A 71,057-nucleotide genomic window follows, 5' to 3' on the forward strand; every position below is an offset into this window, starting at 1 on the left:
TGGCTCATTGTAAGGTAATATAAACAGTTATGTTAATTTTGTAAGGTATTTCTTCACCAGTCACAATATAGTTTTGTATTATACATTACATTTTGGTAAATAAATCCTTCAAAATGCTACACACTGTACCTTTAAGACATGTTTTGAGTGAAAAGCATACAAATGCTGACAGTTAAATAAAGTTTTACATTTGTTACATTTAAATGCCCTTAAAATAATGTAAAACAGGAACACTTACTGTTTGGACTTCTTGGATTTCCTTGCTAGATCAGATGTACAACACAAAATATGACTATGTGGAGGTTTAGTACTAAAAAGAAACAGTTACTCTTGTCTCATGGCAGTCCATCACAGTCTCAGGAGTTAAGCTGTGAAAAAGTGGAAGTCAGGGTGTTGAGGTGGTGTCCCGCCCAAAAACTCTTTACCTATTAACATAAACACATCCTTAGCTACAACTTATTTAACAGAAGCTATATACATTAAAAAATCATTGTGACACGGTCTGTACTCACACAGGATGCGAAGAAGTTATTAGACTAATCAGATTTTTTTTAAAGTATAAGGTTATCATTCTTGAATTTTGAAAAGAATGCTAAACAATTGTATTTTAACCTCGAGTTAGAGCTACAGTTGAAAGAAACAGTATGTTTCTTCATAAATTGGTCATAAAATGTGTTCTGATCTTTATCTAAGTCACAACAATAGAGAAACACAGTCTGCTTAAACTAATACCGCACAAACATTATACGAACACAACATGTAAACATTCATAGTGCAGGGTGGAAAAAGTATGTGAAACCCTAGGCTAATGACTTCTCCAAGAGCTAATTGGAGCCAGGAGTCAGCCAACCTGGGGTCCAATCAATGTGATGAGATTGGATGTGTTGATTAAAGCTGGCCTGTCCAATAAAAAACACACACCAGTTTTGAGTTTGCTGTTCTGAAGAAGCGTTGTCTGATGTGAACCATGCCTCGCACAAAAGAGCTCTCAGAAGACCTACGATCAAGAATTGTTGACTTACATAAAGCTGGAAAGGGCTACAAAAGTATATCTAAAAGCCTTGATGTCCATGTGTCCACGGTAAGACAGATTGTCAACAAATGGAGAAAGTTCAGCACTGTTGCTACACTCCCTAGGCGTGGTCGTCCTGTAAAGATGACTGCAAGAGCACAGTGCAGAATGCTCAATGAGGTGAAGAAGAATCCTAGAGTGTCAGCTAAACACTCACAGAAATCTGAGGCACATGCTAACATTTTTGTTGACAAATCTACAATAAGGAAAACATTAAACAAGAATGGACTTCATGGGAGGACACCAATGGTGGAGGGGGCATCATGGTTTGGGGCTGCCTTAGGCCCTGGACGGATTACTGTCATCGATGGAAAAATGAATTCCAAAGTTTATCAAGACATTTTGCAGGAAAACTTAAAACCATCTGTCCGCCAACTGAAGCTATATATGTATAATGTTTGTGCGGTATTAGTTTAAGCAGATTGTTGTGACTTAGATGAAGATCAGAACACATTTTATGACCAATTTATAAAGAAATCCAAGTAAGCCCAAAGGGTTCACATACGATTTCTTTCAACTGTAAATTAGGGGACTATCCTTATTTTAGATCTTGAAATATCATCTCAAACTAAACATTTATTCAATAAAACAGTGTAGAACTAAACAAAATGGAGATGAAGATATAAAGTTTTTCCTAATTTCAGATTTAAAAGTTTAACCCTAAACCAGATTTTGACATGTTTGTTTTTTAACGTGAGGATTTAAAGAATCAGCCAAGAAGATCCTTCATCTGCCTAAATTTCTAGAATTTCTTCCACCCCGTGGTTGAGGAACACTAGCACCTTCCCAGGCAGAAGAAAGTCAACAAGGACAGAACCTCATAACATTGTTAAAACTAAAGTCTATAGTTGTGTTAAACTGACAGTTTATAGGTGCTTACACATGTGGATTGCCTTCTTCTCACAGGCAGAGAGTATCAATTCAATTCAATTCAAGTTTATTTATATAGCGCTTTTCACAATGTGTATTGTTTCAAAGCAGCTTTACAGGGGCAAACAGGAAAAACAGAAAAGTTAAAACACAGCACAGTGCATGGTATTTATACAACGAGTAAGTTCATTCTAATAAATAACATCTAATTTCTAAATAAATAAATAAATGAATGAATGAATGCAGTCTCCCGGTGAGCAGGCCAACACTGCCCTGCTGTGGCGAGGAACCCAAACTCCAATGATTGATTAATGGAGAAAAAAACCTCGGGAGAAACCAGGCTCAACCGGGAGGGCCAGATCCCCTCTGACGTGTCATAGCTGCACTCAGACTGGTGACATGTGATTTTAGTTTAGCATTTAATACCAAATATTGTAACTTCAGCATTAATAAGACAAATAGTCCGTCTTTGCTCTTGGTTGGGGATGTAGTGGTCTGAGCTGGGATGGTCCGATGGTCATATTTCTCTTGGCAGCTGGTGGAATTGCCTTAGATGGAGCTGGGATAGTCAGTCAGTCTGCAGCTGTATCTGGTGTAATCTCAAATTGGGGATGGGCATCTGTCGGTCGTCTGGACATGGTGGAACTTCTTCCTACCTCGGGATGGGCATGGGGATGGGCATCTGTCGGTCGTCTGGACATGGTGGAACTTCTTCCTACCTCGGGATGGGCATCCCGAGGCAGAGGCGGAAAGAGAATAAAGAGAATAATTAGCGTAGCTGCTGTTCATTAACTATGCATTAAGTGAAAGCTTGGCTGAAAAGATGTGTCTTTAATCTAGATTTAAATTGGGAGAGTGTGTCTGACCCTCGAATAGTATCAGGAAGGCTATTCCAGAGTTTAGGTGCTACGTATGAGAAAGCTCGTCCAGCTTTGGTGGATTTTGTTATTCTAGGTATTGTCAAAAGTCCTAAGTTTTGAGATCTCAGCGAGCGTGATGGGTTGTAACGTGATAAAAGCTCGGTTAAGTAAGTAGGTGCTAAACCGTTCAGGGCTTTGTAAGTAATTAAAATAATTTTAAAATCAATACGATACTTAATGGGTAGCCAGTGAAGCGATGATAAAACTGGGGTTATGTGATCGTATTTTCTTGACCTAGTAAGAACTCTGGCAGCTGCATTCTGAACTAACTGTAGTTTGTTTATCGATGATACAGGACAACCACTAAGTAGAGCATTACAATAGTCAAGCCGTGAGGTCACAAATGCATGAATAAGCTTTTCTGCGTCTGCAACACATAAACTATTTCGTAATTTGGCAACATTTCTAAGGTGGAAGAAGGCTGTTTTTGTGATATTTGAGATGTGATTTTTAAATGACAGGTTGCCGTCTAATATAACGCCTAGGTCTTTAACTGTATTTGTTGGAGTAACAGTGCAGCTTTCAATTTGCAGGCTGTAATCGGAGATATTCGGTTTACTTAATTTTGGTGCTAAGCAAGGGTCCTAAAACCGATCCCTGAGGTAATCCATAATTGACTTGCGTAAGATTTGACGATTTCCCATTTAAATGGACGTATTGATATCGGTCTGTTAAGTAAGATCTGAACCATTGCAGTGCCTGTCCCTGAATACCGATATAATGGTGTAAACGATCTAGTAGTATTTTATGGTCTACAGTATCGAAAGCAGCACTAAGGTCAAGCAGGACTAAGAGTGAGATGTTTCCTTTATCTGAAGCAATAAGAAGGTCATTTGTAATTCTAACGAGCGCAGTTTCAGTGCTGTGATGCGGTCTAAAGCCAGATTGAAACTTTTCGTGCATGTCATTATTTTGTAGGAAGGTACACAGTTGAGTTGACACTACTTTTTCTAGTATTTTAGACAAGTATGGGAGATTTGAAATCGGTCTATAGCTTCCAAGTTCATTTGGGTCTAAATTTGGTTTTTTGATAAGAGGCTTAATTACAGCCAGTTTAAAGGGTCCTGGGACATGTCCTAGATAAATAGACGAGTTGATTATGTTACAAATGGGCTCAATTACAGAAGGCAGTAGCTCTTTTAATAAAGTAGTCGGAATGGGGTCTAATAAGCATGTCGTCGGTTTGGATGTTGCAATAATTTTAATTAAATCTTCCTGATTTATAGTAGAAAAACACTCTAGCTTTTCTTTTTGGGTGACGGTTGAAACTAATTCTTCCGACAAACTTGGAGGTTTGGTTTTAGCTATGTTGTCTCGTATTATTTCGATTTTCTCGGTAAAAAATTTCATGAATTCATTGCTACCAAGGTGCGGCGGAATACCCAGGTCAGGTGGAGTCTGTTTGTTTGTTAATTTAGCAATTGTACTAAATAAAAACCTTGGATTGTTTTTGTTATTTTCTATGAGGTTACGGAAGTGCTCGGCTTTCGCTGCTTTTAGTGCCTTTTTATAACAGCTTGCACTCTCTTTCCATGCAATTTTAAAGACCTCTAATTGGGTTTGTTTCCATTTTCGCTCCAGTTTACGCGTTTCTCTTTTTAGGGCGCGAGTGGTGTTATCATACCATGGTGCTATGTTCTTTTCATTTATCCTTTTTGACTTCATAGGTGCGACCGCTTCTAATGTATTAGAGAAAATAGTGCCCATGTTGCTGGTCATGTCATCGAGCAATTTTATATTCGTTGGAAAGGTTATTAGAGAAGTCAGATCTGGCAAGTTCTTTACGAAACTATCTTTAGTAGTTGAGGTTATTGTTCTACCTTGTCGATAACGAGATATACAACTGATTTCTGCAGTGCGCAGTGTACATATTATAAGATGGTGATCGGAAACATCGTCGCTTTGAGGTATAATATCGATATTGGTTAGATCGGCTCCGTGAGATATAATCAAGTCTAGGGTATGATTAAGGCGATGAGTAGGTCTATTGATGTATTGTGTTACACCACAAGAGTCTAGTAGTTCTTTAAACGCCACAGCTAATGGATCGTTAGCACTGTCTACGTGGATATTAAAATCTCCAACAATCAGTACTTTATCGACGTTAACCAATAGATCCGATAAGAAGTCTGCGAACTCTATCAGAAAATTAGTGTAAGGCCCAGGGGGTCTATACACAGTAACCAATGTAAGAGAGACCAATGATTTTTTACTTTTGTTTGGAACTGTTATGTTCAACGCAAGCATTTCAAATGATTTAAATGTATGCATTGTTCTCCGAGTAACGGTAAGAAAGTCTCTAAAGATTGTTGCGACACCACCACCTCGACCAACCGGACGTGGCTCATGAATATAACCGTAGCTTGGAGGAGTAGACTCATTTAGACCAAAATAATCATTTGGCTTAATCCAGGTTTCAGTGAGGCAAAGTATATCAAAACTGTTGTCTGTGATCATTTCATTTACAATAACTGCTTTTGGATTTAGTGATCTAATATTAAGTAGCCCAAACTTTAGGCGTTGGTTTTGCTCATTAAATATATTGTCTTTTGGTTTAATCATGATAAGATTTTTTCTCTGACTTTTAAATAAATTATTATTTGGTTGTATTATTCGGGGGACAGACACAGTCTCTATGCATTTGAAAGCAGTAACATTCTTAACAGTTGGGTGAGAAGAACACAGACTGTAGTTAAAATTTGTACTTACTAGTCAAATGGTGCGTAGCGTCTTTGAGATGTTGTCAGACAGAATTTCCGCTCCAATGCTGCTGGGGTGCAGCCCGTCGGGGCGGAAAAGCCTAGGTCGCTCCCAGAACAGATCAAAATTATTTACAAAGAGCAGCTTCTGTTCAATACACCATGACATTAACCAATTATTAAGCATAAATAGTCTACTGAACTTTTCGTTCCCTCGTCGGTAAGTTGGAAGCGGCCCTGATACGATGATCCTCGCCGTGGGCGATGCGTTGCGAACAGTATCGACCAGACTCCTGAAGTCCCTCTTCAGGATCTCCGACTGCCGCATTCTCACATCATTCACCCCCGCGTGCAGAACTACGGCTCCTACTCTTGCATCCTCCTTCAGAATCGCAGTTACCTGCGCAGACACATCGAGAACACGGGCGCCAGGAAAACAGTGAGTGCGCACCTTACCTTCATTGAAGGAGGCGCGTACGTTCCGGACGATTGAGTCTCCGATGACCACAGCGTTGGATTTCGTCTCGCAGAGGGCGGCAAAGCGATTTCTCGTAGAAATCTCGAAGACCGGTCGCGGCGGTGGGGGAGAGGTCATCGCTCCGGTCCTGGATTTCGCCTTCCGCCGTGTGTGTGCAGGTGCAGGAGTGAAGTTCATTTCGGCTCGTCGTGATCTTGAAGCCTGGGCTCTGTGCATAGAAACACACGGAGTAGAAGTGATAGGAGTATTACAATCACGACGAACACTTACCGCAACTTTGCGAGCGTCAGCCCGGGATGTTTCCATCGCCGTTTTACGTTCTCGCAGACGTGTTTGCCTCTCGAGTAGATCGTGGATCTGCTTCTCCAATACTTCCAGTTCTGACTGAAGTGCGAAGAAAGATTCATCATCTGCACTCAAAGGTAACGTTAAACACATATCTGAATCATTAGCCATTAGTGGTGTCATAATGAGAACAGTGAGTTAAGCTGTAAAGGCAATATTCAGAATCTAAAGGCTGGGAATGCTAACAGCCTGAGTGCTAATAGCGAATGATCGTATAAAACAAATCTATCTGTGCGTTATATGACGATATTTGGTATGGGATACACTTAAGGATAGGTTTAACCCTCTGTGAGTTATCAATTTACAATATAAATATTAAGAAATAACAGGAATAAACGATATATTTAGAAAAAGTTTGACGGAGCTCTGTCTCAAACCACGCTCTCTCAGCGAACAGGAAGTGATGAGTATATGTTGGGCACGTGCAATAATCAAAATCTAATTGACGATTGTTGTCATGAATGCGGACCAGTAATATACCTGCACTACATATAATTGACTATAGCAGACACCCCCGACATCTTCCACAGGCAGAAGAAAATCAGACAGGATGATAAACACAGATTTCTACATGAATCTTTGACTTAACCCTTGCTGTTACGTCCGTAAGGATGTTTATAGAATTATGTGTGTGTGTGTTGTATTGTTTTTCCGTCCTGTCTGTTTCTCTTACATTCACTCTTACATTCTCAGTGTGTTTATCCTTCTTTGCTTTGGCTGTGTCCAAACCCGTTTCACTTGTGAAAGTTGTGGTCCACAAAGGAGAGGGGGTTATGTAAGATGTCATGTGACGTACATTGTACACATGTAATAAATTTGTTGTATTAAAACACTAGTTAGGGATTTATGCCACCCGCTTTATTTTTCTTTATTAGTTAGTGTAGTTTAGATACGACGTCACGGACTTTGAAAGTCTTTTTATTTGATCTTTTCTTTTTAGTTTAGTATTAGAGGTTAAAATGTGTTAGAAAACTTTTTTTGCTTATTACTTTTGGTTGTTGGGCACAATCCGTTTTTCCCCTTTCTTTTCTTTGTGGTTGGGTTTTGTTCTTGTAATCATATATTTTCAATATATTTATTAAACTCATATTCACTTTATTCAGTGGTCCTTCGTGTTTTCTCACTTCACTCCGTGTTATAAGAGATGTGTGTCGGAGGTGGTTACATATGTTCCCCTCCTAAAAACCCTAGACGTGTAGGAGTCATAGGAGGGTCGTAACATAATGGGGGCTCGTCAGGGATTTAATTGAATTAACAGATAACCAGTTCATGACACCGTCTCTTGTATCACTGCGTGTGTTGAGAATTTGTGTGTGTGGTTCTATGTTGTTAGGATGTTCATATTAGAAAGGTTTCTTGATAGTCCCTCGCAAGAGGAATTAGATGGTTGTAGGAAGGATGATTTGTTGAATATAGCAAGTCATTTTCAGATTTCAGTAAATAAGCAGTCACTTAAGAAAGTGATTAAGTCTGTGGTATTTGATCGTTTGGTGGAGTTGAATGTGCTTGTGTTGCAGGAGAAACTAACAGTTAAGAACAGTGTGGAGATGGATGTGCTTGATAGGAGTGAGAAGTTGAGCGAGGAGGAGCTAGCGCCAACGGCGGAGGTCGAGGCTGAGGCTGGGGCGGGCTTACCCCCGTTTGAACCATTCTCCCCTATGTCTGTTTGCTCAAAAGGTGAAACGAGACTTAAAGTCTGTTTGGCTCGTTTGCAGCTTGAATCGCAGGAAACAGGTAAAACTGCGACAGTTGGAGGTTGACGCAATGCGAATTGTGGGAGGCTCCCCTGCTTTACCAGATCTTCCTCGTGTCAGTCCCGCTGCCACTGTCGATCGTGCTCCCATTGTAGTGTCTCCTCCCACTGTTGCCTCGACGTCTGTTTCGTCCGTAGCAACCGAGTCATTCGATGTTGGTAAAAATATTATACTAGTGCCACATTTTCGTGAAGCTGAGGTTGATTCCTACTTTAGTGCCTTTGAGCGCATTGCTATGTCTTTTCGTTGGCCAAAGGATTGCTGGTCTTTGTGATTGCAATGTCGTTTAATGGGTAAAGCGTTAGAAGTGTTCTCTACTCTTTCCTTAGTTTGAATTATAATGCCGTAAAATTTGCAATTTTACGTGCTTACGAGTTAGTTCCAGAAGCGTATCGACAAAAGTTTAGAGGCCATAAGAAGAACTCTTCACGAACATTTGTTGAATTTTCTCGAGAGAAAGCTCTTCTCTTTGATAAATGGTGTAGTGCAACGAAGACTGATGATTTCAATTCTTTAAGAGAACTAGTTCTGCTGGAGGAATTTAAGGCGTGTTTATCTGAGTAGTTGTCCAACCGAACAAACAGAAGGTTAGTTCATTAGCGCAAGCTGCTGTGTTAGCAGATGAATTCATGCTCACTCATAAGGGGGTATTTTTCGTGACTCGCACTGAAAAGAGCGTGGTTACTAGTCCGTCTCAAACTCAAGATTTTCAAGAGAAAGCTGGAATGCCGAAATCGAATGAGTTAAGGGATTGTTTTTACTGCCATAAACCAGGACATTTGATTGCTGATTGTCCGGTGCTTAAGCGTAAATCGCAGTCTAAGAACCCGAAGAGTGTTGCATTAATGAAGACTGTACTACCGTCTGAATTATCATGTTGTACGGATGTTTGTGACACAAATTATAACCCTTTCGTTATGCCAGTGTTTGTTTCCTTATCTGGAAAGGAGGAGGATCAGAAAGAAATCTGCATTCTTCGAGATACAGGGGCTATGCAGTCAATTATGCTGTCTGATGTGTTACCGTTCTCTGACAAATCATATTGTGGCTCAAATGTGTTAATTCGTGGAATAGAAATGCAAGTAGTGTCTGTGCCTTTGCATAATGTACACTTACGCTGTTCTCTGCTTTCAGGTGTTGTGCGAGTTGGAATTCGAAACTATCTTCCTGTTAAAGGAATAACTCTCATTTTAGGAAATGACTTAGCTGGAAGCAAAGTTTTGCCAGTTCCAGAAGTGACTGATGTTCCACAGGTTTGTTTGGTAGGTGATGTTGGTAGTCAGCACCCAGAAGTGTTTTCTTCTTGTGCAGTGACTCGTGCTCACTCAGCTAAAACCATGGGTGAAGTTGACTTGGCTGAATCACTGGTGGGAAATGTGTTAGCTGAGCGTGAGAAATTTTCGGAAATGAAGAAAGTTTCTGAAAACGTTCCTAAGGTGAAAAATTCGGAGAACGTGTTAGAAAGTTTTACTTCGTTAAAGCTACCGGTTACTCGTTCTTAGATCGTGATAGCACAAAACAATGATTCCTCTTTGAAGAAATGTTTGTCAGCTGTGATAAGTCGTGAGGCCGCTAAGAAAAGAAATACTGCACATTTCAGATACAATGATTTGCTTATGCGAAAGTGGTGTTCTAAAATTGAGGAGGATTTAGATAGGAACGTGGTATATCAAGTGGTAGTTCCACTCAAATATCGTTCTCATGTATTGTGTTTAGCGCATGAACATGTGCTCTCTGGACATTTAGGGGTAACTAAAACCTTTAACTAAAAAAGAAAAGCTTTCCTGTAGCTCAGTGGTAAGAGCATTGCGTTGGGTTCGATCCCAGGGTATTGCAAATACCTATGTAAAATGTATAGGAAAAAGCAATTGATAGATACAACTATGAGATATGGCTTGTAGATCTTATAGATCTAAACTTTGAGTCCAGTTTCACTAGATCTCTCTCCGTCAGGAACAAATTACACCTGGAGATATCAACTCCGTTGTGAGTCAATCCTTTAACCCAACCACCAGGGAGATATAGAGCTGAAGGGAAGAACAGCAGGCAGGAGACGAAGTGATGTTAAATAGACAGACAAATGATTTATTGAATAATCTCAGTTGTGTGTTGATGCTCAGTCAAGCTCTGCCAAACTTCTTCTGACTAGAAACAGATTCAATATGTGTTTTTAACCATTCAAGATAACAGTACCAAAACATTGTCTCATGACATTATTATGGACCTTGAGATGGAGACCAATGGATACTCATATCAGCATAAGACACAATACAACTCCCAATGAGGTTAAACAACAGGAAAGTAAGGAACAAATAATATGAATAGAAGTGAATAATAAAATAAATGAAAGAATACATATGATGAATATTGTAATAAATGGGATAAATGAAATAGAATAATAAAATGAAATAAACAAGAAACAATGTATGTTTCTATCCAGATCTATCACAATGTAAGTCGCTTTGGTTAAAAGCGTCTGCCAAATGCCTAAATGTAAATGTAAATGTAAAACTTACCATCGCATTCTGAAGCATTTTTTTTTTGGCCTGGGTTGAAACATGACGTGACCAAGTTTTGTCGTACATGTCACACGTGTCAGATTGCAGGAAAGCCAAATCAGGGTATCTCGCCTGCTCCACTGTCTCCAATTCCAGTTATAGGAGAAGCGTTTGAGGAGGTACTGATTGACTGTGTCGGACCGTTACCGAAAACGAAAGCAGGTAATCAATATCTCTGTACTATTATGTGTAGAGTGACCAGATTCCCCGAAGCTATTCCGTTATGGAAGATTATGGCTCCTGTTGTTTTGAAGGCGTTGATCAAGTTCTTTTCTATGTTTGGACTTCCTAAAGTTGTCCAAACAGACCAAGGTACAATTTTTTTGTCACAAGTTTTTACGCAAACACTGAAGTCTTTGTCTATCAAACATCGTATATCTAGTGCATATCATCCAGAAAGTCAAGGTGCGATCGAAAGATTTCATCAAACTTTGAAGGCCATGCTTCGAAAATTTTGAATGGACACAAGTAAAGATTGGGATGAAGGTATTCCGTTATGGGTTATTTGCTGTGCGGGAAAGTGTGCAAGAATCACTTGGATTTAGTCCAGCCGTATTGGTATTTGGACATACACTTCGAGGCTCGTTAAAAGTTCTAAAAGATCAGATGTTAGAGGATAAACCCGAGAAACGAACGAACGTTCTTGATTACGTTAGTCAATTCCGACAAACGCGCAATCAGAGATGAAGGATTGATTTGATAGACATGCTGTCGCACGGTCTTTTCTGCCTGGTAATAAGGTGGTGGTATTATTACCGATACCAAGGTCTTCTTTATCTGCGAAATTTTCAGGTCCGTATAATATTGTTAGGAAACTTAGTGATACGGATTATGAAATTTGCACTCCTGACAGACGGCGCAAGACACGCGTTTGCCACATTAACATGCTTAAAGCATATCATGAACGTGACGAATGTGAACCTGTGAAGCAGGACACTGACAATACAGTGGAATTAGTAACGTCACAAGTTTTGGCTGTTGTAGAAGGTGATGCGAATGCTGATGAGGATGGATTGATGGTGAGAAATACTCCGCAACAGTGTAGTCAGTTGGAAAACTCTGCTATACTTTCTAATTTGTCTTCTCACTTGTCTTCAGTACCTAATGAGAAAAGAGGTGATGTGACGGCGCTTATCATGTCTTTTCCAGCTCTATTTTCAGATGTTCCATCTCAGACTAGAGTTCTAGAACATGACATCGAAGTTGAAGATGCAAAACCGATAAAGCAACATCCATATCGTGTTAACGAAATTTAGAGGTCCGCAATGAAGACCGAAATTGACTATTTGTTACAAAATGATTTAGCTCGTCATAGTTCAAGTCCATGGAGTTCCCCATGTCTTCTGGTGAAGAAACCTGATGGTTCCTTTCGTTTTTGTACGGACTACCGGAAGGTTAATGCTATCACCGTACCTGATTGTTATCCACTACCGAGAATGGAGGATTGCGTTGATAGTGTTGGTTCAGCAAAGTTCGTTAGTAAACTTGATTTACTAAAAGGGTATTAGCAAGTTCCATTAACCCCACGTGCATCTGACATATCTGCTTTCCTACAATATCAATTTATGGCATTCGGGTTAAGAAATGCACCTGCTACGTTTCAGCGGTTGATACAAACTGTTCTCGCTGTGGTGTACCGAATTGTAGAGCATATTTGGATGACTTGGTCATTTTTTCCAATGTCTGGACTGAACATATGTCTTTGCTGCGGACAGTGTTTAAACGTTTAGAACGTTCGTCGTTAACCATTATCCTTGCGTTATCCATTAAGAACTTTCAGATAAAAATTCATCATAAGAAAGGATCTGAAAATATCCTTGCAGATACTCTTTCTAGAGTTTGAATAAAATAAGTGGGTATGATGAAGTTTTGGTTTAAACTTTGTGTTTAAAATCTTAGATGTGGCGGTGTTACGTCCGCAAGGACGTTTATAGAATTATATGTGTGTGGGTTGTATTGTTTTTGCGTCCTGTCTGTTTCTCTTACTTTCACTTTCTTAGGTTGTTGCAGATTGGCTATGTTGCTTGTCAGTTAAGACTAATGAGATGAGTTGCCACGCCTTGGGAGGTGGGAGTGGCTTCAGCATGATGAGTGACACCTGGTGAAGCGGATGCTTAAAGTTTAAAGTTTGCTGCCAGTTTGGGAGAACCTTTGGTAGAGAGCTGTTTATTGAGAACCTTTGGTAGAGAGCTTTGTATTGAGAACCTTTACTTATAGAAAACTGCTTGTATGTTTTATTACATTGTTCTCTGTGTGTTCATCGTTCTTTGCTTTGGCTGTGTCCAAACCCTTTTTCACTTGTGAAAGTTGTGGTCCACAAAGGAGAAGGGGATATGTAAGATGTCATGTGACGTACATTGTACACACGTAGTAAATTTGTTGTATTAAAACACTAGTTAGGGATTTGTGTCACCCGCTTTATTTTTCTTTATTAGTTACTGTAGTTTAGTTACGACGCCACGGACGTTGAAGTCTTTTTCTTTGATCTTTTCTTTTTAGTTTAGTATTAGAGGTTAAAATGTGTTAGATAACTTTTTTTGCTTATGTAACCGGAACGAACCACACCTACACCAGGCGGGCTTTAAACCGGGTCAGTTCGGCATGGGAGTCGGGCGCTCTAGCGAGGAGGCTAAAGACTGCAGTCTCTAGCGTCTGTCGCTAGAGAGTCCTTGAGGTCGGGATGTGAGGTTTACATACTGCACAGCTCTACACTAGCTTGCCTCCGTTACACTTACATTACTTTTCCTTATTTGGCACAATCCGTTTTTCCCCTTTCTTTTCTTTGTGGTTGGGTTTTGTTCTTTTATACATATATTTTCATTATATTTATTAAACTCATATTCACTTTATTCAGTGGTCCTTTGTGTTTTCTCACTTCACTCCATGTTATTAGAGATGTGTGTCGGAGGTGGTTACATATGTTCCCCTCCTAAAAACCCTAGACGTGTGCTAGTCAGGAGGGTCGTAACAATTGCACACTAAACCTTTGTCTGAGCACACTGCCTTGTGAGATTTTGTTATTCTAAACATCCGGACTCCTCTCTTCCATGACCAGCGAGAACATGTCGGGGCATTTCCATTTTATTATAAGGTAGTTTATGGCAGATTGATATAGGCAGACCGCCAAAGTCTCAAACACTTTCATCATTTGGCAGGTAAAAGTCTTAAATCTGGAACCCACTCATTCTTAAATGAAAACGTCACACACATAAACATTTAGTTTATATCTCTAAATTGTAAACACAACCCCAGCAGACAGGTTTAACACAGTCTTGGAACACAGGCATCCCAGCTGGCAGGCTGGAACCACCTTTTGCCAAGTGGAGTGGGGGTAGAAACTTAACAGCGACATTGGGGACACAACAACAGGTCATAAAAACTACAAACCTAAACATTATTTACCCTGTCATAAAAATACACAAACATAAATTTTGTTTGGTACACATTCATAAGAAGACCAAACCCCAAAGTCTCAAAAACTTTTTATCATTTGTCAGATAAAAGTCAAAACCAACTGGCTCTTAGAAGAAACGTCACACACATAAAACATTTAATTTATCTATTTCTAATTATACAAATCACCCACAGCACATCATGTTGCCAGGTAAAAGGACATGTTTGGGGGCAGAGTGGGGGTGTGTGGGTAGGAAGGAGGGAGGCAAACATAGCTGGAACTTCACTTTCATTTTAACAACTGGCTGCATGCATCACACTTCGACACAGGTAAGTTCTTTTTAAACTTAAAACCTGACTTCAAAATACTATTTTATCGTATTTCAATTAATCACAACTTATCTATTTTATTTATCATCATTGCTGCTTATTCCTTTAACTCATTTTGTATAATTTAACTTCATCACAGTAACTCAATTTAGGTCTGGGGAACGTTAGGGCCAATCAGTGCCTTCATCCTCCAGAAACTACTTACAGCAGGGGTTTCCAATGTCGGTGGAGGGCCACAGTCCTGCAGAGTTTAGCTCCAACTTGTCTTAACGCACCTGTTTAGAAGTTTCTAGTCTACTTTGAGGGACCTTGATTAGCTGTTCAGGTGTGTTTGATTAGGGTTAAAGCTAAACTTTGCAGGACACAGGCCTTGCAGGACACAGGCCCTCCAGGACTGACGCTGGACAACCATGACTTACAGACTCTGGTCACGTGAGGTAGAGCGTTATCATGCACCAGGAGGGCTCTGCACTGAACCAGTATAAGATCTTACCATAGATCTGAAGATTTCATCCTGTTACTTCATAGCATGTGGAAGTGTGTAAAACCCTCTTAGAAGGGTCCTTCCCAGACCACCCTTGATGGTGCCTCTCCAGTGTACCTGTTGTCACTTTTATTTGCACCAATCTAGTGAAAATGGTTCACTTAAGCTTCCTTACCAAGTTGATTGATATTCCTGAAAGTTAACTGACTTATTTAGTTATTCTGTGATAATCAGATGTTCCCTTCATTTTTTTCAGCAGTGTACATAACTATGTCTTCAGAGCTGTATAAAGACCTTAACAAAATGAAGCGTTTAATTTGAATTACCTTATAAGAACTGCTTAGTCAAAAGTCCTTTAAAGAACCATCTCTGTCTTACCTTTTCATAATCGGAAGAACCTTTTATTTAACATAAATGTTATTTGGATGTTAAGGATGTTCGTATGGAACCCTTTAGACAAAAAAGGTTCTTCTATGGCATCAAAGAACCTTTTGAAGCACTTTTTTATTTTTAAGAGTGCCCATACACCACATGTCCCTTGCATGTAATTCGGAATGTTTTGTCAGCCACTGTAGTGCTAAGGGGGGTTGAGAGACCCGTTGGTTGCTCTTTGGAACCTCAGCGCTAGATGCCACTAGATTTTACAGATTGGTCCTTCAAGCAGCTACAGGTTTCTGTAGGTTCATCAACCTATGAGCTGAGGCATGTGCTGTGCTCCAAACAAACCACCTGTTCTGAAGGATTACCTGTCCAAGGGACCTCCGGGCAGAGGATCTTATGTCTCATTCATTGGATTCATATGTAGAATTACATGGCAGTGATATTCAGGAAACAATTAAACAATGGGTCTCATTAATGAAACACGAGCAGAACACATTTTTGTGTAAATTGATTGTAAAGTCATTCTAACATAAATATTCAGATTCATTAAAATGTTCATATTTTCAAAATGTTAGTTGGTATGAACGAAATATACATCTGCACCATACAACGTGTAAAGTTTTCGTAAAACGATCTGTAATCTTTTACACAAACTGCATTTTGTATCATAATAATATTTAACAAGTTCTTGTCTTGTCCTTTATCATTTTTACTATTGAACTTTATGTAAAACGCAGAGCTCGTCCCTGTCTTTTTAACACAGCCGTCCAATCACAGTGGAGAAGAGGCGGGACAAACACTACATTGACCAACCATCATAAACAACAATGGAGAAGTTAATATTATTACTGCATTTTCATATTCAGTTATATTCTTCAAAATAAGTTACTAGTAACAAGTAGGATAACTGCCAGATATTTAAAATCACAGCAACCAATGCATCTCCAGAATAATCCGCAGAGCCTCCAAATCATTCTCCCGTAACCAGCTGGTCATTTTCAGAAGAGCACCAGGTAATATTTCAGCTGGATAAAAACGCTTTGGTGGACAGTTTAATAGATACATTTTTTGGTAAGCATATAGCTAATCAGTCTCTCATGCATTTATGCAATATATTGTAGCCTGTCCAGAGGATTCCAGCATTCCGAGATGCATAATTTGCATAGCTGTAATTCAGAGGTGGGGATTGTTTTAATTGTGAATGAGCATGCGCGCCTTGTTTACGAATGATTGGAATTCATTAACATACACCCATTTTACTACGAAATCTGACATTTAAGATGTATTTGTAATTGTGGAATAAATTTATAGGTCTAATTTACGTGGAAATTACTCAGAATTTACTTATATCTACAAATGTTTTATGAATGAGGCCCATTGGGTCTGAGAGCGCTTTGGATGCACTGTGCGTTTTTCAGAGACATGTTGCTACAGTATGATTTTGAATATCAATGGCAGTATGGCAATGTATCTTATTTTGAATATTACTAATGAGTATAAAAATGCAAAAACAGCAATGTTAACTCCATTGTTTTCCTGTTGTGTTGTTTGTCCCACCCGTCCACTGTGATTGGACGGCTGTGTTAAAAGGGCCAGCAACGAGGTCTGCGCTTTACCCAAAGTAAAAGGGTAAAAAATGGAGGGAAAAAAGGCAGGGCTAAGGAACTCGTGAAATATCATGATACACAAAGCATCAAAATGCAGTGTATTCAGTTTGACAAAGGCAACACAGAACATTTGAATGTTTGACGCATCGTTTACACTTGGTAGGGAGCAGGTGTTGTTAGTGTTCGCTCCAACTAAAATATTGAAAATTTGAATGAATCCAAAAATTTACGTCAGAACAACTTCATGAATGATTTAGAAAAAAATGTGTTCTGCTCTTGTTTCATGAATGTGGCCCATTGGGTTTGATTTTGGTTCTTTACTCTTGATATATCTCATGGTACTTCATCAAGTCAGAGTTTCTTATTGCTGCATTTGCATTTTAACACAATCACCTAGTACTACTTCAATACAGAGTCTTTTCTCTTTAATAAGCAGTTCACTTTTTTTGAAAACAAAAGTTCCTGAACTTTACTGTAGGTTAAGGATTATTATATTAGTAAGCAGTTACATTATGTGTATGTCTTTTGATTTTCTTCTTAAAAATAAACCGATATGTGCACATGCATACTCAAGATGTGTAAATATTACTCAATTCAGTGTAATTTCTGTTTTTAATCCCAACCCCAATAATTCAATGGTCACAGTATTTGGTGGTACAGCAGCTTGTTGAAAGATATGTTACCTTCAAATGCAGAAAAGAAGCAGGTTTGGGGATTTTATATGAACAGGATGCTGACAAACACAGCTGAACATTGGATTAAGTACATTAATACAATATCTGAATGTTTGAAAATGTCTGACAACTTGCGATTCCCAAAACAGACCAAATTTTGTACACCTGCCCAAACCTATTTTTACCTGTACATTCAAAAGCGTCCAATTGGGTGGGAACCTCACACATCTGCTAACAGTGGAGCAAGCCTATAGGCTAAACATGTAATATACGTCCATGACATCACAGTTTTTACTGTTTTTTAAACACGTAAACATGTTCAAATATTCAGAATATGAAGCCATATTTGCCTTCTAAACATCAAGCAGATTAAATTTAAAATATCAAAGGAAACAGAGTCTGAACCACTGAAATTAACCATTCGATATTTAGAATTTTCTTTAGACTACAGCATAGAAGATTAAAATGTCTTGCCAAAAAGTGTACCAACTGTTTTGTATATACACAGACGAACCCACTTTACCTTCTAGTTCTAAAAGATGACAAAACACAGACATTAGGCAAGAAAAAAATTACATAATTTTCTTGTCTCGCCCTCCAGTGTGCTTTCAATTTCTTTTGATGATGTGCTGGCTCTGTTTACCACCTTCATTTCAGCACTCCATCATTATAGGCGGACTCCTCACGTACTTTTCTTCATTCTCATGAGTCTATTCCTGTATATTTCTGCTGCCATTTTGTTTAGACAGAGCACTGGCATAGCAAATGTTGTAAATATTCCAGTCACAGCTGCAAAGAAAACAACAATTTGTGATGAGTTCAAGATACAGCCTGAAGAATATCTGAATTTTGCATTTAGAAATTAAAGTTATATTTATGGTCTTTTATGCCTTTTATTTGACAAGACAGTAAAGATTTCTGACAGGAAAGAGCAGGGTGGAGTGAGTGGTTCAGACGCAGTTAATAATTAAGAAACATTACTAAATGCAAAAGCTCAGTTATCTTTTTTTCCATTTTAGAATCTACACCAGGCAAAGATTTTGGCAAATTCTGCTTGGGGTAATGCTTACAGTTTAGAGAGATCACCATGGTGTCTTTGAATGCTCTTCAGCAGCTGTTGTACACTAGGCAGTATGGTTCGAGATCTGGATATGAGACACAATCAATATAATACAGATAACATCTGTTTTACACATTCATAACAGTGAAATTATACAAAAATCTCTAAATCATGCAACTGAGCAAGCTCATTTGGAAAAAGGCAATGTCACTGACCTATTCTTGAGTTTCTGTCCGTGCATGGTGAGCAGACACCTAGTCCAAGTTAGGTAAAACTGCAGATGGTTTGATTTTTCAAGTGTTGATGCGACAAAGTCCAGAAGTTTATCCACATAGACATCTGGGAGCGAGCCACAGACCACTGCAACTAAAGTATAAGACAGTCACCAAAATATGTTTTAAACCTTATAAGATTTTCAAACTGTGAGAGAACACAAACATGAAACAAAAAAATCCTAGATTTAATCGTCTTGCACCTATAATGTGTGGTGTGCAGTGACGTGACGAAGAAAATCCTGACTGTGAACACAGAAAATCTCACAAAGTCTCAAGATTTCAGAATACATTTTTTATTATTTCACTGTTAGTTTATTATAGACGTGCTCAAATTTGTTGGTACCCCTTACAGCTTATTGATATAATGCTTCATTCATCCTGAAGAGTGATGAAATTAAAAGCTGTTGAGTCATGTATACTTGCATGCCATAGAATGTCAGCATAAAGCATAGAAGATGTAGAAAGAGATGAATTATAGCTTATTCTACAAAGATATTCTAAAATGGCCTGGACACATTTGTTGGTACACCTTAGAAAAGATAGTACATCATTATTATAGTGATATTTCAAACTCACTAGTTTCTTTAATTAGTATCACACATGTATCCAATCTTGTAACCAGTCATTCAGACTATTTAAATGGAGAAAAGTAGTCACTGTGGTGTTTGGTATCATTGTGTGCACCACACTGAACATGGACCAAAGAAAGCAAAGGATAGCGTTGTCTGAGGAGCACAAAAAGAAAATAGACAAGCATGGAAAAGGTAAAGGCTACAAGACCATCTCCAACCAGCTCGATGTTCCTGTGACAACAGGTGCAAATGTTATAAGACAAAAACATTGGACTATTCAGAAGTAGGGCTGAAACGATTAGTTGACAATAAATTGTCGACAAATATTCTTGTTGTCGAGTAGTCGTTTGATAACGTGACTTAATTTAAGGGCCTGCAATATCACAGAGTGTAATGCAGCCTTCCCGAATGCTATCGCAGTAGAAGGACACACAACGAGAAGTAGGGTGGAGTACAAATGAATGCGAACAAGAAAAGTGTAGGAAAGCTTTACCAAATTGAAAACAAAAAATGCAGTCATGTGCATTGAATGCAAGGCAGAACTTGCCTTTCACGGCAGCACAACCTGCATGCTGGAGCATTTAAAAAGGAAATATCCCGGAGCAGGAGCAGGAGAGAGGTGACTGTTCTCCATCTAGAGCTAACTAACTAACTTAGCAGTAAATCTTTTTATGAGAGAATGCAATAATAATAGTAATGATTATAACAACAATAATCTAAAATTACAATAATGTTATTATTTGTTTTGCAAAGTATAAAGCTTTGATCGAGCTTAGGAGTCAAGCCTGTTTTGATTATTATATCACTATTAGATATTACATGAGAGGAAAATGATTATAAGAGAGCGACGTTAAGTGATAGGAGTGTTATATCTTGCCTTTATTTTTTAAATATTTTCTTCTGTTACTTTCTCTTTTTCATCAACACTTTCGCTGACACTGATGATTTATCTCGTCATTTAAAAAAACGTTTCCCCGCCAAAGACGAGTTATTACGGCAATCAGTGTTTGTACTGTTGTACAGCAGGTGGTGCTGTTACACACCTTTGGGAAAAGTACAGAATCCCAGAACGTATATTTCTTATCGGTTTTAATGATGGTCTGAGTGTAATCTGGGCGGAATCTTTGACAAAAAAACGTGTGTTATCTCAGCTTTTTAATCAAAGTGATGCATTTTTGAAGAATCCTACCCACATCCAAGTAGGGATAAAAAAAGAACAAGTGAAGATGGAAGAATTCAGGTTCCTTTGTATAACAGCAGAGACTGTTCTTTCATTGGACATATTGTTTGTCTGTGAGCCATCAAAGTTTGGTGAAAATGTTAAAAAACGCTGGCGAAGGCTGGCAACTTAAAAAAAAAAAAAAAAGGCTGGTAGGGAAAGAGTGAAACCGAACTGTTGTCATAGAAATGCTGCTTAATGCTTCTGTCAAGAGATTTGTTTACACTTAATTTTTTCTTTTTCTGTAATGTACCTGATTTAATAATTTATTTTTATTTGTATTTAAAAGGTTGTAGAGAGTATTTGTGTGATTCGAGTTGGACAGAAGCAGAATACTTAAAGGGAGTAACCAGCTGGTTCAAGTTCATTAAAACAAATTTCAAAAGCTCATTGAGTCTCATTGAGAGCTGTAGAAAACGTTTTCTTTCAGCGATTGACTCTAAAGGTGGTGCAATAAAATATTAGGTTAATGGTCCCATTATTTTTGTCCATGACATTTTCATTTGTTTTATTATTTACAATATTATGTGGAATAAAAAAATCGATAGTAAAGTCTGATTTCAATAAAATATGGAATAAATAATGGTGGATGACAATTACTTTCGAAAAGTGTTAAACAAAAAAATCCTAGATTTAATTTACAATACAAACAAATGTACATTTAACCTTTTATGTGATTTAAAAAATATTTATCGTCGAGAAATTGTTAAAGCAGCGTCGTCTATGGCATTTAAGGTTGCACGGCATGAGATACAAATGTGTTGCAACTTTCAAATATTGTTGTATTTACGTCTTCACAGTAATTAAGAAGGTATAATTTCGTATGTGTTTGGAAGCTGGAAATCCTTTTTTTTTGTGTCATGTGCTGGTAACCAAAACCCCCTATCCCGCGAAAAACAACCCGCAAGGGCAGTTCAGCACGGTTAAACAGTTATGTTATGTTACCAGGCACAGAGAGCAATGAGTCAACTTGTATTAGCAACTTGTTATGTTTTGTCAGACTAGTTTTGCTGCTCTAACGCGGTTATATTTATTATATGACGAAGGAATCATCACAGAAATATGCAGAAGCACTAGTTAAGATAGAAGTTATTTATCTAATTGATTATTATATAACAACCAATAATATTAATTTCACCAAGATTTTGCCATTATTCAGTCAATATTGAAGATATCGTGATTTTCCACAGAATATTCTGTAGGATGATTTTATGAAGGACTTTTGCTAGGGTTTCACAAAAGCAGGGTAAATTTTTTTTTAATGAAAAAAATTTCTAAAATGAAAATTGTTTAAATATAGTACAAGTAATGGTATAAATGGCATGGAAAGGCTAATTTTGCAAGTAACTTTGATTTCGGTTTATGATGACAGCATTTTAATTGTTGCATTACATTTGCTGTTTGCAAGTTGTCAGTAGTTTTTTTTATTTACAAATATTAATTATCAGACTTCTATGAAGCCACAGAGCCTACAATATATACATACATACTGTGGAAGTCTAAATATTAAATAAATAGCCTGATAAAATATCATATCTTTTATACAGTATATGCAGTATATCTGGGCAAAATTGATTGCATATTTATATATTTTCAAAAAACATATTGCCCGGACCTCCATTTGGAAGAAACATAAAGACCGGACTTGTAACTTTAATTGAATAGCCCTAATCTAGTGGATAGTAGTAGCGATAACATTCACTTTAATGAATGTCCCTTGCCTGCGGAAATATGAAAGATTGAAAATAGATTCACAGCTTTTGAGAAACGATATTGAATCAACCACAATTTTAAAAACAATTAAAAGATTTTTCAAATTTGCCCAGCCCTGAATGCAGCAGTATTTACAGTTATCTGTACTCTGTTTAGAACTGGATAAAGTTGTTGTACGATTGATTATACAGACAGATTGAGCACAAAATCTGAGATTTATTGTTAAAGACTACTGAAGGAAAGAAAAAGCAAATGAATCGCTGCGATTTGCTGAAACAAATGGAATACTGAAACGTGGATTTTTGCTAGCCGGCAAATAAGTTGATGATAAGCTGTTATTGTTGAACCATACAGTAACAGCTTTACCCAAGTTACCTACTTACTATACATTTATATGTTATATAAGTGTAAATGTATGTTTTTAAACATTCTAAATGTGTGTTCACACCACACGCCACCGCCATTCATTTCCAATGTGAGCCGGCAGTGACCAGCGGTGCATCTTGGCCAATAAGGGTGTCGAGGAGGGTTGAAATCAGGTCAACTTTATGGTAATGAGCTATAACGCAGTACTTTGGCAACCAAACAGTATGTAGAAGTCCACGGCTTAAAATGATTCCAGAGAAGGCAGCCCTGTAAAATTTGGTCTACATCAAAGTGCACACAAATCTTTCTGCAGCCAGAGCGATTTGTGACGCTCTCGACGGCAGCGGTGTGAACGTACGGTAAGCAGACGTATTTCATACCAATTTAAAGATTAACGTATTGTCAACACTGTAATCATCTACAGTTGGTACTCAACCAGAATGAGCCTTGCGATGCCGCCGTCTCCGCCGTGGTACTTTTTAAATGTGTGTTGACTCTTGTTTACTGCTGAGTAGGGATGCTCCGATCCACCTTTTTTGCTTCCGATACCGATTCCGATACCTGAGATTCAGTATTGGCCGATACCGAGTACCGATCCGATACTAAGGTAACATTTTTAAAGTGCACAATTACTTAATAGACTGTGTGCATTGCTGTGCAAGACATCAAGCTCGACTTAACATTAATTTCCTGACCCCGTAAAACAAAAAAACAAACAAATGATTCACAAATTTTGTGAATTATTTATTAAACCAGCAAAATAAAACAAAATGTTCACTATCTTAAACTTGAAATTCAAAATTAAAGTGCAAATTAAGCAGCTGAATAAAACAACAGCTTCACTAGCTTGATAGACAAGTATTAATAAATGGAAACAAAATCTCTTAATAACTGTTATGTGCAAATATAATTAAAAAAATCAATGCACAATAAACAATAAAGCAGCTGAAATTGAGCAAAAAAGCAATAGCTTCACTGCTTTAGATATTCAAACAGGAATCAGCTCTTTTTAATGCTTTAGTCATTAAAGCAAAGTCCACTAAACTAAGCTAAAGTTAGTGGAAATCAAATTTAACATCCAACACCGAAAGATAAACAAAACACTAGCTTCCCTAGCTTGTGCTGCACATGTAAAAATAAACGGAAAAAAGATATAATAGTTTAGTCGGTGCAAATAGAAATTCAAAGTCAAATTATCCACAAAACTCACCGCATTAACATCTTTATTTTTCTCGTATACGTGTTTGCAGACTTTTTGGTACAGTTCAGGTCTCAGTTACGCTTCACAATGTCGTACCGCGGCTCCAGGTGGTTTATAAGGAGTCTGAAGCCATTGTTCGCAACGACGGACAGCGGTTGCAAATCCATTACCATGAAATCCAAAATGCTTTCAATGATTTTCGCTGCTTTCACACTACCAGATGGAAATTTCTGAATTATTTTCGTTGTCTCCTCCAAAGTTAGCTGCTTCGTACCGTCTCGTTTTAGTTTCTTCAGCTTATTGAACTCGGCGTGCTTAAATTAGTAGTATTATAATGAACAGCTTTATCACAACCCCTCAGAACATTTAGTTCTCATGTATTTCAAACAGCGGTGTAACTTGTTGGAGTAGCTGTTCTAAAATAAATCTAAATGGCAGATATTTTGGCTCGCTCCATGCTGTTCGCTGCTCAATGTAAGGTACGTTCGCTTGTTCACGTGCACTACGTACAGAGCACGTTGCTAGCGTATGATTTCACACGCTTCGCAAAGCACAGCCACGAGAGTGTTTAAGCGCCGTTGTCTCCATGAACTTTTACATCGCCTAGCAGAAATTTTATGTAAGCTAGATCGGGTATCGGTGCAATTTGTCACCGATACCCGATCTAGAATTTTATTCAGTATCGACGCCGATTTCCGATACAAATATCGGATCGGAGCATCCCTACTGCTGAGTGGCATTTATTCACAGATCTTCACTTTGTTCTGTGTTGGGGTCCGTTAATAAAATTAATGAGAATAAAGGTCAGTGCAAACTCTGCAATGCAAAGCTGGCTTAACATGGATCAACAACTACGATGCACACTCATTTGAGGGCGAAGCACCCAGCAGATCCATCCACAGGTAAGCAATCAGTTGCTAGTTTATGGTCAGACCAACCAATTTGGATGCCAGACGGGCGGAGCAAATAACGGCTTTAATTACCAAGATGATCGCAAAGGATATGCTTCCGATCAATTTTGTCGATGGAGAGGGTTTTAAAAATCTTAGGGAGTTTGTACTGCCTGAGAAAAAATATCACTGCCAGACTGGAGAAACTTTTTCGGATATGTTCTCTATGCTACTCAGTCTGAACACATGGCTGCAGAAAACCTGGAACATGAGAGGACTGAACTTATTGGAATTACTAGGAATAGGTATACTTTTATAAATGTTGGCAGAGCTATAAGGAGAGGTAGAGGAGTAGCTGCTATATTTAAAGATCTCCTTCAATGCAAGCAAGTTTTACTTGGTGACTACCTGTCCATTGAATACTTGAGTATTGCTTTAAAAGGTGCACCACGCACTCTTTTTACAATTGTTTACAGACCTCTCGAATATTCCCAGTCTTTGTTGATGACTTTTCAGAAATGCTATCAGCTATTTCCTCAGAATTTGACTGCTTTATTATTGCTGGAGATTTTAATATCCATGTGGAAAAGTCAGAAAACAACACTGCAAATGAACTTTTAAATGTTTTAAACACTTTTTATATGATCCAGCATGTGCACGGTCCCACACACAAACGTGGACACACTCTGGATCTCCTCATTAGCCAAGGTCTAAACATTTCATCCACTATTATTAGAGATGTCTGATGTTTTCTGTATTTTCTTTGATATATCAATCAGTCCTGCCACTAAAGATAGACCTGTCTCTGTAAAAAAGAGATTTATAAATAGCTTTAATGGAAAAGTTAAACATGCTATCGATGCCATTGCTCAGCAAAGGTCAAGACGATAACTGGCAGGCGTAAAGCACCCTGGAGAAACACACCAGCAGTACAGAGCATGAAAAGAACATGCAGAAAAGCTGAGCGTATGTAGCAAAAAACAAGACTTGAGGTACTTTATATAATAGTAAGTATTCTTACTTGTCTATAAATCACTCAATGGTCTAGGACCTTAATACATTTCAGATATGCTTGTTGAATATAAACCAAACAGACTTCTCAGATCATCAAGATCAAGTCAGTTAGCGATAACAAGGGTTCATTCAAAACAGGGCGAGTCAGCATTTAGCCATTCACCACCTGGAATCTGCTTCCAGAAGACATCAGATGTTCACAAACAGTAGCGAATTTTAAATCCAGATTCAAAACACACTTGTTTAGCTATGTATTTACAACCTGAGCACTATGCTGGTTTACATGAACTGCACTTCTATTTCTAATTTATTTTTCTTTTGTTCTTATTCTTTTTATATATACCCTCACATTTTTTTTTGATTTTACTTCTGTTTTATTGTTTCTTAATATCTTAAGTTGTATTTGTGATTTTAAATCATTGCATTTTAAAGATACGTTTTATTTCTCTTTGTCAATCATTTTATGTCAAGCACTTTGAATTGCCCTTGTGTATGAAATGTGCTAAATAAATACACCTGCCTTGCCTTCTTTAAAACTACTTAGATTTTTATGACAATCACACAAAAATACGGAATGTAGTAATAATTATATGACACTGTATAGTAAATTTCCTGTACCTTATTTTACTTTTTTTACTTTGCCACAGTAATACTAGAAAGTGTATAAATTAACTATAGCTAATCCTACAGAATAATACTGTAGTATATGTTAATAGAGTGTGATCGTTACCATAATATACTACAATCTTCTATAGGAAATACTGAAGTATTCAACAGTATTTTTAAATATTTATGTGTTTATGTCTAATGTTTTAAATTAAGAAGTTTAATTGTATAATAACCAGTGTAATTGTATCGTTTATTTATTGTTTTCATTACATAAGATTCATATTTAATACTTAATAGGATGGGGTGTCGAACTTTAAATATTTACCTACTCGTGTTCGTCAATTTTCAGTGTAAAGCCATATGACGCAGTTATTTATCGCCGTCTACTGCAGTACCTCTTTCAGTTTGTGTATGAAGATAACGTCACACAGCAGCGCTGCTCTGAAGGCAGAACAGAATGTAGCTTTTGGTGTCGCTACACCGCAATTTTCTTAACAAAAGTTATTAACTACTGGAAATGCCAGTAGAAGTTAGTTAGTAGCTTTGCTATTTTTGCGAATTTTACCCAAACTCGCCTACTCATGTGGGAAAAAGAAAAGTTTAGTCAGAAGATGGATCGACTCATTAAAAAACGGGCATAACCAAAACAAACAACCACCTCGGTTACTTTTAAAATGTAACAACCTATCATAAGTAAAAATAAAACTATTTAAGATATATATTTATATGGACTTACATTTAATATTTTTAATTTAAGACTTTTTAAGGAATGGAACATTTCAAAACATTTTTTACAACAAAATTCTAAATGGTTAATGGCAAAATCTGAAAACTGGATATCATGTCACTTCATAGCTTTTTTTCATGTCACTTCATGATTTTACACAAAATAACTCAAAAGGCAGAATGAAAATATGCCATTTCTATGTCTTGACCAGTAGGTAGTGCTATGACAAAACTGTCTTTAGAATCAGGTCATGCTTGTGATGTCATATCAAGTTTCATATAAATTAACAAAACTCAAACGAATACAGCCACTCATACATTTTGGTGCACTCACAACCACCTTTATAAAAAATTATCTCCAGATGCTTCATAAAATTTGTTTAAGTCAGGCAACCACTCTAGGACAAGTTTGAAAAAGCTTATTATATTTATGTCTTTAGACTTAAGGTCAAACGTTATGATCAATAATTATTCTGAACTGTTCAGTAACAGTTGGCATGAGAAGTTACAAATAAAGGTCTAAGACAAGATCATAACAAATTTGACAGTTGTAAAATGGAACTCACTTTGGTCATACGGCACTGCCTCCAGAACCTCTCTTATAAGTGAAGTTTCATTAAGGCGAAAGGACAGCAAGATGGCCGATGCCCACTCTTTCTTCTTTGTCTGCTGCTGTATGGATGTTGGAGTGACATCCATGTCCAGATCATAGGGGTCAAACACTAGTGATGCATCCAAAGAATAGATGAGCAAACCTTCAGTGGAGGCTGCTGCCCAACTGCGCCCTGAAAATAGCATAATAAAAAAAGTAATTCAATTATACCATGGTGCAACCCGGGAAACATGATGCTGCATGCTTAAGTATAGGAGACTATAGCACAGAATTACAGACAGGATTTAGCAACTTTTATCAAAATACTTAAATTTTGGGTTTGTTATTTTATGTTGGTTTTGTTTGTTTGTTAATATAATTTCACACCTTCAAATAAAATATATAAAAAAAATACTTTAAAACATCATCCCTGGTCTGAATCCAAGGACAAAACAATTACACTGACATGTTTTAAAATGTCAGAATCAATGTCTTTCTTTCCTTAATACAACTGAAACACACGACAGTCTGGGAGTAGGCTCAAGACTAACCTCAGCAGTCCTTTATGGGATTCCACAATTTTGGAGAAAGATGTAAACATTTTTTTTACTGGATTTTGATTTGTAAAAAAACATTTAAGAAAATAATTTCTAACATTTCAAGACAATCAAATAAATATAAGAAATAAGGATATCCAGAAAACAAATTCTATTAACCACAGGTACTTTATTTCACATTTTCAAGACTTGTATATGTCACTTTTTGCTGATATTTTTAGGTTTTCCATTCAGTATCTGTATTATGTTGTGCTGAAAGAGCAAAAAATTACCAGTTGGTGAGAAGCAGAGCGAGCTAACATGGATTTCCGGTTTAAAGTGTCGGGAGCTCATATCACCTGTGAGATGAGGAGAGAATGGTAGAGAGAAAGAGATGATTTTAACTCCGCCAACATGTTGAAAACGAGGCAGAGGTGGGATGAAAACTGCATGGGCAGATATAATTCAATGGTACAAACATAAAGTTATTAAAACGATATATGATCCTATATGTGAAAATATAAGGTGAGGATTCATGTTAAATCAATCAAGCTGTTTTACTTAACTACTTCAGCCGTACCATCACATATTTGTGACTGTTTAAGCAGCCATAAGCGGGTTTCACTTGCACACACAGCTACTTTAACAGTGTTTTATACGCATAATCTGATTTTTCATGTCACAGATACCCAGAAAATCACATTTCCGCCAGTCGAAGCGATCACTTATATCGATCTCATCTATTTGGGTCTGCTTATCTGTAATTGACAGCGTGTCATTTCTTATAAATGGAGGTTTGCGGCCCAAATAGTGTGCTTACTGACACAAACTATTAGCAACACGATACAAACTTGTTGCGAACACTTGTGTTCGAGTTAATACTGATGTATATGATGTAATCAACACTCCATTTACAGCTGGACTGCGGCCGCTTCTGTGTTGTAACAGGACCGGTAAACAGAAGCAGTACCAGCAGCCCTCGGGACAGTGCAGCTGGAAACGCTGTCATTTGCAGGCAAGCCGACCCAAATAGATAAAAACAATGTAAGTGATCACTTCTATTAGTATTTTTTTTTATGTGATTATTTAGGTATCTGTGACATGAATAAACAAATTAACACTGGTGGAGTGGCTGTGTGCACGAGTGCAACCCGCTTATGAAAGTCACAAATATGTGATGGTACAGCTGAAGTGGTCAAGTAAAACAGCTGTGAATTGACATACATCCTCCGCGTAAATTTTCACATATAACATCATAAATTGTTTTAATAACTCCAGCATGGAAGCCCAAACCACTACCCTTCTGGTTTTCTTATTCGCTTTTGGATTTCAACATGGCGGCAGAGTGTAATCAGTCAATAATTTCTACAATGTGTATTGTTTAATAAAGGGGTTCCCAAACTATTCAGCCCGCAACCCCCAAAATAACAGTGCCAGTGACTCAAGACCCCCACCATCATCAGAAGTGGTTAATATAGCCTATACAAACGTTGCGTGCAAATGGGAACATCCCCCTATTCAACCCAAACGGGCATAATGACAACACAAAAGAGCACAGTCTAACTAGGGTGACTTTATGTGGGACAATGCAGGACACCACTGAAAGGTAGCGCGAAACTGTAATATAATAACGGAGTGAAAACATTTTTATATCCTTTTAACTTATAAAAATAATTTGTTATTTAGTCCATTCCAACTATAACATAAAAGGTGTACTGTCTCTTTAAATTTTGACCACAGCACAGAGGTTGAGTTATCATTTTGTATGAATGAATGATTCCATAAATGAATGAATGGGGAGGAAATTCTACAGGCTGATGGCTTTTTATTTGCCTGGTTTTATGTTTAACTTGACTCATATTTTTAGATTTTGTTACACTTATTGATTACATATGCCATTTCTGAAAAAAGATTTCTGCAAATCATCTTGCGACCCCCCCCTCGCGACCCCCATTTTGGGAACCCCTGGATTAATGGATATGACATGTCAGTTCACCTCTTCTGACTCCAGGAAGACTGAGATCCACTTCATCTCCATCACCTGCTCCCTCATCTGCCAAAATGTGATGCCTAAAATCTATCATCTTGCGCCTATCCAGGAACTCCTAAAAAAAAAGGAGACAACAGAATTGATGTATTAAAAAACAGCAAACAATATTATGAAATTTGTTTTACTCCCCCATGTTTTACTCAACACACCATGACCAACACACTTAAACCTTAAAATAGTGAATTCTAAGATAATTCTCAAAACACAAATTAACAACTGAACGACAACTTAAATGTGCTTCAACTTCCGAAACTTTTCTTCTTACGATTAAAAAGGAGCTATGTATTTCTTTATTGCAGTGGTTCCCAACCTTTTTCCCTTGGGGCCCCCCCACATACATATATGACAATCGGAGCCACCCCAACCCTCATTTATGTGTGTGTGTGTGTGTGTGGGTGTGTGTATGTATACACACAATTGCTACACACACATATACACTCACCTAAAGGATTATTAGGAACACCATACTAATACTGTGTTTGACCCCCTTTCGCCTTCAGAACTGCCTTAATTCTAAGTGGCATTGAATCAACAAGGTGCTGAAAGCATTTTTTAGGAATGTTGGCCCACTATGGGTTTGTATCTTGCAGTTGATGGAGATTTGTGTGATGCACGAAGCTCCCGTTCCACCACATCCCAAAGATGCTCTATAGGGTTGAGATCTGCTGACTGTGGGGGCCATTTTATTACAGTGATCTCATTGTCATGTTCAAGAAACCAATTTGAAATGATTCGAGCTTTGTGACATGGTGTATTATCCTGCTGGAAGTAGCCATCAGAGGAAGGGTACATGGTGGTCATAAAGGGATGGACATGGTCAGAAACAATGCTCAGGTAGGCCGTGGCATTTAAACAATGCCCAATTGTCACTAAGGGGCCTAAAGTGTGAAAAGAAAACATCCCCCACACCATTACACCACCACCATAATTGCATTAATGAGAAATTGAACAGGTGTTCCTAATAATCCTTTGGGTGAGTGTATATATAGTAAATATAAAAAAATTAAATGATTTAATCATAAAATTAAATGGTTTAGATGAGTAATTTCAAATATTTTAATATAATTTTTACTTGAATACTTAAACAAATGTTCAGGTTATTTTCAGGCTAATGTCAATTACTGCTTATTTTACAAGGTGTCTTTTCATTTTGCTTGGTTTCATGCGGTCATTTACCAATTTTTCACCACAGAACACACATTCTGGCTGAGACTTGTCTAGTTCTTTAATAAAACCTAAATTCAAGCAGGTTTTGTCAAGACCATCTAAACTTTTTACTAATTTCTGACGAAGAATCACTGCATTAACGTTGTAACGAGCATGGTGGGACGAGAGCCGTGAGGGAACGCGAGTGATTAGTGTCAGCTGCGCGTTGCACCGGTCTCGCATCTCTCACGGAGGAGATCGGAAGCATAAAAGGACGAGCGACAGGAGTGTACGACGAGAAAGGACCAGGCCTGGATTTTCTGTTATGTTTTATTATGTGGCCGGCAGTCAACCGTGACGAAGCTGCCGTCATTCTACTATCGTTTCGTGTTTTGTTTGTTTTTTTAAGTTGTTTAAATGTTTGCCGGTTTCCGCCCCCTTCCTTCCTTACTTGGAACTGTGTTACAACGTTTCTCTATTTTTCCTTTTGATTTTGATTTTTATGTTGACATGAACGTTGACGCCTGACAGTTCTCACGTGAGTCTCATAGCGATAACAGCCAACGTCAGTGCTTCCAGCTACCGCAAAGCCCTGTGTGCATGTCTGGCGATGGAGCCGGAAATTGAAATAATTATTTTATATAAGATATAACTATTTTTGACTGCATTATCTTGGCATTATAGGTACATGATTTTTATATAAAACGATAAGTGGAACACTTTATGCAACTTTATTTAACCTCAATGTATAACAGCGAAAGGGGTCGCGTACAACAGGTTTGGAACCACTGCTTTATTGTCTGCATCTGGGTTGAGTTTGTATACAAATTTGTACCTCCATAGCATCCAGAGAGAGATTGCAGGAAATCTCAAACTTCTTCATCAGAATCTGTTCCTTAACGTTATAAATGCATACAAACTTTGACTGTCCACCTGCAAGGATTGATTCACCATCTGCTGAGTAACACAAGGAGCTAAAGGACCTATAAAGATCAATAAGAAGAGAATGATAAATACTCGGGTATGGATTCATAGGTATGGAACTTTTTAGGCATGTCCTGCTTAACATTTTTCAATAAAATAGCTCCAATTTAAAATTTAACCAAATTATCAAGGAACCTAGTTTATTTACTACTACCATACTGCTGGCTGGCTGTATAAAAAACCCATTCAGCTATTTATAGTTTCTCTTGGTTAAAATTTGCAACGTACTTTCCCTTAGCAGATTGCTTGGCAGTGATTTTCTCGGTCTCTTTACGTCCCATCTGCAAATCAGAACGGCCAGTGATTGTGCCAGTCTGTGCTGCAGTCTGAGGGTCCCAAAACGTGATCTCGCCATTTAGGGAGGTCACTGCCAATTCTTGACCATCAGGACGAAATGTTACAGCGAGTCCTGAAAAGGTGCAGGTAAAAGGAATCTGTTAAAGGAGCACAACATTTTTCTCATCGTTTACTCACCCTCAAATCTTCCAAATCTATGTAAATTTCTTTGTTCGAATGAACACAGAGAAAAATATTTTGAAGAATGAAGAAAAGCAAACAGTTCTGAGGCACTTTTGACCACCATTGTAATTTTTCCTACTTTGGTAGTCAATAGTTTGGTTACAAGCATTCTTCCATATATCTTTCTCTATGTTCTTCAGAACCAAAAAATGTATACAGATTTGGAACAACTCAAGGGTGAGTAAATGAGGACAGATTATATTTATATTTTGATATATTACATTTTGATATAATAATGATAGGTCTAGCTCACTTTAGCTTTCATTATTAAACACGGAGTGCTTTTTACATTATTCTGGGACAGAGTGACTCGAAACGGAGAAGGTGACAAGTATTATGCCATAGTAAAACACAAAAACTATTGTAATAAGAATATTTTTTGAACGCTTTGAATGCGATTTTTTTATTTGGGGTGATCTGTCCTTTTAAGATTTTTTATTTCAAGATGACTTATTCACTCCACAATAAAATAGAATGGTTGCACATCTGTTACCACAGTGGTAGTTGATCCGTAAAAGTAATTGCATGATGTTCTGCTACGCTCACCTTAGAAGATGTATACCAAAGGTATACAAAAAAGGTGTGACAAATGAAGTACTCCCCTTTTGTTACAAGCTCTGTGAGACAGTAATGCTAAAGCTACTTTCTGCTGCCAGTTGGTGGCATTTATAAAGAAATATGAAAAATGACGTTTAATGCGAATATGTATATGCTATATAAGAATGCAACTTGGTTGTTGTTACACACAAAGTTTTTTAGATAAACAGCTACAGTTACCACATGAGCAAGCGAGTGCAATCATATTATTATTCCTACAAAAATGTTCTTAATAAAATATTTGAGAATCGCTCTCACAAACATTCTAACAAACTTCCTATAATTGATCTTAAGAACGATCTTAGATTTTGTCTTACGAACAGTTTCGTAAATCCGGCGCCAGGTTTCCACCTGACATGTTGTGAACTTACCATCTGAGGTGAGCAACAAAGTCTCTTTGGTCTGCCAGCTGTCCAACATATCCCACAGTCTGACAGTTTTGTCCCATGACACACTGGCGAGCACAGACTGGACTGGGCTGAAGCACAAGTTACTGACAGGACCTTCATGACCGCTGAGCACCTGCACCATAGAGTTAAAAGCTGAATTAAATATGAACGGACTGTAGTTGAACAATCTGATGGAACTTTAACAGTCTCCTAAACATATTTCAAATTGGTTGTTTGCCTTTGCTGGACATTCCTAATTTACATCATAATCCACAATACCAAAAAATTTATTACGCATGTAACAAGGGACTAGGAAACAGCACACTTATTCAGTGGTCTCTGACCTCTAGCAGCCGTCCAGTCTGCAAAGACCAAAGGAAAATCTCAAAAGAGTCCTGAGAACCTGCACACACCAGCTCCCCACTACTGTCCACCGCCAGTGAGGAGAACTGAGCAGGTTGTGGAGATGTCATAGTACGGAAGTTACGATACCTGAAATAAAAAAGTAAAAAAATCTTAATTCGAACTTTCCAAAATAGGGATGCACGGTGCACCGGTGCCACTTAAGGACCACAATGCCAAAGCTTAAAAATACTAGGGATGCTCCGATCCACCTTTTTTGCTTCCGATACCGATTCCGATACCTGAGATTCAGTATTGGCCGATACCGAGTACCGATCCGATACTGAGGTAACATTTTTAAAGTGCACAATTACTTAATAAACTGTGTGCATTGCTGTGCAAGACATCAAGCTCGACTTAACATTAATTTCCTGACCCCGTAAAACAAAATAACAAACAAATGATTCACAAATTTTGTGAATTATTTATTAAACCAGCAAAATAAAACAAAATGTTCACTATCTTAAACTTGAAATTCAAAATTAAAGTGCAAATTAAGCAGCTGAATAAAACAACAGCTTCACTAGCTTGATAGACAAGTATTAATAAATGGAAACAAAATCTCTTAATAACTGTTATGTGCAAATATAATTTAAAAAATCAATGCACAATAAACAATAAAGCAGCTGAAATTGAGCAAAAAAGCAATAGCTTCACTGCTTTAGATATTCAAACAGGAATCAGCTCTTTTTAATGCTTTAGTCATTAAAGCAAAGTCCACTAAACTAAGCTAAAGTTAGTGGAAATCAAATTTAACATCCAACACCGAAAGATAAACAAAACACTAGCTTCCCTAGCTTGTGCTGCACATGTAAAAATAAACGGAAAAAAGATATAATAGTTTAGTCGGTGCAAATAGAAATTCAAAGTCAAATTATCCACAAAACTCACCGCATTAACATCTTTATTTTTTTCGTATACATGTTTGCAGACTTTTTGGTACAGTTCAGGTCTCAGTTAAATATTTACGCTTCATCATGTCGTACCGCGGCTCCAGGTGGTTTATAAGGAGTCTGAAGACATTGTTCGCAACGACGGACAGCGGTTGCAAATCCATTACCATGAAATTCAAAATGCTTTCAATGATTTTCGCTGCTTTCACACTACCAGATGGAAATTTCTGAATTATTTTCGTTGTCTCCTCCAAAGTTAGCTGCTTCGTACCGTCTCGTTTTAGTTTCTTCAGCTTATTGAACTCGGCGTGCTTAAATTAGTAGTATTATAATGAACAGCTTTATCACAACCCCTCGGAACATTTACTTCGCATGTATTGCAAACAGCGGTGTAACTTGTTGGCGTAGCTGTTCTAAAATAAATCTAAATGGCAGATATTTTTTGTCGCTCCATGCTGTTCGCTGCTCAATGTAAGGTACGTTCGCTTGTTCACGCGCACTACGTACAGAGCACGTTGCTAGCGTATGATGTCACACGCTTCGCAAAGCACAGCCACGAGAGTGTTTAAGCGCCGTTGTCTCCATGAACTTTTACATCGCCTAGCAGAAATTTTATGTAAGCTAGATCGGGTATCGGTGCAATTTGTCACCGATACCCGATCTAGAATTTTATTCAGTATCGACGCCGATTTCCGATACAAATATCGGATCGGAGCATCCCTAAAAAATACTGGAGATGCCAAAGTGTTTTCAAAACTGTAGTATCGTCAATACTGTATTACCGTAACTATTGTTGCAAGTGCACACACCAGTTACAAAAATGTATTTTGGAGTGCTGTGTAACCTTCCTGCTGTGCCTTTTAAGGGCACGAAATCCTGTGAAGATCACCTTAAATGTTATTATTAATTTTTCGGTCCATCTGATTTTACTTTTAGTCTTTCCCTCGTATGCCTAAAATGGATTCAAACATACTTTTGAGCGTGAGAGTTTATTACAAAAGAGCAATTCACGTAGTGAAACCTGGAATTACTTTAAGAATTTACAATTTGACTTTATAGTACGTTTTATTGATCATGGGCAATTGCACGTTGCTTGTGCGGCATTTTATCAGGAGTTTTAACAGCTCTAACATTTCTTTAATACACCAAACTATCTTTAAAGAAGACTGTATTCTGTCGTAAGTGGCTCATGTGGCCGTTTCTGGAACAAGTGATAGTTATTAATGTCTTAGCGGCGACCTGCAATAGTCTCTCCTGAGATTTCATTTAGTCAGATTCGGAAAATTAAATAAAACACAGTTTAGCAATAGAAAATAAGCAGGAGTGCCATTTTCTGTTTTGTGAAAATGTATGAATCAGTTAATCAGTGGTTCTCAAACTGTGGTACGTATACCACAAGTGGTACTTGAATAGGTGGTAAGTGATACGACAGAAAACTCTATAGGCTGTTTTAATTTACATTTCATATTTTTTTATATAATTTCAAATGTTTAATACATGATTAATAAATACAGAAAACATCGCAACCTATGTGCAATGTGGAAGTAGTCTTTAAGATCGATAATTTATCATTGGTTGATTTAACTCAGGCGTGTGGAGGGCAGCTCAAAAACAAAGTGGGAGCAGACCATCGATTGTGTGTCCCTCTCTCGCTTTTGATGAGCTGCATGCAAATTAAGTTTCATTTATATTCTGCAGTTGAACCCCTGTTTCAAGCTGTTATTATTACAGTTAAAGGTTGAGTAAGCAATCTTGTCCAAAACTTTTTTTGTCATGCTGGTTGAAGTCTATTAAAATCCTGATAGTAAATATACATTCAATAAGTAAAGTGATACATTAGTATTTTCATATTTTTATTATTATTTAAATTATTATTAAAGATTTTAGATTTAGCTCATTATCCCACCCTAATTTGGCTCCAGATTTATTAATATTATTATTAAGTGTTAAATAGCAAAAAAGAAGGGTAGAATCTGACCCTGTTGAATCCAGAGAGTTTTAAGTACTTCGTTATTCCTAATACAATAAACTTCTTTACCTTTAACATTTATAAAAACATTTCTTAGAATATACAGATACCTGTGTAGATCAAATGCTCTAACGGTGCCATCTAGTGATGCGCTAACCACCACAAAGCCACTGGACGTAAAGGCAACACTAGTTACACTGCTGGAATGTTCGGTGAATGTCACAAAACAGAGGCCACTGTTAGTGTTCCACACTTTAACCTGAAAAGAAAGAACAATGAAAAAACAATAGGTTTCTAGCATTTCATGTTAAAACCCTAATTATCTGCCACTTATTTCTCCTAATAATTAAAAAAACTGTAGAAGACTTACCTTGCCATCATCCCCTCCAGTGGCAATATACTGTCCATCAGGTGAATAAGCCAAAGAGTTCAAGTTATTGAAGTGTCCTTGCTGTTTAAACACATATGACTCACTCTGCCATTCCCAAACCAGCAACTGACCCAGACCTTCAACAAGAGAACAATAAAATTTCATTGCAAACAACATGTGGACTTTAATCCCTATTTTCACTATGTGGAAATCTCAAACCACTACATTTTAGATGAGGGGAAAAACACTTGAGGCCCACCAATGTTTATGTTAAAACTCGGATTTGAAGTATGTTACTATTATTACTTTTATAGGGCTGGGCGATAAAACGATATCGATATTTATCGACGGTACAACATTGTCGATATCAATATAAAAAAAGTTTGATATAGCGCTGGATAATTTCCTTAAAATGTGCGCGCCCGTGACGTCCGAAGATCTTAAACAGCCTATAAAATGTTTTGTTACATGAGCCTGCTACGATTGACAATCAAACAACCAATAAGATCTAATTTGCCGGGTTGCGTTAGTCTCAGTTTGGTTGCGTCATCGCCATGTTGACATTAGAACACTTGCAAGATGAGTGCCGTGTGCCTGCCGTCAGCGAGGAAATTGTGAACTAAAAGGGAGATGTCAGCTCGCAAGTGTGGCAGTTTTTATTTATTTTCTGCCGACCAACATCATAAGAACGTAGTGTGTAAGCGATGTAAAAAAAAAGTCCCGTCTAAGCAAGGAAACACAAGCAATTTATACCACCATCTAAACCGCTGCCACCCTTTGGAATAACCAGCATGTCGCCCATCAACCTCAAGTCAACAAACTAACCCACAAGCAGTCCACGATGGAGAGGTACTCTGTAACAATGCCATATGATAGATATTTAAAGCGATAAAGACATTACCCATGCAATAGCGTACTTCCTTGCACAAGAAATGCTGCCGCTCAGCATGGTGGAGAAGTCAGGCTTTTGTTTACTGTTATAAAGGTTTGTTGGTATTACATATTACTGATGCTGTTGTTGATCTACCTCAAAGTTTGCCTTGATTGTTTCATATTTACATTCAATTGAATTTTGTAACATTTTAAGTTCAAAGTTACATTTTGTTTAAACTTTTATCTTAATATCTTTATTTTTGTTAAAAATATTTTTTTTTAGTTTTTTTAATGCTAAAACTAATTTGATTTGCTGTATGCCTTAATAATGTGGGTCAGTTAAAATACAGTGATTAAATACTAACTGTTCTACTTGTCATTTTTACTTAAAAAAAGGTCAAAAATTATCGATATCAAACGATATGGAGCGTCATATCATTGATATATTTTTTTGCCATATCGCCCAGCCCTATACTGTTACATGTGACATTTCATAAAAATCTGACTTTTCCATGTTTAAGTGCTATAATCGGGTCCCAAGTGCATCTACCAACGCAAGCATGTGAGAAAATGAGCCGATTAGATTTCACTCCTCTTCTGACATAGAGGAGGGGTTCTTATTACAACATTACCGCCCTTTAAAGGGATAGTTATCCCAAATATAAAAATTCTGTTATTAATTACTCGCCGTCAATTTGTTCCAAACCTGTTTGAATTCCTTTGTTTGGTTGTACACAAAAAAGATATTTGGAAGAATGTTGGCAACTGAGATTTCTGGGGCACCTTGACTAGACCTTGACTGACTTATATAATATAATAGTATATAACCATTTTATTTTTTCTGATGAACACAAAATGATATCATTCGAAGAATTTAAGAAAACAAACAGTTCTGTGGCACCTTTGCCCACCATTCATTTTTTTTCTACTATGGTAAAGTGGAAGTGATAATTTTGTTGATTGACTATTCTTCAGTGACATGCTAAATAAAAATGAATGAATGATAATTAAAACTAATACAAACACTATGTACTGACATTTTTGTAAACTAATAAAAAAAAGCTGAAAATATTCTTGTCCCACGGACTCCCACCTGGCGGGCATCAGCTGAAACCTATCTGCTGCTAATATAATATAAGCGGTAGAGAGAACGTCTCTGGGAGACAGAGAGATACAGACATATATTCTGTGTCTACGTGCGGTTTACAAAATATCTTAGGTCACACTTTATTTTACAAAACCTTTGTTACGGTGTTATTATACATTTAAGTACAGAGTAATAATAATTATCTATGTGTACTTACTATAGGGTTAGGATTAGGGTGTGGCTTAGGGGTAGTTACATTTTGCATAATGTATAGCAAATACATGTAATGTGTAATAAGGGCACAATAAAATAAACTGTTACCGCGTCTTATTTTCCTTCACAAACACCGGTAAAACACAGCAAACATGAAGCGTGACTTCTGGCGAGTCACCCTGAAACTCATTACAATGGCAAGCACAAAGGTTTTCTTATACCAACGTTAACTAATCCGCTAAAGTGAACTGCTTCATAACAGGAAAAAAAAGTTAGCCAAAAGAAACCAGCGCTGTACCGATTATAGAAGTGAGTCGTATTGTACATTAAAATATTCAAGGCATTAAGGCACGTCCGAATACAACTTAACTCCATGTCTCCGGAGTAGGGATGCAGCGATTACCGAGGTTCACTATATTTTCTAAGAAGGCTATTGACACAAATGTCCACCAGATGTAGCCACCAAGGCAAATATTGAATTCATACAAAGAAATCAGAACATTTAAGTATACAAATTCAGTCATAATAAATAAAGTGAAATGACACAGGGAATAAGTATTGAACACACTTTATTTATTACTATGGAACGATATTCCGGACATTATTAAAATGGAATTGCAAATTGTATTTGCAATTGCGTTTTCAATTTGTGGACGCATAAAATGTGACATAATCCAAACTCAATTGCAAATCGCGCATTACCGTTTGCATTTTCATTTAAGCAAACGCACACTGACTGCCAAATTTCAAATGGAAAAGCAAAGTCCGTTTGCAACTGTGTTTCCCATATTTTACGAGTTTTGACCCGGTCATATTTAAATGGTAATTTCAATTACCACGTCTGTTTTTTCACTTTCTCAGCGTCGCGTGTGTAGCCAGCCAAAACTCAAATGGAATCGCAATTCCCTTAGTATTTCCATTTCCGATGCCTTACACGGAAACCTGTCAATCAGTGTCAAGGGTGGGATTATGCTATGGGGCGTGTTTGTGTTGGGAAGTGACGTCACTCACAGTCGACGGTCAAGAAGCGATGCCCTGAAAATCCGTGTATCATTTCGTATCGACACCATGGCCGCACTGGAATCATATGCTGATTTAATTAAAGACTTATTAGAAACTGTCAAGACACAAAGAGATTTTTACTACGCTGCAGGAGATGGGTATCCAGCGATGTTCTGAAATGAGACGAGGCTGAATCCAGCTTCTTATTCGCAGTTTCTTATTCACGCTTAGCTTCTTAGGGACCATCTCGCGTTTCTCTTCTTTTACGTTTTTAAAGTAAAAACTTTTTTGTGTGTGTGTGTCTGTGTGCGCGCGTGCGTGCGTGCGTGCGTGTGTGTGTGTGTGTGAGAGAGAGTTCACAGATGATGGGCTGCTGCTTGCTCTCTAAGTCATGACATGCTGAATGCCCCTTGAGATGACCGTGGAACCTCCATCACCCACTCCCCTTACCATTCCCTATATTACTTTGATAGAACAGTTTTTTAGGCAGCCTATCTCCACCATGAATATTAATCAAATCCAAAAGTACCTACATGTTTGAAAGTGCAGTATTCTAGTGCAGAGCATGCAGTACGGTTTATTAAGTAATTTACGTGTATATTTGTAAAAAGCATAGTATACACCTTTCTGTTATACTTTGCATATCTATAATTAACTGTCCCTCTTACCTCTTATGTAAATTAATTATTTTCATCATTGATGTATTTTATTCTATATATTAATTTTTTCCATTTCCTGTGTTTGTCTATACTGTATTTTTTTCATTCTGAGCTCCTCAAACCACAACACGTTGCTTGTCTGTGTGTGCACAATCGGAAAATAAAGCTTATTCAAAAAAATTCTGATCCATCGCTCTTATACAATTTATTATACTCTTGTTGGTCTTTGCCAGTGCATTATACACACATTATATTACTGCTATGTAGTTACATGTATATAGATTTAAGTAAACTTTGTCACTTGTTGTATGTACAGAAAATGTCTATTGTCAGAACTGTGTTTTTGTACAAGTATGTCTTTCATGGTGCGTTAAAAGTTCCACAGCTAGGTTATACCTTGTCTTGATGTCTATCGTCATGCAAGAAAACAGTTATGCTGTAGCATTTTGGGGTTATTGGGAAAATTTGGGGTGCCATATCTCGACTTTCTTTGAGGGTGCGTTAGACGTTCAACATTGGAGTTATACCCAGTATTCGTGACTTAACATCTAGCCAAAAAGCAGATATTTTTATTGTAGCATTTTGTAGCAGAACATCGCTGGATACCCATCTTCTGCAGGGTAGTGAAAATCTCTTTATGTGTCTTTCAGTTTCAAATAAGTCTTTAATTAAATCAGCATATGATTCCAGTGCGGCCATGGTGTCGATACGAAATTACAAAAAAAAAATACTGAGTCAATCACTGCAAGGTTGAGGTTTTTCAGGCTTGTTTTAACTTTTTGCCATTGCGGCAAACTTCCAAGTGCAACACACACACGAAGATAACTTCCGATTCACACAAATCGAACAAATTAAATATCAAAATCGGTCGTGCCCCCTTTATTTCATTTCCTATTTTTGATCTGAGCATTAAATCAAAAGTACGAAAAATGACCCGTTATTTGTTTTTTGGTATTACATTTATAAACGAATAACGAAATAACAAACTGTTTTTTAATTTTCCGATTTTGAAATCTCAATTGAATATGAAAAGAACGAACGACACACGGATTTTCAGGGCATCGCTTCTTGACCGTCGACTGTGAGTGACGTCACTTCCCAACACAAACACGCCCCATAGCATAATCCCACCCTTGACACTGATTGACAGGTTTCCGTGTAAGGCATCGGAAATGGAAATACTAAGGGAATTGCGATTCCATTTGAGTTTTGGCTGGCTACACACGCGACGCTGAGAAAGTGAAAAAACAGACGTGGTAATTGAAATTACCATTTAAATATGACCGGGTCAAAACTCGTAAGATATGGGAAACACAGTTGCAAACGGACTTTGCTTTTACATTTGAAATTTGTCAGTCAGTGTGCGTTTGCTTAAACGAAAATGCAAACGGTAATGCGCGATTTGCAATTGCGTTTGGATTATGGCACATTTCATGCGTCCACAAATTGAAAACGCAATTGCAAATACAATTTGCAATTCCATTTTAATAATGTCCGGAATATCGTTCCATATATTACTTTGTAGAAAAGCCTTTGTTGGTGATTACAGCTTCTAGACGCCTCTTGTATGGAGAGACCAGTCGTCTGCATTGCTCAGGAGTGATTCTGGGCCATTCTTCCACACAAATGGTCTTTAAACCTTGGGCCTCTTTTCTATGGGATTTAGGTCAGGTGATTGACTGGGCCATTCAAGCAGCTTGATTTTCTTTCTTTGAAACCACTTCATTGTGTCCTTGGCCTTGTGTTTGGGATCATTGTCTTGCTGAAATGTCCACCCTCTTTTCAGCTTTCTGGTAGATTGCAGCAGATTTTTATCCAGAATGTCCCGGTACATTTCTCCATACATCCTGTCTTCAATAATATGAAGTCTACCAGTACCCCTTGCTGAAAAGCAGCCCGAAAAAATTATGCTTCCACCCCCAAACTTAACTGTTGGTATGGTGTTCTTGGGGTGGTGGGCAGTGCCATTTCTTCTCCAAACATGGTGTGTAGAATGACTGCCAAAATGTTCAATTTTGCTTTCATCTGACCATATTATAGTTTCCCAATAATCCAAAGGCATCTCCAAATGCTCTTTCGCAAGCTTTAACCGAGCCTCAACATGCTTTTTGTTCAGCAATGGAGTCTTGCGTGGTGAGCGTGCATGGATGCCATGGCGGTTCAGTGCATTGCTTATAGTTTTCTTTGAAACAACAGTACCTGCTGATGCAAGGTCTTCCTGAAGTTCTGCCCGAGTGGTTCTCGGCTCTTGGAGAACACTCCTGATTATTCTTTGGACTCCTCGGACAGGGATCTTACGTAGAGAACCTGATCGTGGCCGGTTTATGGTGAACTGATGCTCTTTCCATTTCCGGATAATGGCCCCCACAGTGCTCATTACGAAGCTCTACAGAGAGTTCTTTGCTTTTACACTTCATGAAGTCTTTCCTGTGTGCCTCCTAGGTAATGAGAAGCCTTTATAGGCCATAAATTAGGACTAAAGCAGCTGATATCAATTAGTAGTGATAGGGGGCAGGGTTTCTCTCTCAATACTGACAGATTTCAGGCGATCTCCTGGCTTTCTATGCCATTTTGCACCTTGTTACCTTCATGTGTTCAATACTTATTCCCTGTGTCATTTCACTTTATTGATTATGACTGAACTTGTATACTTAAATGTTCTGATTTCTTTGTATGAATTCAATATCTGGCTTGATGGCTACATCTGGTGGAAATTTTGTGTCTATATCCCACTTAGATATCCCCTTACTGATAAAAATGCTGATGTGTGAAATACTTATTTCCCCCGCTGTATATATACAGTTGAAAGAAAAAGTATGTGAACCCTTTGGGCTTACTTGGATTTCTTCATAAATTGGTCATAAAATGTGTTCTGATCTTCATCTAAGTCACAACAATAGAGAAACACAGTCTGCTTAAACTAATACCGCACAAACATTATACGTTTTCATGTTTTTATTGAACACAACATGTAAATATTCATAGTGCAGGGTGGAAAAAGTATGTGAACCTTTGGGTTTAATAACTGGTTGACCCTCCTTTGGCAGCAATAACCTCAACCAAACGTTTCCTATAGTTGCAGATCAGACCTGCACAACGGTCAGGAGAAATTTTGGACCATTACGCTTTACAAAAGTGTTTCAGTTCAGCAATATTCTTGGGATGTCTGGTGTGAATCGCTCTCTTGTGGTCATGCCATAGCATCTCAATCGGGTTGAGGTCAGGACTCTGACTGGGTCACTCCAGAAGGCGTATTTTCTTCTGTTGAAGCCATTCTGTTGTTGATTTACTTCTATGCTTTGGGTCGTTGTCCTGTTGCATCGTCCATCCTCTGTTAAGCTTCAGTTGGCGGACAGATGGTCTTAAGTTTTCCTGCAAAATGTCTTGATAAACTTTGTAATTCATTTTTCCATCGATGACAGTAATCCGTCCAGGGCCTGAGGCAGCAAAGCAGCCCCAAACCATGATGCCCCCTCCACCATATTTCACAGTTGGGATGAGGTTTTGATGTTGGTGTGCTGTGCCTTTTGTTCTCCACACATAGCGTTGTGTGTTCTTTCCAAACAACTCAATTTTGGTTTCATCTGTCCACAGAATGTTTTGCCAGTAGTGCTGTGGAACATCCAGGTGCTCTTTTGCAAACTTCAAACGTGCTGCAATGTTTTTTTTGGACAGCAGTGGCTTCCTCCGTGGTGTCCTCCCATGAAGTCCATTCTTGTTTAATGTTTTCCTTATTGTAGATTCGTCAACAAAAATGTTAGCATGTGCCAGAGATTTCTGTAAGTGTTTAGCTGACACTTGATTCTTCTTCACCTCATTGAGCATTCTGCGCTGTGCTCTTGCAGTCATCTTTACAGGACGACCACGCCTAGGGAGTGCAGCAACAGTGCTGAACTTTCTCCATTTGTAGACAATCTGTTTTACCGTGGACACATGGACATCAAGGCTTTTAGATATAATTTTGTAGCCCTTTCCAGCTTTATGCAAGTCAACAATTCTTGATCGTAGGTCTTCTGAGAGCTCTTTTGTGCGAGGCACGGTTCACATCAGACAACACTTCTTCAGAACAGCAAACTCAAAACTGGTGTGGGTTTTTTATTGGACAGGCCAGCTTTAATCAACACATCCAATCTCATCACATTGATTGGACCCCAGGTTGGCTGACTCCTGGCTCCAATTAGCTCTTGGAGAAGTCATTAGCCTAGGGTTTCACATACTTTTTCCACCCTGCACTATGAATGTTTACATGTTGTGTTCAATAAAAACATGAAAACGTATAATGTTTGTGCGGTATTAGTTTACGCAGACTGTGTTTCTCTATTGTTGAAGATCAGAACACATTTTATGACCAATTTTTGAAGAAATCCAAGTAAGCCCAAAGGGTTCACATACTTTTTCTTTCAACTGTATATCTGTGTGTTATATATAGCAGTTTCTATTCATTTATTCATTTTTATATTCTGTTTTAAATATTCTTCACATTGGCTGTCTTTAATATGGGTTTTTTGTCTTTCTGCAAGTCCCCACAAAGCCAAAAAAATCTCCCATAAGAGTCATTTAGAGCAGTGTGTCCTAACCCTGGTCCTCGGGGCACAGCTTCCAGGATGTTTCAGATCTCGCCCTATATAGAACACCTGATTCAACTCATCAATCAGGTGTTTCATATAGGAGAACTAAAACATTCTGGAAGGTGTGCCCAGGGACCAGGGTTGGAAAACACGGTTTTAGAAGCACTGTTTACAGTGCACTTCAGAAGTGTTTTGTATCCAATATTATGGCTGTCTAACTTCGAGAAAACAAACATGAAAAACATGTTCTTGACTTTGAAAACAGCTTGTAAATAAAAGTGATTGTATTATTAATAATACATTAGAATTGAAGGAGGTGTGTCTAATCTTGAGGCAAGTAAAGATTCTCAGCTCTACTATTGTTACAATCATCCTTATGATCTTCCTCAAGTTCTACCATAGGGCACTACAGACATTACCATGACTCATCACCAATTATTGTTTTCACCTGTGTTAAGCCCTGTTCAGATATTAATTGTTTCTCATAAGGACGTCTGCAAAAATAAATCTGGATAGCTCCTTGGTGATAAAACTCCTGCATTCGGACAAACATAAATTCACAGTGTAGTTTGAGGGTGTAGTCCCAGGAACCCGGAAATTGCACTTGTCACATACTCGGTCCCGATCACGTGGTTTCAGACTCGGTCGGAATCGGACATTACCTCCCTACCAGGACTCGGATATATGTGTATATATTTTCTCATTATTTTTTAACACCTCTATAGCTATGCGGTGGCACAGAGATAGACCTCTTGACTCCACACAAAAACAGCAACGCATGCGGCATGACATCACTTTGTTGCAGAGACGTTATTGGTTAAATGAGGCAAAGTAGAACATGGAAGCAGCTTGAAGCGGAAAGCGCAAGTATGTCTGCGGTCTGGAGGTATTATAAAGTTGATGACAACAACATTCCCATAGCAAACTGTGAGATATGTAAACTTGGGATTGCAAGAGGTGGAAAGGAAAATGCTACATTTAACACAATAAACCTGATATGGCACTTTAAAAAAAAAAAACCCACACAATACAGCGAGTTTACCCAGGCAACCCAGCCGAAGACGAGTCAGCTCACGCTCCAGGAGAATTTGAAGAGGAGAGAAAAAATGCCCAGTCACAGCGTGAGGGCGCAGGACATCACAGTCAAGATAGCACAAATGATCGCAATGAGTGATGACAGTAAGAGTAAGGAGTGCAGTTCCTAAAAGCATATTACTGGCTTTGCAAACACTGTGGCACTTATTTTTTATTTATTTACATGCCGGGTTTTTTAAGTTGAGGTGCTACTTGTTTTTATATTAGACTTTTTTATATTTACTGTTGCACTTAAGTCCAAAATAATTTATGTTATTTATTACTTGATTGTTCAAGCTACCTCAAAGAAGTGCTCTGTTTGTTAACAGAGTTGTTGAATGTTAAAATAAGATGAATTAAATATAAAATAAGGAACATCCTGGATCTGTTTCTGCGCTGTTCTTTATTCTTTTTTTATGTATTATAGAAGTATCGGATCGGGACTCGGTATTGGTAGATAGTCAAAATCATATGACTCTGACTCGAGGGCAAAAAAACCTGATCTGGACATCCCTAATTATAATGGAGTAAAATTGATATTTTAAAATGCATAAAGATAATGTTTCCATGTTTTTTCTTGTCTTCTTTCTGTTCTTATCTCTCACCCGGTGTAGTGTAGCAGCGATCCTGATCTACCGGTCAAGTAAGCTAGAACTTTTGTGAACTGTGTATGTATTAGGGGTGGGAATCACAGGGTACCTCACGGTACGATACGGATCGCGATACATGGCTCACGATACCGATAACATCATGGGGTGGCGATACTGTCAACATTTATCGTGCTGTACGCGTACGGGAGATGCGGACGACTGCGGATCCTCCTGATGACGAAAATCACGTCATGTAGGGGAACCATGATGCCAGCCCAACATCGTGATCCCTTTAACCCCTAATCACCATATTCCCAAAACTCAACATACCGCCCAGATACACATCTTTCAAACAATATTTACACATTACACACAAGCATATTGCAGTTATGGTTAGGAGCAGGACATTCCCGGAACAGTCTAAACAGACACCAATGAGAGAATTTACGAGGGAGATGCTTCATAGTGAATGGAACTGAACGCTTCTAACTGTGAGTTCAGACCGCCGCCATCGAGAGCGTAAAAAAAAATACACAGCTTATAAAGTTTACTATGTGTAGGCAAGCAGATGAGGCCAAAATAAACGCAACAAGTATTTAAAAAACAAAAACCATACTGTTTTTCAAAATGATTACTTCACTTATTTATTCATTCTGCTCTGAAGAAAAAAAACTAGTTACATTAGGTTTATTACCTGAGCAGCCAAAGCCAATCCAGTCACCAGTTTGATTCATAGTTATGGCAGAAATCCTCTGATCTGAAATACTGAAATATGAAAAGAAACATGACATATCTAAGGTTATATTAAATGTAATTTATATCATTACATTAGATGAAACTATAGAGCAATAATCTTGTTGTACAAACAGTTGTTTGTCCAAGATGCTCTTGATATACTAACAAAGAGCATTCACTTGAGAAGCCTTACCTGAGTGAGTGAATGAGGTCAAATTCAGGCAGCTCATGCAGGTGAAAGACTCCTGATGCAAAGCCTGTCACCAGTATGTGCGTTTTCTTGTGGTAGGTTGCAGCTGTCAACTTGCTGAAATCACCATCCTTGTTGAAATAGTGTCTATATTAATGGAAGATAAAAACAAAACTGAATGGACTTTGAGAGATAACCCTAGGGCCCGTTTCATAAATGTTTTAGACTAAACTTACAATTTAATCATTCAATCATTTTATTTTTAAACTGGTCTGCAAGCATGATGTCCCTTTCACAGCCATTTCACATTGAACACAACCACTGTGAGATTTGACTGTTTTAAATCCTGCATTACAGAAATGGACAACATGGTGGTGCTAAAGCACTGCAAACTTACTGCGTTAAAAACTGACGCAAAGTCAGAAACTTGTTGAACAAAGTTTATTGCGCAATAGAAGTATTATTGTCGCTTCATTAAATGAAGGTTGAACCACTGTAGTCACATGCAGTTAACGTCTCTACTAACTTTATTTGTTTTGAGTATACGTTGCGTTGCTGTCTACAGTGAACATAACCACTAATACAGCGAAGAAACGGGCCATCAATTGAGATTTGAGCTTTAGATACTGCGTAACACAAATGGGCAACATGGTGGTGCTAAAGCAGGGGTTCCCAAACTTTTCAGCCCGTGACTCCCAAAATAACAGTGCCAGTGACTAGAGACCCCCACTATCATTTACCACTATCACTTTCATTTCGTCAAATAAGAATATACTTAACTTAAAACCTGAAAATTGATCTGCTTGCACATAGGACTACTTAATGTGGTAAATTTCAGTAAATCACGACTGCATTTTCATTCTAACTATGACCTAAACCTTTAAAAATCTCAGTTTATGAAATTAGCCCACGAAAATCTAAATTTAGTTGTCATTTGCTCAATTTTCAGACAAATAGTCCAAAAGCTTTAGCCATGGTTTATTACTAGCTAGAAGCAAAACCACATAATGAAAAAAATAAATTAGGAAAAGTAACTTACTTGCTTATCTGTGTATAGCAGACATTTTTTATGCCTTTCAGTTCTTTGGGTGCATTTGCGCTTCCTTTAATAATCTCTCCTCTCGTTTCTCCATCCTCTTCTCCAACATCTTCAATGTCGTCATACCCTCCATTGTCCTCAGTGTCTTTTGTTTTATTCTTATCCACCTTATTTCTCTCAGAGAATTTTGGGCCTTTCCGTAGGTCCTCTAGCTCGGTGTCACTTTCCCATATACACAGGGTGCCATCCTGACTAACAGTGTACATCTGTTGTAAAAAAAGAGAGGCTTAAAGGGGACCTATGTATATATAATGTAATATGTACTCAGTAAGTACATAACCACCAGCTAATAAGTCTGAAAGTGTCTTAAACAGGGTCGACTGAGTTTTTGTCCCAATGTGATGTCATATTGGCACAGGCCCCAGCAACGACAAATGATAAACTCTGCCTTATAGATCCTGACCTGAGCAGGCTACACACAGTCCACTGTGTTTACATTCCTGCTAGAGCAGCTAGTGATAATTGGTCTCTGTAATAGAGTAGACTTTTGGCAGACCCAGACTAGGTCTACTCGGAGATATGTTCAAGTACTGATAAGGACAAAACAATGGCTTATTTAAACATGCATAATAAATGGGAACATAATACATATTCTTGAATTTAACATATGCTAACCCTTTGAAGTATTATTAGCATAATTAAAACAATTTAAAAGCAGACGATCAAAATGTTTTTTGACATGTTTCAGAATTATTAAAACTTGTCAAAAAAAATTGATTTAAGTCATACCTCACTGCTAGAAATATGCCAGAGAGCTTTGGCACAAATACATCGAGATCCACATCGTTAAGATTTAGTGTGCCTCAAGGCTAAATACTGGCCCCCTTACTATTTGCACTTTATATGCTCCCGTTGGAAGACACCTTTAGGAGACATGATAATGCAATATAAATATCATTGCTACGTGGTAGGGATCTGAAGATTCAGCTATTTCATCTGTGCATCGGCATAAAAGGTAAAAGTTGTGCATCAGACACAAGCAGCCATTTGCAACGCGATGCATCGAATCTTTCATATTTGCAGCAGTAATGCTGCGTAATTTGACTAAATCTATTATTGATTATTGAGTTGAGTATGTGCGCTCAATCTGCGCAGCAATCAAACATAACCCGCAAACTGGCTAGTGATTTGACATTGTTTCCACAACACCTGGACATGACTCACATAATTTCCTTCACCTCGACTCTGTCCAAGAACCCACAGACACCCCTCACAATGCTTTTTCAAAAACTCATCGAATCTACACAAATCACAATAATGACCCATTTTGGATCCAACACAGCGAATTTCGCCGAAAGGCGACAAGTTGGCATCCCTGTTTGCCGGAACGTAGCCTCAATTTTGCGCAATAAAATCATCCTACCTGTTTATTTTATACTGCCACAGGAATCTGATTTCCGTTGTTAAATCATTCTACATATTTATTTAATACTGATAGAACAATATGATAGGGTATTGCGCTGTAATTAAATTCTACATATTTATTTTTTGCTGATAGTACAATATGATAGGCTATTGTGCTGTAAATTAATACTACATGTTTATTTTTTGCTGGAAGGGAAATCTGAAGGGTATTAACGCTGTACACTTATTTCATGTGTTTAGTTTAAGCTGGTAGGACTACCTGACAGGGTACTTTGCATTGTAAAATCATCCTACCTGTTTATTTTGTCAATGTGGTTTAGATTATATTAAGTTTTCTGACAGGGTAGGAAAATTTGGCAGAACAACGTCACATGATGCTTCACGTGAGACCCCCTTCTCTCTCGCTCCGAAAGGAAGGCTCACACTGGACACTTTTTTGTGTGTTCAGCTGATACTAATGGCACAAAATAAATATTTTTGATCTTGCTTGACTTTTATTGCATTTTCACCGCTTTGGAATAGAAATCAAGAATTGTTAGAAATCGGAATCGATAAGCAGAATCGAATTTGGAATCGAAATCAATAAATTTGAAACTATGCCCAACCTTACTCCTGACTGATCAACTTTAATAACTTTAACATGGTTTGATCTATATTTCAGAATATCATGGGAAGACTATGAAGGGTTATTTTACAAGGTTATTTTATTACACCTAATAACCACAGTTAGACCAACCTGAAATGCCTTAAAAGCTCTGTTAATTGTATTTGTGTGTTTGCTTTATTACATTTATTTGTGCTATTGCTCATAATTTAATAATTTGTTCTAATTTTATTACTAACTGATTGACTATTATTATTAGAGCTACGCTAATTATGGTATTATGAGCTTATTTATCAAGATTGCATATGTAAAAAAACAAACTAATAACTAGACATAATTATTATTATTTTATTACTTTTTGTGGCAGGCAAGTACAATTTTTGTCGGGGCAAGTAAAAATATAGAAATGAATGTATACATAATCATTTTCATAATCGTGCAACGTGATAATTCCTCAGACTATAATCGTACCAACAAAATCTATAATAGTTACATCCCTACTCCTGAGAGACCTATATCTGACAGATTTTGAAGGTAGCATAGATGTATAATTTAAGTTTAACGTTAGCTGCCCGCTGCCTTACAGCTCTGATTGTTCCAATGTAATAACCAATGCAATTGCCTTTTTTATTTGTAAAGATATTTAGCTTTACAGAGAATGAGGGCTTCCGATACCTCCTCCACATCAAGACCTGTTTGTGAAAGAGCCCCGTGTCAGAACTAGGGATGGCCATTTAAAGCAAAAATAATATTCGAAGATCGATGAGAACTATTCTAAAATTATTCGAAGTTCTCACTCCTCCCCCACATGGACGCATTTACAGTATTACATGCACGGAGAGAGAGAGAGAACATTTACGCTTTAAATCCGTGACGACACACTGCTTTATGTATTATTGAATAAGCAATCTTACATCAAGCAATACATTAAAATAACGTGCTGAAACATTAATATATTAACAACCGAATGACGGCACTTATTAACAGTACGTCGATCAGAATCAACCGCTAATAATGCTAGGACATTTCCTTGTGAAATATGAGCATGCACATTTATACCAACAAAAAAACAGTGTGATTGATCAGGAAAATATATTAAAGCCATAAAGATTTTAGAACAGACTTAACACGCGTTAAAACATATTAACCAAATGACGGCATTTATTAACAATTCGGAGGGATTTCATGAATTAATATCTCAAAAGGCTTTCATTTCTATTGTCATGAAAGTTTCTCCAGTCTGGCAGTGATCGTTTTTCTAGACGAACAGTAAACTCGGGCTGTACAAACTCCATAAGATTTTTAAAACCCTCTCCTTCGACAAAGCCGATCGGAAGCATATCCTTAGCGATCATCTTGCTAGTTAGAGCCGTTATTTGCTCTGCCCGTCTGGCATCCAAATTGGTTGATCTGACCATAAACTAGCAAATGATTGCTGACCTGAGAATGGACCAGCTGGGTGCATCGCCCTCAAATGATTGTGCATCGTTGTTGTTGATCCATGATAAGCCAGCTTTGCATTGCAGTTTTATTAATTTTATTAAAGGATTCCCACACAGAACACATTTTTTAACATAGTCTCAATTTACCGTTTCCGTTATGCCAACCGCGGGTCTACAGTGTGCGTAACTTCGTTACCAATTCTTGTGGGAAAATGTTTTCCTCTACTGTCTCTTGTTTGACAGCCTTTAGGTTTTAGGTTCATCGTTATTGGCAGCGCCACCCTTTGGTTACATGAACGCGTTACACGTGAAAACACGGCGGGTTTTTTAAACTCGCACACACTATTCGAAGTTCTATAATTAAATAAACTATTCCAATATTCGAAATTCGTGACTCATCCATACATGTTTACAAAGTGCAGGGATAAAGGCTTAATTGTCCAGTGACGTTTAAAATTGATGATGCACCACCTCAGAAGACACTGTGGATTTGTTTTATTTCTCAACGCTGTGCAGAAGGCATTAGGTGAAGTCACTTTACACCGGGATGCTTCACAAACTAATGTTAGCAGAATGGTGGATTCATAATGGGTCATGTTTTCAGTTTCTATAGATATGATGCGTTTGTCCCGTGTATTGTTACGTAAAAAAAATTGTGCACGTTGTAAAGACATAACGTGTTTCACTCATAGAGAGCATGTTTTCATTTTTATAGATATGATGCGTTTGTAGGGATGGGTATCTTTTAGATTTTAATGGTATACTAAAATTTAATCGATACGGTTTATTAGTCTGGTACTTTAACGGTATTCCTATCGATACATTTTGATATAAAGATACGTCTTCTTGTGGATGGACCAGCAGATTCAGAAGAAGTGGTTTGGTTTGCTGCAGCTTAAAAAAACTTTTCAATATCTTTATAAGGGTAATTGAATTTTACTCTAAATTGTTATGTATTTGTGCATGTTTATTTAATCAATACTGCACAGAATTATTTCAGTTCTCAAGTGTATATAATTAAGTGTTATAATAAATGATTACTAGTGGTGGGCCGTTGGCGTTAACGCAGTGAGACTTTTATCGCGCGATAAAAAAAAGTTGGGTTGGGAGCTGGGTCTATACTACGCAAGCTATGATGACTTTCACCTTGATATTTTAGCGCGGATGTATACCAGCTTAACTGCACTGTACGGGGCGAGAACGAGATTTTTCAACTCGCGTGATTAGCGTCATTCGCGGAAGCAGAAGCCGACTCATCATCTCATAACCAGGGCTTCATTCGCGTCCTTAGCGCCGCCTCATCATCTCATAACCAGGGCTTCATTCGCGTCCTTAGCGCCGCCTCATCATCTCATAACCAGGGCTTCATTCGCGCGATTCGCGCAGCAAGTAGGTCTATTGGCTCTTTGCATTACATTTAAATCACTCGCGCTTGACACGCCATTCGCGTTTGGTCTGAACACAACATAACGTTACTGTGAAATTACCGCATCAAACGTGACGTGCTAACATGGATGCAGCTATGAAGCCGCCGGGTTTGCTTCAGGGAATATTAATTTTTAAGAAGCTTCCCAATAGAAACATCGCTAGACTAAGGTTGTTTGCACCTTGTGCAATGCGGAATTGGTTTAAAAAAACACTTTCTCTCAACAGGTAGTGGTCTAGCTTTAGTTGAAACCAGTAACTTTGTATTGAGATCTAATGTATTATGGCTCCTGTATGACATATCGCTTGTTGCTCCCTCACTCTTTGTAAGTCGCTTTGGATAAAAGCGTCTGCTAAATGACTAAATGTAAATGTACTGTAGGAGCTCTTCCAGTCTCAAGTACCACCTGAACGCAAATCATCCCTTAGCTATTGCGGAAGTAAACACAAGTTCATCTTATTGAACATAATTTAATTTTCATCACCAATTATCATAGTAGAACAGCTTTCTCAAGCAGTTTGTGAAGCATTTTGGAAACAGGAGATGAGCCCCTGGTTTTATGCGCCACCTGGCTTGAGAAACCCGTTCTCAAATACTTACTTTTAGTCATTATTTGGGTAGCACACATATTGTGAATGCCTTCGGCAGAATTCAAATGAGCCATTTTAATCTAGATAATCTAGATTAATTTTGGAATTAATCTAGATTAATCTAGATTAAAAAAATTAATCTATGCCCACCACTAATGATTACACATATTAGGCTGATTTCCTTTTTAAGTATTTAATAGAAAATGGATAAAATGTGTAATTTCCTTTAACCCATATTGAATTAGCGTAGTTTAAAGGTTATGGAAACCAGTTAGATTGAATTTCCTGTTGTTTTAAACGGGGAGAATGGCATTAGCATATATTATATAAAGAATGTCAGAGTTCAAGTAACGTCTGTTAGCATTCAGCATACATGACGTAGATGAGGTATCAAGAGATTAATCAGATTTGGCTAAGCAGTCAAAAACAGTGCATCTCTCCATCTGTGGATGATGAATTTTTGTCAAGTGCTTTGCTAGATTATTTGTGTTTCCAACCTTACAAGCAAAGGTTTTGTTGCAATTGTGGCAACGAGCATTGTCACTGCGAGCATCAACTTTGGTGAAGTGTACCCACACTTTGAAACATTTAGTTCTCTCCACCATCGTAGCAAATTAAGAGCGTCTTTCTTCTGTGCGGCTGTTCGTGTGTGCGTACTGTGTAGACACAAACTGCGCGAGAGACAGTTTGGTAGCGCGTTCCACCTCACGCGCTCCGTTGGGAGCGTAAGACTAAATTCTTGGTGTTATTGAAAATTAGAAACTATTGTTGAGATGAAATGTGCAAGATAATGTTAATGTAGCAATATCATAAGATTATTTTTCTATCGATACTTCAGTCTTTAAAGCGGCAGTAACACAGGCGGTTTCTGCCAATCTCATATTTATATTGAGTACCTATGGAGTAGTATTGCTTACTTCGTATCTTCGAATAGTATTTAGTTCGATCATATTTATAAAAGATGGATACAGCTGTACGATTATTTCCGAAACTATACGGTGCATGCAGGAGGGAGGGGTAGGCCGAACTAAAGCACGTCTGCACCCATTGCCAACAAAACAGTCAGTTTTGCTCACCGCATGCGGTTCATATCCAGCATCTTTTAGCGCTGGGACGGCTCCATATATCAGATTCAAACGACCTCCAAATCCAGCGTTATATCCAGTTTATATAACATCCATCACCCAAATGCGTACAAACAAACACCTGAACTTCGCGAACGTATGCTCTCTCTCTTTCTCTCTCCTGCACACAAGTGAAACTGATGTCTGCGTATGCTCCTTCTCTCCTTACTGCCGCATGGGCACGCAGTATGCTTTCCGGGAGAGTTGTCCAATAAGGGACTATGACATTTTTTACGAAACAGTTTCATATGTTTGAAAAAAACTTTCCCAAACCTGTACGATCACAGGTTGAGTGTATCGAGCACAGAAATAGTATGCAATATGCCCAACTGGTTTTTTGACAAGTTGTCCATGTTAAGCATGAGAAGACAGCACGTTTAACATTGTAAAGAAGTCAGAATGCATGACACATTGTTGTAGCACCCCTTTTAACTGACACCCATAAGCCCCACCCAACAGGAAGTCCGCCATTTTGGATTTTGCGGTGGACCTTCCAATACTCCTCCTTGGGGATTCATGCAAGTGACACCAAACTTGATGAACATGATGCAAAGACATTAAAGTTGCTAAATTGCGAATGGATTTTTGATATCTTGAATGGCGTTAAAATCTATACATCGTTTACATAAAAAAGTCCACTGTCCTTACTGAATCATATTGAGTGAATAGGATTCTGTGTATTTATTCAAAAGGTGAACCAACTCAATTACATAACATTTTTTTTTTGTTTGGGCTATATGTTATACGGAAATTTAGTTTAGTTATCTTAAAGCAGAAATACGTTATGACTTCTTGTATACTTACATCCAAACTATCCTTCTCAAAGAAACAGCCAACTATGATGTCCTTGTGTCCACCCAATGAGTAGTAGATGAGGTTTGCCCATCTCTCTGCTCCAAAAATCCATGTGGTCATGTCCTTGCTACCAACCGCAAAACACCTGAGTTAACAAAAAGTGTGAGTTAAATAAAATTTTCTTAGTCATTTGAATTGCTTGCTTGTTATTGTGAATAAACCAATTACAATGTACTGAGACAGACAATGTAAGTTTACATTTTGTTTTTACTTTAACTAGCTAAAACCAGGCTGGGAGACTAGCTTACACCAGTCTAGGCTGGTAGAATTGTTTTACGATTTCACGTCAGGTAGAGCTGGAAACCTCACTGGAAACAACTTTGGCATGACATCAAATGACACATCTTTGTGAGGTGGGTGTGATCTTAAATGACACATATCTATGAGGAGGGGGTACATCGATCCGCTCTGAGTTCAAAGGACCCATGTGTGATGTCGTCTGATGTTCCAGATGTTTATCTCTGAGTTTGAAGTATTCTCTGAAATCTCAGTTGTATGGAACGCAGCATCACTTCAGTGCATGGAGATCACTTATATTTAGCTGGGGGGCGGTTCTCAAACAACGGCATCACTTGCTGCTTAACCATGATAGTACAACGCATCACTGGAGAAACTAACTAGCTAGTCACAACTGTTTTCCAAAAACATAGTAAAAAAACTTTTGTCATTTGAAACACGTTGGTTCAACAGTATAGTTGATGACGTCATAGAGGTGGTGGACTAATAACATCTACAGATAAATCCATTCAGATCAAATCAACGTCATTATTACTGTAATAATGTTATTATGCACTAGTGTTTTAAATGTGCAGAGTATTGGGTACTCAGGACTGGAGTTTACAATACCTTCTATAGAGGACAGACTAAAAGGTTACAATAGCAAACTGAATCCTCTAGCACTATCGACAGTTAAAATTTTAACTTTAAAAAGTTCTAGAATCTCAGTTCTTTTCCCTCTAAATTCTTGGATAAAGACAATGCAACCAATGATATAATTTTCTGAGTCAACATTTTACTGCCAAATTCTTCCTAAACTATTGCAAAAGTGCTCACAAGTGTTAATACATTTGAATAAATAAAAAAGTTGTTACATACTTGGAGTCATCTGTCCAGTCAATGCAAGTTGTTTCATCAAATGGTCCATAATAGCTCTTGTCTAATGTTAACGCATTAAATTCTTGGTTTCTTCCAGGGGCATGGTACAATAGAGCCACATTTTCTTTTGTTATCACAAATTTCCTTTCAAAAGACAAAAGACAACACATGAAAACACTTATGGCCTGTATCACACAGCCGGTTTCAGTATAGTCTGAGTCTTCTCAAAGTTTTCGGGCTCAAGACAGTGGATTGTTTTTGTGGTGTGCCCCTAAATGATCTGCTTGCACTCCTTAAAAATTTGAGACAGGGGCTACAGTGCCCCTAGTAAAAAAGTAAGTTTGGAGCACTGAAAGTTCTCAAACACTTTACAGTTTTCACCCCTAAATACTGAAGAATCCTCATTAAAGCTACAAAATCACATCTATTTCTTCTTTTCTATTGTTATTTGATTAATATTAGTGACAGGAGTCACAGCAGCAGGTTTAAGAACGCGACCACTTTAACGGCTGCCGCTCTAAGCAGGTCTTATGCGCATCCTATTTTCACTACGCTTTGCATTAATTTAAAACTTTATTTAACTTGATGAACACTGTGCTTGCGAAAATACTAGACTATAATACTAAATGTGCTTTCTGGCATAAGCTTGTGTTTTTTTGTTCATTCAAGCATGAAAGAGAAGTTAATACTGGTGCACTGTATGACAGACTCTGACATCAGCCTTTAGCCCATGTGTACACCAGACTGGACAGCTGTCGCATTGCGTTTAGCCACTTTCCACAGCCTGAAGCTGTCATTCTATACTGGATGTGTCAATACAACCATTTAAACCGTTTAAAGGTCTTTATATGATTATATAATGTAACGCTAGACAATGATAACAGAAAAAACGGATGTTGCGTTAATGCGTTAAATATTTTCAACACTTTAATCTGAAAAAAACAATGGCATGCTTTAATGCATTTATGTTGACAGCTCTAATATTTACACTTTTTGATTGAATTCAAAACACATTTATATAATTATTATGAGTTGATCATTAATATTTATTATTTAATTAAAAAAATCTAAATTAATATAACTATATTAGTATAAAAACAAGCTTTGATATATAAGGCATTTTAAAGTAATGAAGCATACATGTTATCTTTTGATCTTATTGTAAACCTATATAAATACTTTTAATTCAGTTGATTCTGCCGCACGTGTCACACTTTTAGGTGCTCTGGATCAAACCTGAGTTGACAGAGAAGGTTTATACCCAGCATTGTGCTACAGCTGAACCTGATCTAAACCAGGTTGGGTTTGTTTGGTTTTGTCAACTCAAAACTTACTCTGCAACTCAGTGTTTGTTCACCTCGCTTCGTGATACAGGCAGTAGCTCATGCACACAGCCATGTTTTATTGAAATGAGTTGCGCTGTGTATAAGGTGTAAACGGTCTACCTGCCATCAGGAGAGAAACAAACACTGTTCACAGGCTTATGGAAATGATGATGGTGGAGTACTGCCCGAGTGACCAGGCTGACCAGTATAGCTGCTCCATCTGAAACACATGTTAAACACCAAACTATGTCAGAACATATCTTTATCAACTTATGAAAGGAATGTGCGACACCATAAATGCTTTCCACATACCTTCATCAATAAGAATAGCGAGATTCCTATTGGGAGATATTCCAACACAACTGATGTTCTTTGTGGTGGACACAGGTAAGGTTTCCGATTTGTTGCTGAAGAAATACAATGTATAACAGTAGCTTAAGGAAAACCAGTAACACTTTCATTTGTTTACGTGATTGTTCAAACCATTAAGGGTTTGAATGCAAACTTTGAAGTAACACTTACTTTTTCAAATCAAAAACGGAGATTCGGTTGCCTATAGGACTGATGACAGAATTGCCATCTTTTGAGAAAGTTAAGTTCCCGTGACGATAAAATGCGCCTAACAAGTTGGAAAACTGAAAAGACAAACATCTCATCATTTAGGTTTTTTCTGTTTTAATATAAGCCATATTGTTGTATATGCCATGAGCCTGCAGTTAGAATCAACACAAGCGACTTATAATACAAAACTAGTAAAGTCGTTAAAAGAACACACGCTGAATAGATCCCTCATACCTTGTAAGCAAACTTCATATTCTCTGAAAAAGACGTGCTATGTTATTAATAATCAGAAGCAAGCAAACATCCCACACGTGAAAAACTTCAAATACATGAACGCACGTGTGTACAGATACACTTCCGGAGCATAACATACCAAACTAAAAGTATCTCAGCGATAGAAATGACAAATAAAAGACCCCTTACGAAAAAACAATAGTTTCATATTAGTTGAAATAAAAAAAATGTCTCAATAATTTACACTACACAATACTGTGGCTCAGTTTTTCACGATGTGCATTGTACCAAAGCAGCTTTACAGGAAAAATAAGAAAAATAGAATAACTCAAAAAAGGTAAAAGAGTCATTCCAAAAACCGGTACGATTTGAGTCCCTCTGACCCTTTTAATTGTATTTTATCTATTGGGTCACCAAAATCTATTTTTAAAAGCTTTTTGTATTAATCGAAATGTCTCCTTTAAAAGATTTAAAAACATGACATAGATTTTATATTTATATTAGAAATTATCTTGATTTTTTCCGTTGACACCACCTATTTTGTCAAGTCCCTCGTTGCCTTCTATAAAAGTGTACTTGGGATATGAATAATTAAATTAGAATAAAATCCATATATTTTGCCATTCTCATAAATATCTATCTGTGTTTTTTTGCTGGTACATTTACATTTAGTCATTTAGCAGACGCTTTTATCCAAAGCGACTTACAGGTGGGGTAGGCAATGGAAGCAATTCGGACAGCATAAGTACAACAAAAGCATAGGTGCAATCAAAAAAGAAGACTGGTCTCATATAACCTAACACAGTATACAGAACCATTCTGTTCTTTTCTTTTTTTTAAGAGTAGAGAAGAAAATAGAGTCAGAACAGATCAGTCAGATGTTGACGGAAGAGATGTGTTTTCAGACGTTTCTTAAAAATGGCTACAGAATCTACAGATCTTGTAGCAGCGGGCAGATTATTCCACATAGGTGGAACAGATCCGGAGAAGGTGCGCGAGAGAGATTTTTTACCTTTTTGGGATGGCACCACATGACGCCATTCATTTGCAGAGCGTAGGGATCTGGTGGGTACACATGTCTGCATTAGCGAGTGAAGATAACGTGGTGCCGAACCAGTGGTGGTCTTGTCTAATTTTCCTAATATTGTAGAGGATGAATCTACAGGACCGGGCGGTGCTGGCAACTTGATCTGTGATGTTAAGCTTATCATCTATCACCACTCCCAGGTTTCTTGCCTTTCTGGAAGATGTGATGGTTGATGAGCCCAGTTGAATGGAGAGGTGGTGATGAATCTTTGTACCGGCCGGTATTACAAGCAGTTCTGTTTTTGAAAGGTTGAGCTGCAGGTGATGGCCATTCATCCAAAGAGAGATGTCGGCTAGGCAAGCTGAGATGCATGCAGAAACACTCGGATCGTCTGGGCGAAAAGACAGGTAGAGTTGTGTATCATCTGCATAGCAGTGATAGGAAAAGCAATGTTTCCTAATGACAGAGCCAAGGGATGTCATGTATACAGAGAATAGCAACGGACCAAGCACATCATAAGTGACATCATAAGTCCTCATAAATCCTCACGTGACTCCCCTTTTCTTCTCTCTTCACTGGCTACCGGTTGCAGCCCGTATCAGATTCAAGTCACTAATGCTTGCCTACAGGACTATCACTGGACAAGATCCCTGCGTTTAGCAAACCAGCGGTGTCTTGCATTGCTCCTTCCTGGTGGAACATTCTTACTAACTCTGTCCGTTCAACCACATCTCTCACAACATTTAAAAAACTATTTAAAACCCATCTCTTCTGTGAATATTTGACAGACAAATGAAAAAAAAAAAAAACACAACTCTAACCCTTTATCTCAACAGGTAGTGGTCTAGCTTTTGTTGAAACCAGTAACTTTGTATTGGCACTTAATGTATTATGGCTCCTGTATGACATATCGCTTATTGCTCCTAAACTCTTTGTAAGTCGCTTTGGATAAAAGCGTCTGCTAAATGTCTAAATGTAAATGTAAATGGTCAAGCTGTGAGCAAACACACGCAGGTTGCCACCTTTTTTTTATAACTTTAACTTATTATTATTGTGATATTTTGATTGTCAAGCTTAACGACTCAACCCTGCTAGATCAAATAAGCGTAGAAAACTATTAATTGTGAAAATTTTATTTTTTATTCTAACAATATACATGTTTTTTTAGGGCTGGGAATTTAACACGTTAATTTGATTAATTAATCACAGGAAAAAATAACGCTTTAATATTTCTAACGCAATTAACGGGCCCCGCCCTTCTATAGACCTTTACACTTTTTAGAATTGCAGCCACCTAGTAACAAATCGCTCAAGATGCAAAACGAAAAGGACGTAGAACTGCATGGCTTGCTGAATGGCCATTTTAAGTACAAAAGAGATCCCAATGGAGCCAATGACAAAAGCAAAGTCATTTGCGTTATCTGTGGCAGGGAATTTGCCTATCATCGAAGCAGTTCTAGCTTGAAACACCACCTAAACTCGAAACATGTTTTAGCAAGCTTGGCGGTCACTTCACCCCCGGCTGCGACAGTCAGCAAGCTCCGGCAAACCACGCTTCCTGAGACGATTTGTCACAAATTAAGTAAGTCTACATCACAATCATTAACAAATATCTCAATGGATTGCAATGGACTGTAGGCCTATTAATGTTTTGGAAGACAAGGGGCTTATGGATGCATTTCGAATTGCTTCCTCCAAAACAACCTAGACACCACCTTCAAGAGGTGCGGTACTTTCAAGAATAAATCAGCTGTATGACACAGAAAAAAAAACTAAACGGGACAATTAAGCTCAAGCTAAACATGTCGCCCTAACTGGAGATCACTGGACGTCGATCAGTAATCATACTATCTAGGTGTTACTGCGCATGTCATCGATTGTGACTGGAAACTTCAATCCTTCGCGTTAACTGTGCTGAAGTCAGTCACACGGCACTATTCTGATGCGTGTGCCGAACAGTTTCTAGCAGTGGCCGAAGACTGGGGCGTCCAAGAAAACCACTGTCGAAACTGACAGCGCACCCAACATGTTCGCAGCGGCAAGAAAGCTTCTGTATCATCACATGCCGTGCGCTGCCCATATACTACAGAGAACCATCACTGTTTGTCTCTCTGACAGTGGATTCACAGACAAAATGTCAAAGTGTCGGAAAATTATTGGACATTTTTAAGCACAGTCCTGCTAATACAGAAGAACTTCATCAACAACAAACCGCATTGGAACAACAGAGAAAGCAGCTTATACAAGACGTTTTAACAAGGTGGAACTCATCACTCAACATGATCACCCTTCTCTTATGAAATGAAAAGGCTGTTAAGACTACTCTGGCCCAACAGAAACACAAGTTAGTCATGCTGACTGCATCTGAGTGGGAAAAACTGTACAAGTTACAGAGCGTTCTTGAACCATGCTAGTAAGTTGCGTTACATTAGAACCATGTTATATGGTTGTGTTTTGCATGTTGTCATAGACTATGAAATAGAATGTCATGCTTAAATGCTCTTACTGAGAAACACAACCCAAAAATATCTGTAAAAGATTTTTTTAGACTTTCAGAAGCTTCATAAAATTAACATATGAAAAAAATGGAAAGGATTGTACAGTAAATCACCTTTTATAACTGATGCTAAATAAATAAACTTCTTTTGTCTAAACATGTATATAACTTTTTTTATGGTTCATGTTTATCTTCTACTTCAGGTATGTCACTGAACTCCTTGGGGGTGAGGCTTATGTCTCCTGCTCTGTAGTGCTTCCTGCATTCTGCCACCTTCAGAATGTAATAAGGGTCTCTGATGAAGATCCAGCCTATGTGGCAAGGTTCAAGACTTCCTTCAGCAAGCACTTGACCAACGTTTAAAGGACTTAAAGTGCCTATCAAGAGGAGAGAGAGAGCAGGTATGGTCTAGCCTTGAGAAATACTACAAGAAGGAGGACTCAGCGCAGATACTCCACAACGCTGTGAGAAACATGAGCCAGCTAAGAAGAAGAGAATCCTCCTGCTGGGTTCAGACTCGGATTCAGAGGAAGATAATCACCATAGCAATGCTTTACATCGTTACAGAGCTGAGCCCAGTATTGCAATGGATGAGTGTCCTCTAGAGTGGTGGTAAGCTCATGCAGGAGCTCATGCTGCACTGTCTTCCTTAGCTTGCAAATATTTGGCCACCCCTGCAACCACAGCACCATGCGAAATACTTTTCTCACTGGCTGGCACTGTTGTGCAGAATAAAAGGGCATCTTTAAACTCAGAAAATGTTAACAAGTTAGTCTGTTTTAGCAACTTGTTAAAAGTGAAATAAGAATTAAGGTGAGTTTTTGTTACATTTTGACCATTGTAGCATAAGGGACAGGCTTCTGTTCAATAATGTCATGTCCATTGAAATTTAATATAAGATTGTGTTCAGTAATAAACAAAATTGTCATGGTCATTAGCCTAGAGACATTGGTTTGTTTTAACAAATAATTATTAAAAATGTCATGACCATTGTAACCTATGTTATTTGTTTGTGATTAATAAATTACAACTTTTATATCCACTGTAACCTAATTCATAGGTTTGTTTAGTCAGTGATAAAAAATTCACAACCTTTTACCTGAGTTATAGGCTTGTAATTCAATAATAAATGGTAAAAAAATCTGGTTCTTTTAGGTCTGTATGTATGTGCAATTAATTAGATTAATTAATCGCCATACCATGTAATTAATTAGATTAAGAAATTTAATCGCTTGACAGCACTAGAAAAAATACTTTCTTTAACCCCATCCCCATAGACTCTATTAAGCAAACTGATTGAGCAAGATTTGTGCATAGACATACCTGGGGACCAATGGGAGAATATTCTTAGTCTAATTCATTCTTCGTCTGATTGTGCTTGACACGCTCTAATTCAATGTAAAGTGCTACATAGAGCTCATATCACTTATGCTAAACTGGCTAAAACATTCCCTGTTAGAAGTGATGTGTGCAACAGATGCAAACAATCCCCAGCTGACCATCTTCATATGTTTTAGTCATGCCTAATGTTACATGATTACTGTTCTGAAATTTTTAGAACACTCTCGCAGGCCCTTAATACCACAATTACCCCTAACGCATTGACTGTTTTGTTTGGCCTTTACACAGATTCAGTTGAATCATATACAGCACGCTGCATAATCTCTTGAAATGGAAACATGTCTCTCACCCATCTCATGAGGATTGGATACGAGAAGTATTGCAATGCGCCCAACTTGAGAAAATTAGATACTACTCTAAAGGATCGCTGAGATCCTTTTTTAAAACATGGAGGGCTATACTGGCAGTCACTGAAAATCTTGCGACATCTGCACCTTCTGATTATATGAAATATATATTGTTTTTGGTGTTGTATTAACTTGTGTACCTGATTTTGTCATTCTAGACATCTTGCTTTATCTAAAAATGTATGCAACACTTCTTGTATATCTGCCAAAAACAATAAAAAAAAAACCTTTTTAGACAAAAAACGTATAAGAAACTGCCCAGGTACAAAGTTTGACGAAACAAAATGCATTGTTCAATCTAACAAAAATGTCAAACCTTTTTATAAATGTTTTCAATGATCACTTTACTCACCCTGAACTATCTATTCTCGCGGCTCGACGGTAGCAAAAGTAAAAGTGTTGATTATAGCATCATCATGGTGGCTAACATTATCTTTCACATATTTATAGAATGATCCTCTTAGTTTTTTCTGAAACTCTTCTTTCTTTTCTTTTTTCGCCCCCTGACTCGTGTCGAACAAAATAGATCACGCTCACGCCACTGACATTTTTTATTCTTCCTTAGCTACGTACATAGAACGGGCACGCCATGGAGCGAGCACGCAGCACGTACATAAGGCCATATCGAAATTAATAAAACAATGTTATAAATTTGTTAATGTGTTATGAAATTATAGATAGAGGAAGAGACATCAGAAATTTTATTTTGCTGGGTGAGAAATAAAAAAAAATACATATATTTTCAGGTCAGGCGTGAGGCCTTGTGGGGCGCAAGCCCCTGTGCGGTCGCACATCTGGAACAGCACTTACGACGGCACTGCCTCGCTTGACCAAGCTGCCCGTTCTCATCCTGGCTCAGTAAACGTGCATTGGACTAACCGCAACCGACAGGATGCGCTGGTTAAGGCCCGAATAAAATTTTGCGTCTAAAACCGCACAGAAAACAGGATCTGTCCTGCGTTCTCCTTTTTTTCCAGAGGGCCTGGACTTTGCACTCTCCTGGCATCTGCCGTGGCTAAGCAGCAATGGGCCACGATAGTCGTTGAGACGCGTAGGTATAAACAAAGGATATGGATTATATGAAAATACCTTGCAATAACTCTGCTAGATTTAGTTATGCTGTTATCATCTGTGTCTCCAGTTTCATTGAGCTTGTCTATATTGGCTGGTTGGTTCTTGTCACATGATGCGAAATGTGAATCGGGCCAAACCCCATATTTACCCAATATTGTCTGATTGCAGAGTGCAAGACAGAGGCGTAACTGGTAATGGGCGGAACTTGTAATGGGACGGAACCTGTAATTGTCCAAATCACACGGTACAAAGCGAGATATCAAACGTGAGATGTTGGCAAGATCACCTTCTTATTTTATGCCTTAATATATGTACTGGTTTGTGACGGAAAAATTAGATATTTTAGACACCGAAGCAAATGTGTGCACTGGTACAAACGCGAAACTAAAGTCACAACTGTTTCCTTAGGACACTATAATTATTAACAAAGACAAACAGCAACTTGTTTTTACATTTAAACATTTCTTTATTAATCATTTATTATGTATTATTAACTGTTTAGTTTTATTAATTCAGCGACGCATCATTTGGCCTATTTATTCATTTTGTGCAGCGCAAGTACACTACTACTCGCTCCGTACCGGTAGTGGTTTTTAATTGCTTGTCTTCACCAGATGTATGCGAGATATCCTTTGTGACACACCGTTACGAGACAGGAAGGAAATATTAACTCTGGGTTTATTTACATGTGGAACATAAGACCATCTGTGACGTCTAACACCCGACTTCCACCGGGAACACTCTTCAAGGTTGCGCAGGAGAACAGAACGACATGATAGTAAAATATGTCCTCTACTGGCCACCTCCACCCTACAACACTACATAACGTCACAGTTAATATGTGACACAAATTTAGTTTCATAAACAAATAATTGAAAAATGTTACGTTTGTTTTACACAATTTTTACAGTTCTAAATATTTCAGCATACTTTAACAAATCTGCATTTAAGAAACACACAATGCTTTCATTTATTAATTGTTTATTATTAATTTATACATTTCTTTATTCTTTTTCGCTCATTCACTCCCCCACCCATTCACTCTTTACTCTTTCAGCCATTCACTCCCCCAGCCATTCATTCTTTACTTCTTTTTGACCATGGCATTGAATCTTAAGCCGTATTGGTCAACACAGGTTGACAAAAATGTTTCCATGTCTTTGAGATGTTGAAACACAAACAAAAAGTTATCTCTGTCTCCTTGGAAATGACCCTCCAGGACCTTCTTAGTGCATCTTCTTGTTCGTTGGAACTCATCCGCAAAAAGGCAGGCTCCGTCACCTCCTCATTGAACAGGTCTTTGTGGCTCTGCACCCAATTCCATGCTGTCTGCAGGTCTCTCACAATTGTTGGCTGTACCTAATGAATGGCAGTACAATTTTTATGTCAGCAAATAACAAATGGAACATGTAAATTTGATCCACCACATTAAACTGTAATTAATTAGCCAATTTACATTGTAGCCTTTACATTTGTGTCTTGGAAAAAGAAAATATGTAGTCATTGTTTCATCTTTCATCAGATTAAAATACAATATGTAAGAAATGGCAAATTAGCACGTGTACACTAAGTGCCCATACAACTAACTATCTAGATATATGCCTGCAAAATGCCTTTTCCCTCCAGACAAGACTACTCCACATGGCTTCTTCAAGCCGCTTGGAATTGAAAGGGCAGGTTCCTTTAAATGAAGAGAGTGAGATTCATATTATATAATAGCTTTGTACATGTAAAGCACAAGAACATTTACATTACACCAAGTGTTTGTGCTTGTAAAATTCGGCCATAATTCTTACCATGATGACCTCACATTTTCTTTTTCTAGGGATGCGAAAAATTGGGTCCAGAATTCCCCTAGCCATCTCTATTCCCTGTCTTGTGAAGTGGCAAAACCTCCGGCCATGGCTGTAGTAAATATAAATATATATTTTTTTACCTTGCTGTCCTCGCAGATTATTGATAATATCATCTTTAATTTATCTTGATTTTAAAAGACATTGATACCCTTCAGTCCCAAAATTCTCCAGCAACACTGTGCACCACCACTTCCTTAAGCAAGGCATGTCGTGAGTACAATAAATGTACATTTTAACTTGCAAGTTAAGGTAATTTGAAGACCCAATATACTATTGTCAGCGCCGGGGGAATAAGAGCGTGTTTACAACATGTAAGGCTAGACAAAGGATGTCAAATCTAACGGCTGCGTTTAGCTGCGTTAAATATTTTTTCACGGGTTCATTTGAAAAAATGAATCACTTGCGTTAGCGTTGACAGCCCTAGTTTTAATATATTGTCGACGAAACGATACCAATATGTGCGTTACCCTACTATTGCATGAAAATTACTTAACAAATTAAATTTAAACTTTTATCTCGGGAAAATATCTTTACCGCTTTATATATACCATCTTGCCGACAATGTGAGGTTTTTGATATCTCTCGTTGTTCCGTGTGATTTGGACAATTACAGGTTACGCCTATTACAAGTTCCGCCCATTACCAGTTACGCCTCTGTCTTGCAGTCCGCAATCAGACCACACTTTACACGGCACGTGTGCGCATGTTACAGCTCCGGCGAGGTTTTGTTCTGTCCTCAATGCCGTGCAAGTAGCATATACACCAAGAGCGTCTCAAACGTGAATCAGCTCAATTCGCGAGAACACGTGATTTGCCTGTCCGACGTTGTTTATCAGGATTTTTTGGGGTTATACCATAAGAAAGTTGACTGAATGGTTATTTTTTCTGGTATATTGTTGTGTTCATTGCTATAAGTCATGTTTAGTTCCCTTACGAAAATTAACCATGGTTATACTACAAATAAAAAACATGATTATTATAGTTAAACAATTTTTTACCACAAATCATTTTGGACCCCATCCACACGCTGAATTGGCGTATCATATGGGTCAATATATAATTGAGGGAGTTTTCATGTCCATGAGATTTATCTCGCAAACATGCTTATTAAAATAAAAATTTTAAAGTCTTCAGTGTTCTTCATGATCTTGTCTTTACAAACTCCATAGTTAATTATTATGGAAATAATCATTTATTTATAAAAATTTACTAGATATCCCTAAAATGTCAACTAAATAACCGTCCGAAATGAATTACAACCACAATCTCATTACCTAAAAAAACATTTTAAAAATTTATTCAAAAACAGTTTTAATTATTTTATTTACATTAAGTTGAGGTAATTGTGAAGAATGTGTCTTTTTGGGCAATATGTCACATTTTCAATAGAAATTGACAAATTAAATATGTGTCCGAGAAGTCGCTGTCATCTAAGTTATCCATAGCAAATACACCCCTCAAGGAAGAGTGTGTTTTCCAAATCACATGACCTGCTCTACATGATGTCATTTCCTCCTGAAGAGAAAACTAGCAAGACTCCAAGGTATGTTATCCCTCCACATTTTCAGTTATTTCACCTAAAGTAGTGCTTGGGGCAAATGTGTAATTATCATATGTCAACAATGTTACTACAATGAATTCATAAATAACTTTGAATTTCAATTTTACTCAGTTGTACATATAATATTTAGAAGAACCTCTCCGTAAAATGCCATGTGGTGTCTGGTGCTAGGCAATCATTTTGATTTTATCCCTAAAAACAGCAAAAATGTCAACTAGGTTACCAGTCACCTATGTTACTCTGCAAATGTAACTTAGTTGACCAAGAGTAACATAGTTGACTTTCATGACATGTTCTTATAGTTTTCAGGAGTTCATTTAATATTCTAATTGTACAGTAACTATAAAATACTTTGTAATAAATATTATAAAAGTAAACTTGTTTTCAGGCAAATGCCACGATTATCTGCTGCAGAAAAGCAGCGCCGTTACCGTGCACGGCGAGATGCTGATCCTGCAAAAAGGGAGGCATACTTGGCAAAAGGCCGGCAGAAATGGAGAGAAAAGAGGGAGCAAGGTGCATACTATAAGCCCATATGTGAACAGAGTGAGAGGGAAAAACGTGCAAAGAGAAAGGCCTGGAGAAGAGCCCAGGAACAGAGCAGACGCAGAAAGAAACAGGCTTCTGCTATTGTTACCCCACCACTTAGTCCTGACAGCGAGGAACAACCAGTTCCACAACCAGGAAGGTTAGAAGGTTATGTTAAAAGAACCTCAAACAGAACTATGTAGGCAGGCTATGTAGAAAGTACCTTAAACAGAACAATGTCTCATGAAAAAGTACTTGTTAGATTATAATGTTAGATTAAAATGCAAAATTACATGGTGGCATGGTGACAATTCATTTCAAATGCTTTAAGTGACACCTGCAATGTTAAAAAATAATAAAAAAATGTCCTCATATAATTTCAGACAGAGAATACAAGG

General features: G+C 37.8%; 3 protein-coding genes across 3 annotated transcripts in view; 1 reads left to right on the forward strand and 2 right to left on the reverse strand.

The window, feature by feature from the left end:
• Window positions 1-5,317: 5,317 nt before the first annotated feature.
• LOC130434288 (uncharacterized) lies at window positions 5,318-6,449 on the reverse strand. Its single transcript, XM_056764351.1, has 2 exons — window positions 6,310-6,449; window positions 5,318-6,247 (listed from the first exon to the last, which is right to left on the reverse strand). The coding sequence occupies exons 1-2, from the start codon at window positions 6,447-6,449 to the stop codon at window positions 5,575-5,577; spliced, it is 813 nt and encodes a 270-aa protein (XP_056620329.1). The 3' UTR covers window positions 5,318-5,574.
• Window positions 6,450-17,489: 11,040 nt separating this feature from the next.
• Window positions 17,490-60,498, reverse strand: pwp2h (PWP2 small subunit processome component). The gene is made up of 21 exons (XM_056763935.1): window positions 60,369-60,498; window positions 60,096-60,208; window positions 59,886-59,980; window positions 59,694-59,793; window positions 58,249-58,392; window positions 57,103-57,238; window positions 49,688-49,953; window positions 48,652-48,795; window positions 48,418-48,488; window positions 37,658-37,794; window positions 37,398-37,546; window positions 34,368-34,515; window positions 34,006-34,156; window positions 32,747-32,927; window positions 32,370-32,517; window positions 30,335-30,443; window positions 28,632-28,697; window positions 27,777-27,995; window positions 18,841-18,991; window positions 18,636-18,710; window positions 17,490-18,354 (listed from the first exon to the last, which is right to left on the reverse strand). Exons 1-21 carry the CDS (start codon window positions 60,384-60,386, stop codon window positions 18,276-18,278), a joined length of 2,700 nt encoding a protein of 899 aa, XP_056619913.1. The 5' UTR covers window positions 60,387-60,498; the 3' UTR covers window positions 17,490-18,275.
• A 9,432-nt stretch (window positions 60,499-69,930) lies between these two features.
• The window catches only part of LOC130434066 (uncharacterized), a 3,524-nt gene continuing 2,397 nt past the window's right edge, over window positions 69,931-71,057 (forward strand). The window contains exons 1-2 of the mRNA XM_056763946.1: window positions 69,931-70,819; window positions 71,043-71,057. The exon at window positions 71,043-71,057 is cut by the window's right edge and continues 2,397 nt beyond it. Of these exons, the coding sequence (XP_056619924.1) occupies window positions 70,524-70,819; window positions 71,043-71,057 (311 nt within the window). The 5' untranslated portion in view covers window positions 69,931-70,523. The remainder of the gene's footprint in view (window positions 70,820-71,042) is intronic.

Source organism: Triplophysa dalaica, chromosome 2 (assembly GCF_015846415.1).
Source record: "Triplophysa dalaica isolate WHDGS20190420 chromosome 2, ASM1584641v1, whole genome shotgun sequence".
NCBI classification, from domain to species: Eukaryota; Metazoa; Chordata; class Actinopteri; order Cypriniformes; family Nemacheilidae; genus Triplophysa; species Triplophysa dalaica.

Coding starts and splice junctions, on each gene's coding strand:
- pwp2h (XM_056763935.1), bottom strand. Junction 59,794..59,885: donor CGCTATTCTTATTGATGAAG/GTATGTGGAAAG, acceptor CATGTGTTTCAG/ATGGAGCAGCTATACTGGTC. Junction 34,157..34,367: donor AGACTGGACGGCTGCTAGAG/GTCAGAGACCAC, acceptor TCTATGGTGCAG/GTGCTCAGCGGTCATGAAGG.
- LOC130434288 (XM_056764351.1), bottom strand. CDS start 6,449: ATGATGAATCTTTCTTCGCACTTCAGTCAGAACTGGAAGTATTGGAGA. Junction 6,248..6,309: donor CTGACGCTCGCAAAGTTGCG/GTAAGTGTTCGT, acceptor TTCTATGCACAG/AGCCCAGGCTTCAAGATCAC.